The following is a 70,277-nucleotide window of genomic DNA, read 5'->3' as shown; positions in this document are numbered from 1 at the left end:
CACCATGCCTGGCTAGTTTTATTATTTTTAGTAGAGACTGGGTTTCACCATGTTGGCCAGGCTGGTCTCGAACTTCTGACCTCAGGTTCTCCGCCTGCCTTGGCCTCCCAAAGTGCTGGGATTACAGGCATGAGCCACCGCGCCTGGCCTATTTTAACCATATCTATAATAGCTCCTCCTGAAAATGGTCAATTCTTAAGTCACAGAAAACTGTTGTTGCATGTTTACTTCTCCCTGCCTTTGCACAAACTATTCTCTGTGCTGGACCTGCCTTCCTCCACCAACCAATCAAAATTCTACCTGTCCTTCCAGGGTCCAGATTAAATGTCACCTCTTCTGTGAAGCATTTTCAATCCCAGCCCCCAATATGCTGGCCACCCTCTCCCTGCAGTGCACACCACATTCCGCCCTGTGTCAGTTGACTGTGTATGAATTTGCCTTTGCCACTAACTGCTCCTCTAAAGTAAGAGAAGGCTGTGTCTTACAGTTCCAACACCCAGAACATTATGGTCATTGAAACACTATAGAATTCTATTTAATTCAATTTTGTTTGCTTCAAATCCAGCCTGGTCCGACTGTCTGCAGCTGGTTTTAATAACACTGGCTACCGTTTTCCCAGCACATGCAATGTGCCTGGCCTTAATGCTTTTCACGTGTAGTGGATTTGAATCTTGGTCCAAAAGATTAATAAGATAGTGCACAGAGTGCAAAAAATAGTAAATGTCTTTAAATAATCGAAAATCTGATTCAAAACCTGCTCTTTAAAAAATCTTGAATCTGATTCAAAACCCCTGCCACGAGGCTGGTTTTAAATTCAATCTGTCTTTATTGGGGCTTCTGGTCTCTTACAGTTGTTCCAAGGGGCTGTGCCCTGACACAGTGCTGAGGCCTTGGAGAAGCCCCTGTTGTCTTCCTCCATCTGTCCAGACTGTTTACTCCAAGCATGCCTAGGGCTTAACCTGTATGGTCTTTTCCAAGTGGCAGCTCTGCTGCTTCTGCACCAGGCTTGGGGCAGGGGAATCTTTAGTGAGGAGTGATCCCCAGTGTGTGGGAGCAGGACTGCAAAGATGCACCATACGGCCAACTTCCCTGTCCCTGGGAGGCCTCCCCACCTGCCTTGGCTGCTGCGAGGAAGCAGGGCTCTTTCAGACCCACAGGCCACTGTGTCTTCCTCAGTTTGGGAGAACCTTCCCGCTTTGCCTGTCAAAGGCATTCCCCTCTCTCTCTCTCTGGCACAATGTCTGGGACACCTGGCCTAATGTCAAGTGAGCTTCAGGTTTTGGGAAATCCAAAGCCAGAAGAGGAAAGGCCTTGGAGGTGACATGTGCTATTGTCTTGTGTGACAAACCTAAATACAAACAAAGAAAAAAGAAAAGCATCATTCTGCCGTACATCAATTATTTTATTTCTTCCTTATGACCAATCTGCAAGTTAAGTATAATGATTTCATTTTATAAAGAAGGAAGCTAGGATTCAAATTACTTAACTTGCCCAAGGTCAAACAGCTAGGAGGTGGCTGGAAGGTCTGTGTGATGCTAGAGCCCATGTTCTTTCCACTGCACTGTCCTACTCAGCAGCGAATGGAGACCAGCTTGTGAGACATGAGGCAGGATGAACAGGGTCAGACATCAGCATTACTAGGAAATGTGTAGGAGGAGGTATTCCCAACTTTGGGAACAAACTTCTTCTGAGGCTTCAGCAGCAACGGGCTACAGGGAATGAGGTGAGCTTGAAGAATGACTGGGGTTGGAATTACTGAACAGATTTTCTTCTCCCTCCTGGATCAGTCGAGGCACTCCACCAGTTCAGACTTTCTTTCTTGCTTAGTCTAAATTCCCTCCTGGCCAACAAGACTTTATATGATCTGGCACTACATGTGTCTTCATCTTTACTTCCTTCTACTCTTCCTTCTTTCAATAAGCAACAGCCACACTATCTTTCCCCAGAATCCTCCTGCCCAAGATCTTAACATTAATGCCTCCAATTCATCACCCATTCACAACTCATGTGGAACCAGTTCAGAGAAGCTTCATTGACCAGCTTTGCTAAATAAACCACCTATTTCCAGTCTCTCCCTATCATGTTACCCTATTTATCCCTACACACAGATGCCTTTCAATGAATGGTGTCCCACTTCTCAGGCTTTCCTTTCTTCTCTGACCTCAGAAAAGCTTCCAGACAAGTGATCGTGCACGCAGAGGAGCGGATTCACTTCCTCTCCTCTCCTCCTTATGGTTTAGGAGGTTGTTACCTATGACTTGTAATTTGGCTCCATCTTGTGGTTTGCATCCACCCCACATGCAGCCTCCAAATCTGAGTAAGCCTAAGGTCTCCCAAGGTGGAATCCCCGGCACTTCCGTCCACAGGAAACATTCTGCTGCCTCCTCCCTAGAGTCCCAACACCGCTCTTGAGACCTGGTTGGATTCCCAGTTGCCCTTTATTCCTTTCCTCGGGCCTTCAGTATATGGATCTGCTTCAGGTACAAGTTCTTACTGTAATGCCTGGAACATGGTGGTTACTCAATAAATGTTTAAAGCCCCAGCTGACTAAAACAAAATGTAGTCACCCTGCTCTCAAATTCCCTGATGACATGTCCACATAAAGAAAAATAAATTAAAATGTGTTCTTCTGATATTAACAAGTATTGTTTTGTTAATACTATTATCTTTCATTTATTGAGCACTTCCAATGTGCCAAACACTAGTCTAACCAACTGATATTTGTTAAATCCAGTATCTCCACGTTCACTAAGAAGCACACCTGATATTTCCTAAATTGTTGCATGAAACCCAAGCGTTTAGGAGAGTGTTAATAACCTAACCAAAAACAAACCACTAGAAGTAATATTTTTCTGTTAAAACATATTTTAATACATGTAAGGAAATGCCAAACTTAAATATGTATCTTTTTTTTTTTTCAGACAGAGTCTCGCTCTGTTGCCCAGGGTGATGTGCGGTGGTGCCATCTCAGCTCACTGCAACCTCCGCCTGCTGGGTTCAAGCGATTCTCCTGCCTCAGCCTACCGAGCAGCTGGGACTACAGGCATTCACCACCGCACCTAGCTAATTTTTGTATTTTTAGTAGAGATAGGGTTTCCCCATATTGGTCAGGCTTGTCTCGCACTCCTGATCTTGTGATCCCCGCCTTGGCCTCCCAAAGTGAAGTATGTATCTTTATTATATAGTAATCTGCCTTTTAAAAATGATATGTCATTATTTGTAACAATTGAAAATTATTGGAAACATGACTAGTAAGAGTACAGTAGTTGAAAAAATTATAGTACATCTGCACAATGGAGTAATGCAAAGCTGTTACAAAGAATGAGGAGATAGAAAAAATAAGTTCCAATGTTTGATAGCAGACTGGGGTGACTGTAGTCAGCAACAATATATATATATAGTATATTTCAAAGTAGCTAGAAGACAGGACTTGAGATGTTGCCAACACATAGAAATGATAAATACTCAAGGTGAAGGATACCCCAATGCCTGACTTGATCATTAGTCTCATTGTATGCATGTAACAGATACTCACATGTACCTCATAAATAAAATATGTAAAATGTCATGTATCAATTAAAGGAAAAAGTCTAATGAAAAGGAATGAGAAAGATTTCTTTGAACTAATATGGAGGAATCTCTAGTTTAGAGTGGAAAATTCACAGTGCAAGGGAATGATTAAACTATGTACTGCCTTTGGGGTAAGAAAGAGGAAAGATATGTATTTTTTCAAAAAGGTGGATTGGGTCAGATATGGTGGCTTGTGCCTATAATCCCCACACTTTGGGAGGATGAAGTGGGAGGAGCACTTGAGGTCAGGAATTTAACACCAGCCTGGCCAACATAGCAAGACTCTGTCTCTACATAAAAATAAAAAAATTAGCCAGGCATGGTGGTACACCCCTGTAGTCCTAACTACTCAGGACGCTGAAGCAAGAGGATCACTTGAGCCTAAGAGTTTGAGGCTGTAGTGAGTTATGATGGTGCCACTGCACTCTAGCTTGGGCAACAGAGTGAGACCGTGTCTCCAAAGAGGGGGAGAAAAGCTGCATTGGAAGGATAAACAAGAAATTAATAAAAATGGGTACTTTTAGGAAGGAAGGGAGAATAGAAGTGAGAAGTGAATATTGACCTTTGAAACGTATAAATACTTTACAATGTTAATAAGAAATTGACAAAAAACCTCTAAAATTTGAAACAAATAGAACTGAACCACACAGAAAAAATAAGTATTCCAAGTGATATTAAAAGATACTACTATATATTCTTGGTGGAATACATTTACTCTCTCTCTTCTCTCTCTCTCTCTCATTTTTTTTTTTTTTTTTTTAGACAGGGTCTTGCTCTGTTGTCAGCCAAGCCTGGAGTGCTGGAGTGCGCTGGTGTGATTATAGCTCAGTGCACCCTCAAACTCCTGGGCTCACGTGATCCTCCCACCTCGGTCTCCCAAGTAGAGTAGCTGGGACTGCAGGAACATGCCACCATACTCAGTTAATTAAAATACACGTTTTAAATAGAAATGGGGTCTCATTATGTTGCCCCAGCTGACTTAATAGAATATATTCTAAGGACAAAAAGAGCTATCAAAACTTTGAACATCATTCAGTTGTTTTATGGTTAAGTAATATTTGTATCCTTATTTGAAACTATATTATATATAAAATAAAGCAAATCAGTGATTATGTTAATATAATTAAGGACTAAGATTTTTAGGCTGGGGGCAGTGGCTCATGCCTGTAATGCCAGCACTTTGGGAGGCCGAGGCAGGTGGATCACAAGGTCAGGCGTTCAAGACCAGCCTGGCCAACACAGTGAAACCCCGTCTCTACTGAAAATATAAAAAAAATTAGCTGGGTGTGGTGGCGGGCGCCTGTTATCCCAGGTACTCGGGCGGCTGAGGCAGGAGAATTGTTTGAATCCGGGAGGCAAAGGTTGAGGTGAGCCGAGGTTGCACCATTGCACTCCAGCCTGGGCAACAGGGTGAGACTCCATCTCAAAAACAAACAAACAAACAAACAAAAAACAAAAAAAAACTAAGATTTTAATGTATAAAAAGCAAGTAAAAGTAGCTGAATTAAAATAATAATACTAGAAAAAATATTTGAACTAGAACTGTCAATTTTAACTAATGATTTACTAATATATATATCCCTGCTGTAGCAAACGAAAGAGCCTAATAATAGCCCTGTAGCAATGAGCATCCTCAATGCACAGATTGTAGTTTCTAAATATCATTTCCCACTCAAAAGAAATAGAGCTTCTTGGAGAAGTGACCAGTTCCAGGCCTGAGTTATGGAAAATACAAAGCAAGTGTGACTATCTCATTGTTTTCATAAAACAAGGCACTGTTCAAAGACTAATAGAGTCATGTCAAAAAAACAGGTCAGCCAGTTTGAAGGAGCTTCCATTGGCCAAAACTGGAACAACTCAGACATCAAAAAGATGACTATAATATAATTAAACACATTGAGTATATAAAAATCCATGGGTTCCTATTAATAGTCAAATATAGATTTTAAAAAGTAAGCAACAACAACCCATTAATATTACCACTGGATGTGATCTTCTAATTCCTAACACAGAAAATTGGTGCTAAAAGAAAACAAGTATATATCCTGACATTTCACAAGGAAATGTTCCATTGATGGAAAAAAGGTCTACCCTTCAGAGTACCAGTGAATAAATGTTAGGAAAAATAATAGAATTAGAAAACCAGCATTTTGTAAGCCTAATGTGATCATTGATTCAGGGAAGGCATCATATATGTTAAAATCATTAGGAGAATAGATAGTGGGGAACAGGAGAATCACATCATGGCAAAGTATCGTGGTCATAGATTATTTGCTATTGACAAATGGGAGAAATACCTTTACAGAGGAGAGACCTGGCTGTCATCACCTCGACTGAGTGATCAAGTTTAGCCTCACCAATAATAGGACAAGACATTAAGCATATGCTTCCTAATAAGATGAAATGCAAAGTGAACAGCAATACTATGAAGAATTATTGTCAAAAATCTTTCATCTGAATCTAGTCAAGCCTTTGTTTCAAAAGTTCTAGTCTATAAAAAAAATACATTGCTATGACAGAGGAATAAGTCAAATGAAACCACAAAGAAACAATCACACAAATTCAAAATGTGAGAGATTCTACTGGCCTGGTCTCTCCAAAAAAATGATGTTTAAAAAATAGGTGGGATAGTGGGAATTAAGAGACATTACAATCAAATTTAGTGAATGATTCTTGGCAATATCTTTGGGGAAAAACAGATAAAAAAAGCACTTTTCAGACAAATGGGGAAATTTGAATATGAACTGGTAATTGATGATATTAGAGAGCTGTTTTCAGTTTTGTTTAGTATGATTACAGTACCATGGTTATGTATCAAGGCATCTTTATGCTAAAGTATTTAGGGATGAAATGCTAGGAGATCTCTAATTTACTTTGGAATGAATTTAGAATACACACACAGTTCAAACAAATACAGCAAAATCTTAACAGTTGTTGAATCTCTATGATGGGTATTTGTCTTAGTCCATTTTGTGTTGCCATAACAGAATACCACAGACTAGGTAATTTACAAAAAAAAAAAAAAAAAAAAAAAAAGAAAAGAAAGAAATTTCTTTCTCACAGTTCTGGAGGCTGGGAAGCCCAATGTCAAGGTGCCAGCATCTGGCAAGGGCTTTCTTGCTGTGTCATACTATGGCAGAAGAAAAAAGGATGAGAGAAAGGATGAAGGAGAGGAAAGGAGTCAAACTCATCCTTTCATCAGGAATTCACTCCTGAGATGAGATAACTAATTCACTCTAGAGATGATGGCATTAATCCCTTTATGAGGGCTCTGCCCATCTCTTTAAGAGATGACCTAATCATATTTTAAAGGTCCCACTTCTCAACGCTGTTGCATTGGGAATTAAGTTCCCAATGTTTTATATATAACAACTTTATGTTATATATAAAATAAAGCAAATGAGTGATTATGTTCATGTAATTCCAAACTGAGATTTTTAATGTATAAAAAGCAAGTAAAAGTAGCTGAATTAAAACAATAATATTAAATTTGAACTAGAAAAATATTTTGAACTAGAAATGTCAGTTTTAACTAATGATTTACTAATATATATGTCCTAGCTCTAGCAAAAGGAAGAGCCTAGTAACTTTGGGAGACACATTCAAACCATAGTAGCTTTCAAGTATCATTTTACTTTTTCCAGGTTTTCTGTAGGTTTGGAAATTTTCACAATTAAAGAGGGTATGTGTGTGTGTGTGTGTGTAATGCTTTATTATACTTGAAAATAGCAGGAAATTAAAGGAGACAGCACTAGATTCCTGAACTCACAAGTTGATGTATGTCACCAATTGAATAATTTTTTTTTTTTTTTGAGACAGAGTCTCACTCTGTTGCCCAGGCTGGAGTGCAATGGTGTGATCTCAGCTCACTGCATCCTCTACCTCCTGGGTTCAGGTGATTCTCCTGTCTCAGTCTCCCAAGTAGCTGGGATTACAGGCGCCCACCACCACGCCCAGCTAATTTTTGTATTTTTAGTAGAGGCAGGGTTTCACCAGGTTGGCCAGGCTGGTCTCGATCTCCTGACCTCAGGTGATCCACCCACCTCAGCCTCCCAAAGTGCTGGGATTACAGGCATGAGCCACCGCTCCCAGCCTGTTCTGTAATATTTTATAATTTAAATAAATAATGTAAATGCATTGTTCTTTTGTTTTAATTTAAAAAAACAAACATGATATAATGCCTTTAAATTTTTGTTCCACTACATGGCTATTAAATACATACATAAAATTTGACCATTTCCCCAGGTGATTTCTCATCCATAGGCTCAAAACACAAACTCATTTTATTTTGGGAGCCCTACAATTACTTTATCAATATTATATCATTTGAAAAAAATGATCTGTAGTCAAAAGTTACTGTAACATTGTCTATAGACATCCCAGGAACACCAAGAATAAGTTCACCTGGAAAAATATTATATGATTTTGTTTTTATAAAACATTAAAATGTTATATAAAAAATTATAAAACATTAAGATGTTATATAAAAATTATAAAACATAAAAATGTTATGTAAAAAATTATTTTCCCCATATTTGAGATTTTATTGCCAATCCCAATCAGAAAACAGAAAAGAGGAATAAAAAATAGTAAAAATGGGCCAGGCGCGGTGGTTCACGCCTGTAATTCCAGCACTCTGGGAGGCTGAGGTGGGCGGATCACGAGGTCAGGAGATCGAGACCATCCTGGCTAACACGGTGAAACCCCGTCTCTACTAAAAATACAAAAAATTAGCTGGGCGTGGTGGCGGGCACCTGTAGTCTCAGCTACTCGGGAGGCTGAGGCAGGAGAATGGAGTGAACCCGAGAGGCGGAGCTTGCAGTGAGCCGAGATTGCACCACTGCACTCCAGCCTGGGCGACAAAGCGAGACTCCGTCTCAAAAAAATAAAAATAAAAATAAAAATAAAGTAAAAATGAAGAAGGTACTAAGTTTCCAAAATCTTAAAAAGTCTTTATAATTTTTTACTCTCCTTCTTATATAGTAAATGCAAGCCCAGACGCACGCCCACCCCCACCCCCAGCTTTCCTCTCACCATCTATCTCCTACAATCCAGTTCCCTCAGGCCTCTTCCTTCACAAAGGTCCCAGTGTCTAAGCCAAGCCTGAAGGTATGGTTAGGATGAATGGTAGGTATGAATAGTTACCATTTAGAAATTACGCAGTCTAAAGTGAATATTAATAGTTCAACTTAGCCTGGTTTCTCTTCATGCAGCAAAAGCCATCACTGGAATTTCCTTCACTTATATTTGTGGAATGAAGTCGTTCGTTTCTTATTTGTGTCTTCACACTTCTTAATAGTTCTCCAGCTAAGCTAAATTAATTGGGCTTGGTGAAAAAAATAAAATTTTCTACAGTATGTAGGAATCTTGTGCAGAAGCTGCATTTAAGAACATAGAAGAAATGAAAATGGAGACATTACAACTGACACTATAGAAATACAAAAGATCATCTAAGACTACTATAAACACCTCTATGCACACAAACTATAAAATCTAGAGGAAATGAATGAATTCCTGGAAGCATTCTTCTAAGCTTGAATCAGGAAGAAATAGAAATCCTGAACAAACCTAGAGGAAATGAATGAACTCCTGGAAGCATACAACCCTCTAAGCTTGAATCAGGAACAAATAGAAATCCTGAACAAACCAGTAACAAGTAGTGATATTGAATCAGCAATAAAAAATCTTAAAAAAAAAAAAAAGGCCCAGGACCAGATTCACAGCTGAATTCTACCAGATGTTCAAAGAAGAACTGGTACCAATCCTATTGAAACTATTCCAAAAGATTAAGAAAGAGAGAATCCTCTCCAACTCATTCTATGAAGCCAGTGTTACCTGATGCCAAAGCCAGAAAAGAACACAACAAAAAAGAAAACTACAGACCAATATTCCTGATGAACATAGATGCAAAAATCTTCAACAGAATATTAACAAACCAAATCCATCAGCACATCAAAACGATAAATCACCATGATCAAGTGGATTTCATCATAGGGATGCAAGGATGGTCCAACATATGCAAGTCAATAAATGTGATTCACCACATAAACAGAATTTAAAACGAAGTCATATGATCATTTCAATCAATGCAGAAAAAGCATTTGGTAAAATCCAGCATCCCTTTATAATAAAAAATCTCAACAAACTAGGCATAGAAGGAACAAACCTCAAAATTATAAAAGTCAGATATGATAAACACACAGCCAATATCATACTGAATGGATGAAAGTTGAAAGCCGGCTGGGCACAGTGGCTAACGCCTATAATCCCAGCAGTTTAGGAGGCCAAGGTGGGCAATTCACCTGAGGTCAGGAGTTCAACCCCAGTCTGGTCAACATAGTGAAACCTCATCTCTAGTAAAAAAAAAAAAAAAAAAAAAAATTAGCTAGGCATGGTGGTGCATGCCTGTAGTCCCAGCTACTTGGGAGGCTGAGGCAGGAGAATTGCTTGAACCTCAGAGGCAGGAGTTGCAGTGAGCCGAGATTGCGCCACTGCGCTCCAGCCTGGGTGACAGAGTGAAACTCCGTCTCACCAAAAAAAAAAAAAAAAAAAAAAACCAAGTTAAAAGCATTCTCCCTAAGAACTGGGCAAGACAAAGATGCCCACCTTCACCACTCCTATTCATCATAGTACTGGAAGTCCTAGCCAGAGCAAACAGACAAGGGAAAGCACACCCAAATTGGAAAAGAGGAAGTCAAATTTTCTCTGTTTGCCAATAATATAATCTTATACCTAGAAAACGCTAAAGACTCCTCCAAAAGACTCTTAGATTTGATAAATGAATTTAGTAAAGTCTCAGGTTACAAAATCAACATACACAAATCAATAGCACAGCTCTATACTAATAACGACCAACCTGACAATCAAATCAAGAACTCCATCTCACTTGCAATAGCTACAAAAAAAATTGTAAATGTCTAGGAATATACTTAACCAAGGAGGTGAAAGATCTCCCTAATGAGAACTACAAAACACTGGTGAAAGAAATCATAGATGACACAAACAAATGGAAAACCATGCCATGCTCATAGATTGGAAGAATCAATATGAAAAATGACCATACTGCCCAAAGCAATCTACAGGTTCAATGCAATTCCTATCAAAATATCAGCATCATTTTTCACAGAATTAGAAAAAGCAATCCTAAAATTTATATGGAACAACAACAACAACAAAAAAGCCTGGATAGATAAAGCAATCCTAACAAAAAGAATGAATCTGGAGGCATCACATTACCCAACTTCAAATTACACTACAAGGCCAGAGTAACCGAAACAGCATGGTACCAGTATAAAAGTACACAAGTAGACCAATGGAACAGAATAGAGAACCCAGAAATAAAGCCAAATACCTACAACCAACTAATCTTCAACGAAGCAGACAAAACAATACACTGAAGAAAGGACACCCTATTCAATAGATGGTGCTGGGAAAATTGGATTGACACAGGTAGAAGAACAAAACTAGGGCCGGGCACAGTGGCTCACGCCTGTAATCCCAGCACTTTGGGAGGCTGAGGTGGGTGGATCACGAGGTCAGGAGTTTGAGATCAGCCTGGACAATATAGTGAAACCCTGCCGCTACTTAAAAAATACAAGAATTTGCCGGGCATGGTGGTGTGTGCCTGTAGTCCCGGCTACTTGGGATGCTGAAGCAGAAGAATCACTTCAACCCGGGAGGTGGAGGTTGCAGTGAGCCGAGACCGCGCCATTACACTCCAACCTGGGTGACAAACAAGACTCCATCTCAAAAAATAATAAATAAATAAATAAAATAAAATGAAACTAGATCCGTGTCTCAACATATACGAAAATTAACTCAAGATAGATTAAGGACTTAAATCTAAGACCTGTGATCATAAAAATTCTGGAAGAAACCTTGGAAAAACTTTTATGAATATTGGCCTAGGCAAAGAATTTATGAATAGGACCTCAAAAACAAATCCAACAGAAACAAAAATAAATAAATAGGACCTACCCAATTAAACTAAAAAGCTTCTGCACAGCAGAGGAAATAATCAAGAGTTAAACAGACAACCACAGAATGGGAGAAAATATTTGCAAATATCTGACAAAGGACTAATCTCCAGAATCTAGAAAGAGCTCAAACAAATGAGCAAAAAAAAAAAAAAAAGAAAAAAAGAAAAACCAAATAAATAATCCCATTAAAAAGTGAGCAAACGACATTGACAGACATTTCTCAAAAGAAGATATACAAATGTCCAGAAACATATAAAAATGTTCAACATCACTATCATCAGGGAAATGCAATTTTTTTTTTTTTTTTGAGACAGAGTTTCGCTCTTGTTGCCCAGGCTGGAGTGCAATGGCATGATCCTGGCTCACTGCAACCTCCACCTCCTGGGTTCAAGTGGTTCTCCTGCCTCAGCCTCCCGAGTAGCTGGGATTATAGGCATGTGCCACCACACCCAGCTAATTTTGTATTTTTGGTAGAGAGGGGTTTCTCCATGTTGGTCAGCCTGGTCTCAAACTCCCACCTCAGCCTCCCAAAGTGCTGGGATTACAGGCGAGAGCCATCGTGCCCAGCCCGGAAATGCAAATTAAAACCACAATTAGATACTACCTTATCCCAGCCGGTATCATTGATATTAAAAAGTCAAAAAGCAATAGATGTTGGCAAGGATGCAGTGAAAAGGGGTAGCTTATACATTGCTGGTGGGAATGTAAATTAGTATAACCTCTGTGGAAAACACTATGGAGATTTCTCAAAGAACTAAAAGTAGATCTACCATTTGATCTAGCAATCCCACTCCTGGGTATCTACCCAAAAGAAAAGAAGTCATTATATCAAAAAGACACAGAATTCACAATCGCAGAGGTATGGAATCAACCTAAGTGCCCATAAACTGATGAGTGGATAAGAAAATGTGATGTGTATATACCATGAAATTGTACTCATCCATAAAAAAGAATGAAATAATATATTTTCCAGCAACTTGGATGGAACTGGACCATTTTCCTAAGTGAAGTAACTCAGGAACAGAAAACCAAGTACTACGTGTTCTCATTGTTAAAGAAAAAAAAACTTAGACGAATGAAATTCAACAGAGTTTAATTGAGCAAAGAACAATTTGTGAACTGGGGATCCTTCTGAGCCAGAGTAGGCTGAGGGACTCCAGAACAGCCAAGTGGTGGAATATTTATGAACAGAAAAAGTAAAGTGACGTACAGAAAACAGACGTGAGGTACAGAAACAGCCGGATTGGTTACAGCTTGGCAATTGCCTTATTTGAACACAGTTTGAACAGTTGATCACCTTTGATTGGCCAAAACTCAGTGATTGGCACTAGAGTAGGTTTCAGTCTGATTACACATCTAGTTAGGTTTCAGTTTACTATGTATGGAGAAACCTTTAGGCTGAACTTAAAACATGTAAGGAAGCAGCTTTAGGCTAAACCTAATTTAACACTCACTTGTAAGTAGGAGCTAAGCTATGGGCATGCAAAGCCATACAGAGTAGTATAAGGGACATTGGAGACTCAGAAGTGGGGAGTGGGGTGTGGGGTGAGGGATGAAAAATTATTTACTGAGTACAATATACACTATTGGGTAATGGGTACACTAAAAGCCCAGACTTCACCGCTATACAATTCATCCATGTAAATAAAAGCCACCTGTACTCCTAAAGCTATTGAAATAAAAATAATAAAAATAAAATTCTAGGCTGGGCCTGGTGGCTCGTGCCTGTAATCCCAGCACTTTGGGAGGCCGAGGCGGGTGGATCGCTTGAGGCCAGGAGTTTGAGACCAGCCTGGCCAACATGGCGAAAACCTGTCTCTGCTAAAAATACAAAAATTAGCCCAGCATGGTGGCAGGTGCCTGTAATCCCAGCTACTTGGGAGGCTGAGGCAGGAGAATTGCTTGAACCCAGGAGGTGGAGGTTGCAGTGAGCCGAGATCGTGCCACTGCACTCCAGCCTAGGTGACAGAGCGAGACTCTGTCTCAAAATAAATAAATAAATAAATAAATAAATAAATAAAATAAAGTTCTAAAAAGATTGAGGTGTGTGTGTGACTGTGTGTATGCGTGTGCGACTGTGTGTATGCGTGTGCATGCGTGTGTGTGTGTGTTCATCTCTAGCCTCATTCTTTAGCTCAGGTTGGTGGAGTTAACAATATCTGGAAGTTTTTGCCAAGTTTTACTTCTGAATTCCTTGTTTGCTTATATCTAGAATATAACTAGAAATGTTTGGTATGTAAAGATATAAACTTTGAAATTAGCCTTATCTTGTCTTACTAGGTCTGTGATCTTATGCATGTTAACTTAGAGTTTCCTCCTCTCTAAAATAAAAATAATAATATATATGTGGTAGGAATGTCATGTGGACCAAAAAAGATAACTATGAAAAGTGCCCATCAATATACACCTGGCAGATAGCAACGGCTCAGTAAGTGTCAGTTCCCTTTCCTTGGCTTTCTCCTTCTCTCTCAGTTTCCCCAGACTCAGAGGAAAAGAAGATTCTTTCTGTTTTGTTTTCTACCTGACTCTAAAGTTCAAGACAGATGCTTTTGATACCCCCTGCAGTAACATCAGCCACCTTCCCCCCAGTCACAGAACTGCTTTCTGAGGTAGCTTTTCAACCCCAAGCTGCTCCCTCAGTTGTTCATCATTCTCTCCTTCCCTCAATTTTTGTCTCTTGCATTACTCCCTGGCCAAATGATTGGTTAAATAGTTGTGGGGCTCTGTAGGGTCTATTTGCAAGACCAAAGGCAGTGATAGAAGGACATGAGATCACTGGGAATCAGCCTGAATAGCAGAGATGGATTTAAGAACAGTAAATCAGTGGGTTGTGTCATTGTGGTTGGAAACAGGTCCAGAACAGAATGCAGAATTTTAAGAGGAAGTCTAAGCACAGTGTCATAGCCAGTTTCAGCACCAGGTCACAGACCAGACACCAGGGAATTGGGGGCCAAGTAAGGAAAGTTCCTTACAGAGGGCAGGGTGTGCAACCTGAAGCTTGACACAGCAATCAAAGGGCACAGAGATTGGGCAGTGCTAGTGCTTTCTTAAATCAAGAATACAGAACAATATGTCACGGTAACCATGGATCTGGAAGAACAAGCACCATTTTATTTTGCATCAGAAAGAATGAAGTTTCACTCTGACAGGGATGCAGGACTGCTTGGCCCTTGTAATATCATTTTGTAACTTTTCAGCTTCCACTTACCCGGGGTTCCTTAAGAGTTAAAAGAATATAAGCAAACTTAGAAAACCTTGAGAACTGCTTTAAAACAATTATTTTTGGGTGGGGCATGGTGGCTCATGCCTGTAATCCCAGCATTTGGGGAGGCAGTGGCCGGTGGATCGGATCACTTGAGATCAGAAGTTCGAGACCAGACTGGCCAACATGGGGAAACCCCATCTCTACTAAACATACAAAAATTATCTGGGTGTGGTGGTGCACACCTGCAGTCCCCAGCTACTTGGGAGGCTGAGGCACGAGAACTGCTTGAACCTGGGAGGCAGAGGTTGCAGTGAGCCAAGATTGTGCCACTGTACTCAAGCCTGGGCTACAGAGAAAGACTCTGTCTTAAAAAAAAATTGTTTTTGAGAGAGAGGAGAAAATGGATAGATGAAACTGCAAAATGTCTCTCTCTTTTTTTTTTTGCAGGAACTCTGGGTGAGAAACAAAACCATGCAGGAGGACAAGGTAATAACTGTCTTTCTTGGAAGAACTGTCATTGTCTCTACAACCTGCCTTCATAGAGAAGCCAGTTCCAATACATCTCCTGCAGGGGCAGAAGAGGGGAAAGTATTCATCAATTAACCAGTATTAACTTCTCATAGTCTCAGCAATTAGAATACCAACTGACTCCATGAGGTCTGACAGTGGCAGCTAATAGAAGAACTTCTCTTTTTTTGTTTGTCAAACACCAGCAAAAATGCTTATCGCTGGAGAATAAATCCCTTTTCTCCTTCAACCTCAAATCAAACATTAGCTTGTCTGACAAAATGAGCAATGTCCTCATTTGGCAAAGAGATGTAAGAAATATTTTATTATGTAGAAATATTCACTTACTGTACAAGGACACAAAAATACTTGAAGTTTGGGGTTGGTTGGAAAGCTTGGCAAGGATGATGAGTTCCTCTTACTCACATGAGAGGCTATTCTTATTTTGACCTCCTTAGTTGAGGTGAGGCCTCACTGCAAGTGACAGGCCTGATAACCCAGGAATGGAGGTCTTCACTGGTGTGGTGGGGATAGGGCAGGGCATGAAGGGAGAGGTGAGTTATGGGCCCTGAAACAACACAGTATAGCTGAAAGACATGGACTAGCGACAGAGTTGTGTGAGAGTCCAGGCTGATGAGGGGCACTGAGAGAAGGGACAGAGGAAGGCTCAACAGACCTCAATGGCTGAACAGGGAGTTGGGGGAGAATAAGGGGAAGAAACTAGGCAGCTATGGAACTGTTACTAAATGTCTGTTTCCTCATGTATAAAATGGTGATGAGTACCTAGCTCTTGGGATTATTATGAAGACTAAATTGCACAAGTGCTCATAAGTGTCTGGTACATAGTAAGCTCTATATAAGTGCGTGTTCCTTATAGCAGGGGTCCCCCAACCTCTGGGCCACTGACCACTACCAGTCCATGGCCTGATAGGAACTGGGGTGCACAGCAGGAGGTGAGCAGCAAGCAAGCTCTGCCTCTTGTCAGATCAGCAGCGGCATTAGATTCTCACAGGACTACAAACCCTATTGTGAACTGAGCATGTGAGGGAAGGTTGCACACTCCTTTTGAGAATCTAATGCCTGGTGATCTGAAGTGGAACAGTTTGATCTGGAAACCATTCTCCCCGCCTCCGTCCATAGAAAAGTTGTCTTCCACAAAACCAGTCCTTGGTGCCAAAAAGGCTAGGGACTGCTGACTTAGAGAACTCACTGCGAGGGACATGTTTGGGGAGAAAGGTAGAATCTTTTCTAAAAATGTTGTGTGCATGAGCTTATGGGACCTTGCCATTAGACATTGCATTAGGCACTTGGAACTTTGACTCAAGGTTTGATATGGGGGCAGTTTCCCCCATGCTGTTCTCATGATAGTGAGTTCTCACGAGATCTGATGGTTTTATAAGGGGCTTCCCCACTTCACTTTGGCACTCATTCTCCTGCCACCCTGTGAAGAGATGTCTTCCGCCATGATTGTAAGTTTCCTGAGGCCTCCCCAGCCATGCAGAACTGTGAGTCAATTAAACCTCTTTCCTTTATAAATCACCTAGTCTCAGGTATTTCCTCATAGCAGTGTGAGAATGGACTAATATAAGGTCTAAACAGAGACACAGATTTTATGGGTGGGAGTTGCCTCCAGAGGAATGGGTAAACTTGCTTAAAAATACTGTGCAAATAAAAAGAGGACAAAGGAAGGTGTCATAAGGGACAATATATTATGGGAGGCGGAGGCAGAGACTTTAAAGAAGCAGACTAAGAAATGGCTGTCTGAAAAGTATGAGAGCTAGGAACAAGTGGTGTCAAGTCAAAGAAGCCAGGAAATGCAGGCTGCGGTGGCTCATGCCTGTAATCCCAGCTACTCAGGAGGCTGAGGCAAGAGCATTACTTGAGCCCGGAAGGTCGAAGCTACAGTGAGCTATGATCACACCACTGCACTCCAGCCTGGGTGACAGAAATCCTCTTTCTTAAAAATAAATAAATAAATAAATATAAAATAAAATGTTAGGGAAGCCCCATAGGATGCTTCAGAGGTAAAGGGAGATAAGGACTAAAAAGGCCTAATCTCCTTCTTTTGTGACCTTCTGGGTGATAAAAATGAAGCCTCACATTTTAAGAGTTGAAGTATAGGAAAGTAAGAAGGGAAGAACCACCTAACATGGGGGGCAGGACACAAAAATGACAATAGGTTCAGGAGGCAATCTTGGGTAACATGCCCAACAGGTGGCGCCAAATACCCTCAGTGGCAGTCTACAAGAGCCTCAGAACCCCTGCCCCTTCGGCAAGCCTCGCTAGAGGGAGCTCCATTCAAATCTGCCAGTCAGCCAGGTGGCACTCCTTTAGTCAACAAAATATCAAGCTTCCACTATTGGAAAGCTCTGTGCTAGGGACTCTGAGAGCTGTATGTCTGCAAGTGCACGTGTGCTCTGCTGTTCCTTTAATGTGTGGAGACAAGAACCTTTTGAGAATAATTCCCATCTATTTTATCTCCTACATAGCTCTCAAATCTATCTACATTTCTTCATCTACATTGCCGCCTCTCTCTTCTACACCACTATTCTCACTGGCTGGGATTAACTGCCGCAATTGCTTTCTAAACTATCTACTCTCAACACCTCACCAACCCTAACATGATTGTCCCTAGTGCAATTTCCTTAAAGCATGTCTATCTCCTAGCTCCCTACTGGCCCACAGCACTGGAAGTCTAGTGCAGTAGTTATAAATGTGGACCCTGAAGCCAGATCGCCTAGTTTCAAAACCCACCTCCAGTGCTCACTGACAATGTGGTGATGTTGGGCAAATTGACTAATCTCTCTGTGCCTCATTTCTTCATCTGTTAAATGCAGACAAGATGTACCTCACAGGATTATAGTGAGGACCAAATGAGTTTACAGGGTAAGTTTTTATTTAGCACAGTGCATAGGACACAGTAAGTGCTCAATAAATGTTAGCTATTAGTCTTTGATATGTAAATTCAAGTCCTTATCATAGGTGAAATGCTCTCCTTGATTTAGCTTCCCTACTTTCTGGCCTTATCTGGAAGCACTCACCTTCGTCCTTGCTGCTTCAGCATCACCTAGTTACCTTCTCAGTTGCTGTTTCTTCTGCTGGCAATGTTCACTACTCCCTGCTCCCACCCATCCACCCCTTACAAACAGGAAGGAACTCATCGTTTTGAGATATCTGAATAGCTCTCAGATTAGACCAGAGAACCCTCTTTTCTAAATTCTTGCTAGAACTCTGCACATTGTCCTGTTAGAATTACTTATTTTTGTTAAAAATCGTGTGACTAGTTGTCTAATGCTGTCCCTTTCCCCGATCCTAGAATATAAATTGAGAGCAAGAAGCTGTCGTCTCATTCAGTGCTGGAGACCAGCTAGTGGGATTTTGCGAGTATCTTTAGGGTGATGATCCAGGAAAAAATGCAATCATGGTGACAACACATTAGTTCCATGCTACCATTTCCACATCTCCTTCCCAGCTCTCCATTACAGCCACTCTCTAATTGCTCAGGAAAATCGTCCTCCAGTCTTGCACTAAGCCCCAGAGTTAACACCAGTCAGCTCTGGTCCTTGTCCTGGGAGTCCTTCATGCTGGTCACTCATGGAAGCAGGGCCTTCCAATTAAGGTAGTCCCGAGTGAACCTAAGAGCAGGACTTTGGGGAAGGTTCCAGGCAGGCTGGAACTGGGGTCCACATATGGGTGCACAATAAGGATAGTCTGTGAAGACCAAGTCATGCCTATATCTTGGATTCAATCAGTATAATCACCACACCACGATGGTTAATAATTGCACTCTATTTGTGCTAAGCAAACTCCATAAGACCTTGTCTTATCTTCACCTTATACCCTCTGGCTTGGCAATGTCCAGGTCTATGGGCCTAACAGTTTGCTGAAAAGGCAATCAAGGGAACTCAATAAATATGTGACTGAGTAAATAAGACCGACTCTTACCTTCCCCCACACCCCAACAAAAGGCTTCCTATGGATGCAATAAAAGGGAGTAAATGGCAGCATGAGGGGAGAGGGAAAAAACAGCAGCAATAGAACCTATGATTCCAAGAGCTGAGAGGAGCATAGGGGGAAATAATGCCCACAGGACTCCACTAGTCCCTTGAGTTGTGCTGGAGACTGCTCTTTTGGAATGAAGTCCTTTGGCAACCAAGATGGAACTCAACCAATCTCCTGAAACAATTACAATCCCTAAGTGAGACAGGCTTGAAATAAGTTCAAACTAAAGTCAATTAAGAGACTAGTCCAATTGGTTTAAGGCAGGTCTGAAGCCCCTGTGTCAGCCAGGCCTTCTCTCTCTTAAAGCACTTAGGGCGGTCTGGGTTCCATTGATAGGGAATTAAGTACTAAGGGGCCTCCAATGTCAGGTTGAAACTTTTATTTTTCTGAACTACAGAAAACAAACCTTAAAAGTACATGAGCAGAAGGGGCTGCAGTCGGACAAAATATTTTGTCCCAAAACTAATCCAACTCAGTCCTTAAATTCCCTCTGAAATGAGATGTAGTCCTTGACATAGACATGCACTTAGCTTAGATCTATTTACTCCAATTTTCAGAACTTTGTAATTTGTATCTCATCACCTATTGCCCAATGCATCTCTATTAACCTTACGAATCCTCAACATGTTATTCTCAAAAGGGGACCAGAGCTCAAAGGGAGCTCAAGAGCTTTCACTGGTGCACACAAGTTAGCAAGAAAGCCAAAACAAGGGTTTGTTTCCCTCTAAAACTAAGTGCTTGGCAAACAGTAGCAGGTGGCTCACAAACCTAATATTTTATTACCATATCCTGAGCTTTTGAAAATTGTTGCTCAAGCCCGTTTAGTCGGAATTCCTGAAGAGGGTTGAGCATCACTAGTAAAATTTATTGCTTCCAAAATCCACCCTACACTTGGTTTGTGGTGTCATTTATAGCAGAATAAACCATTTGCTTTACTACATTCCTGATTCTAATTTCCACGTCTCTATTCAGGTTTCCTACTATGGTACACTATACTAAGCAAATGTCTCAGTTTTCCAGTATTAGAGCCCCAAATTCCAGAATGCACACATCCCAACCCCCTAAACTTTTTATACAACCCTTCTCTCCCCTTAGCAAGACAAGGGGGTACGCAGAAAGTTTTGTGATTTAATCGTTGGAATACTCTTTAGTATTCTACCAATAAACTATCTGTAAATTTACGTATGTGTGACCATGGCAGCAAAATTTAACGTTTAACAATGAAGTAGGCCCAATTTTTTTTCTTTTTTTGAGACGGAGTCACTCTATCACCCAGGCTGGAGTGCAGTGGCGCGATCTCGGCTCACTGAACTCTGCCTCCCGGGTTCACGCCGTTCTCCTGCCTCAGCCTCCTGAGTAGCTGGGACTACATGTACCCGCCACCGCGCCCAGGTAATTTTTTGTATTTTTAGTAGAGACAGGGTTTCACTGTGGTCTCGATCTCCTGACCTCGTGATCCGCCCGCCTTGGCCTCCCAAAGTGCTGGGATTACAGGCCAATTGCCTTTTAAAAGGCAATAAACTCAATGCATAAAGTACTTACGTTTGGCTATCTCCCACCCCTTTCTCACATCTTAAGTCTGCTCAGGAGAATTTTCACACATCCAGTGCCACAAGGAAAAACCTAAAGCCTACCTCAAAATTGAGTTCTTGGTTAAAGCATGAATGAGCCGCAGAACTATTTTTCATTTAAACGAGCAAATTGTAGACCTAGATTACTTCTGAGGACTCAGTTTACAGAAGTCAAATAGATTTACTTTATTAAAAACACAGCAAAAGCCTACTGGTTTAAAAATTGACAATCTAATTATAGGGTAGCTATTGCCTTTTCTCACTGCAGTAATATTTTCCTCAAAATTATCAAGACAATTCTTACGATGTTCCTTTTGAAACACTACAAAAGCAAATATTAAGGTAACTCAAAACTTGAATAATATTTTCTTTATTTACAAGTTAGAATCAACAAAGACAGTCCAGGGGACCAAATGGGGAGATGACTGAAACCCCCAGGGCCCCAAATGGAGCGGAAGGAAAAAGGGAAAAGAGTAGAAAAAAAAAGTCAACGTAAAAAAAGAGCTCCCCCTTCTTCCCTCCCCATGGAGGCTGAGGGGACCACGGCCCCACCCTCCCCCCAGCCTTACCTAGCTTAAAATAAATTAGAACAAACAATCTCAAAACAGGGCCCTTAGAAGTGAATATGGCAGCTATGGCCTCAGGTAACTCCCGATCAGGGCTTTGCACACTCCCACCCTTGCCCTGCCCCATTTTGAATGGGGGCTCTGTGTCCAAGAGATCACTCCCCAATGGGGCTAGGAATTCAATGTCATTTTGTCCATGTCCCTCCTTCAGTAAATGTCCCTGCATCCCTCCCCCACTGTAGAGCCAGCTCTCCTAGAGGGGGGCAGGGGGGGTGAGATGAAGAAGTGTCACAGCAAAGGGGGAAGGGGCAGGTGGGGCAGGGTGGTCTAGGGGTCCGGTCCTGCGGAGCCTTCCTGCCCCATCTGGCCTGACCCCTTAGCCTGAGTCTGAATCACTGGTGTCTGAAGACGACGACGATGAAGAGGAGGAGCTGGAATCTGAGCTGGAGCTGGAAGCGCTAAGGCGTGACACTGCTACTTGCTGTGCAGAGGATGACTCTGTTTTCTCACTCGCTGCAGAACAAATTCGAAAATTAAAGACATTCAAGTCTGAATCTTCATTTGTCAATAAAAGACAGTCAAGAAAGCAGGATACAGTCAATCTGTAGTGGCCTTTAAGTATATACTCACCTTTCTTGGGGGGCTTTTTAGTAGAATTGAGCTGTCCGCTAACATCTTGTAACCGCTTTTCTAATTCCCGCTTTTTCTCCAAAGCCAGCTCCTCCTTTGTCTTTCCCACAGGCTTCTTAATGGCTAATGAAAGAAATTTACCAGGATACATTAAGATTGCCCGAAGCATCTTATTATGGGACCCTAAGTTCCCAAGTTCCTTTCTTGAACGTCAGGAGCCAACCAACACATCCCATTATCCTAGGAGCTGACAATCCTGAATGCGAACAGACCCCATCTTTCCTGAACTGTCCTCAGAACAATGAGATGAACCTCATTTCATACGTACTGTAGGGCTTCCGGGGTTTCTTACGTAGGCAGGAAAGGACATAGCGCTCAAGCTCTCTAAGTGTGGATGGCTTGAGTGTTTCAAAATCAATCTCAATCTCTTCTGGGTTTGAATCACGTAAAGAGGGCTCCCTGGCTTGGATTATATGCACAACTCGGCCCAGCTTCTCCCCAGGTAATTTGTTGATGTCCAGGCTCAGCTGCCGCTTCTCGTCGTAACTCATGGGCCTGCTCTCTTCCTCCTCCTCTGAATCATAACCTGTAGGCAGGGCAGGTGGGGCTGTCTTTGTGGCCTTTTTGGGGAGCCTATGGGCAAAAAGAGTTGTCAGCAAAAGAAGCTTCATTAACCTCTCCCAGTATGTTCCCACTGTTTTAATTCAGTGATCCTATTTCCTGCCCAGAGTGGAGCTTCTGTTTTTCCATTCAATGGCCAAGTCAGAGGTGGGCTACGGGGACACTGTATAGTGAAACAGAGCATTTTATTTGGTTGTTTGCACTATGCTCTTGACTGTAAGTGGGCAATAACATGTCTTTAAAAAGGCAATGTACGTACATACCTTAATGAAAAAATAGTACTAAAAATGTGACACAAAAACATGTTGGAAAAACAGTGTTGAAAGACTTGCTCCATACAGGGTTGTCACAAATCTTCAATTAAAAAAAAAGTAGTATCTAAAAAAACTCCATATGAAGTGAAGCACAATAAAACAAGGTATACCTGTTTAGGTATACTGGCATGGGTCTTTCTGCTCCCTAAAACACTACACCAAACTACACCATCAGCCGGGTGCAGTGGCTCACATTTGTAATCCCAGCACTTTGGGAGGCCAAGGCGGGCAGATCACTTGAGGTCAGGAGTTCAAGACCAGCCTGCCCAACATGACGAAACCCCGTCTCCATTAAAACTACAAAAATTACCTGCACACTAAAAATAAAAAATTAGCTGGGTGTGGTGGCGCATGCCTGTAATCCTGGCTACTTGGGAGGCTGAGGCAGGAGAATCACTTGAACCCGAGAAGTGGAGGTTGCAGTGGGCCGAGATCATGCCACCGCACTCCAGCCTGGAGTCTTTAAAAAAAAAAAAAAAACAAACCACAAACTACTACGCCATGAAAAACAAGTCTAGACTCATTGATTTACAGCAACAGGCAAACTATATGGCCCAAGGAACAAATCTGATCTGCCACTTGTCTTTGCAAATAAAGTCTTATTGGAATACAGCCATCTTCATGTTTCTAGTTTATGGCTACTTTGAGTTCACTGTCAGAGTAGCTGTGAAACACCCTGACTCCCAAAGCCAGCGGACCCAACCCCCAGACCAGTACCAGTCCGTGGCCTGTTACTGGACCACGCAGGAGGTGAACAGCCGGCATGTGGGCATCACTGCCTGTCAGATCAGCAGAAACATTAGATTCTCCTAAGAGCATGAACCCTACTGAAGTGCACGTGGTAGATATCCAGGCTGCATGCTCCTTATGGGAATCCAATGGCCCAATGATCTGAGGTGGAACAGTTTCATCCCAAAAACCATCCCCTCAAACCTGTCTGTGGTAGAATCTGTCTTCCACGAAACTGGTCCCTGGTACCAAAAAGGTTGGGGACCACTGCTCAAAGCCTATTGTATCTGTTAACTGGCCATTTAGAAATATCTTTGCAAAGAGAGATGGCATACCCCAGAGAGACAGAAATAGCCAAACTAGTCTCTGCTTCCTACTCTAACTCACTTGGTGCCACTTCCTCCAGAAGGTCCAAAGCCAGAAGGGCCTAAAGCAGCACTGCCACCCCCACTGCCACTTGCTTTCTTGGACTTCTTAGGTTGAGGTGGGCGGGGTGCCCGAGGACCCTTGTCATCTTCATTGGCCCCAGCTCGGCCTCGATGCTTCTCTGCCTTCCGTTTCTTCTTTTTCTCTTTTTTCTCTCTTTTCCTCTTGGGCTTGGATATTGGACCCTGGGACAGAGCAGCCAGTTGTTCATGTACTGCCCGAAGCTAAAGGAAAAAAAACATGAAGTGGAAAAAGTAAATAAAGATAAAATAACAAAAAGAAAAAATGAGGACAAAGGGCATGAACCTCTTACCCAGTAAAAACTTTAAAGAGTGACAAAATACCTGTTCCTGTAGTTCTGCTAAGCGATGAGCCCTTTCTTCCTCTGAGTCTGAGCTTTCACTCTCTTCTTCTTCCTCCTCGTCCTCCTCATCTTCCTCCTCTTCCTCAGAGGAGCTCTCACTGCTACTTTCCTCACTGGAGGACTCTGAAGACGATTTGGCCAAGCCAGGGGGCATGGCAGTAGAGACTGGTAAAGGCCCTGGTTCTAGTGGTTCATCTGGCATCTTGGCATAACGGAACTCAAATACATCCTAGAAAGAGACACAAACTCAAAACTATGCTGATAAACAGTGCCCTGCATACCCAGCCACCAAGTGATATAGCTCCAATTTATAACTGTACAGAACAGTGAGACCTGCATGTTGAGGCTATGCAGCACAGATGACAAAATAACTCCCCATACCATTTATTTTTCAAACTCCAACCTTTCCACTCACCTGTAGCTTTCGTGCCATTGCCACAACATCGTGATCTGGGGGATTGTACTTATAGCAGTTGGAGAACATAAGCCGTACATCAGCAGCAAACTCCTGTGCATCCCGGTAATCACGGTTCTCCATCTTCCGCTGCAGAAGGAGGCAGCATCAGAAGCTGCACAGGCAGGAAGACTCACCTTTCCCTGCCAACCCCAGACACCACAAGAAGAGCCCTCTCTTGAGAGCACAGTGGGGATGACCTTAAGGATCTGTGCCCTGGGGTTCAAGTTTGAAGTCAAAGGAATTTGGGTGGGTTGAAGAAATATTTATGTCTAGAAAAAGAAATCATTTCTAAGTGACAGAGAAGTGGCCTATGACTGTCTTTCCACCCCATAATTTCCTTAACCCAACACTGCCACAACGTTAGTACTTAATTAGAGACAGTCAGTATTGTTCTCAAGACAAAGAAACCCCACCCTACTGTTTCAAACTCCAGGAAATACAAATTCTCAAACACCAGACCTTCTGTTCCACTATTATTTTATAAAAGTAAAATGCCAAGAACCAAAGACTGCTGTGTGTCCACATAAGGAGACTTATTGTTTTGCACCTAGGCTCCCATCACTGCCTGAGCATCCCATCTGCCCCATGCAGTGGGTACCTTGACAGTGCTGAGGTCCATGGGGTGCTTAATGATATCATGGTAGTCATGCAGGCCAAGTGCAGAAGCATCCACTGGTTTATAGAAAGGCCAAGCATAGGCAGCATGCTTCTTAGAGAGTAACTCCTTCAAAATGCCATTGCAATGTTTTAACTGTTCTGAAAGCTTTCCTTTCTTAGAGCTCTGGTGTTGTTGCTGAGAGTCAGGCAAGTCTTTGCGTGGGGGCTTGATGGGGCGACCACTCTCTCTACGCATAGGGGGAAGCCGTGCTGCCTTAGGCTCAAGACTCCCAGGAGGGCTAGCTGGAGAACCAGGAGCCAGGATGGCTGTAGGTGTAGGGGTGGTAGTATCTGCTTTCCGCTTTACGCCTTTTTTCTGCAGAAAGAAACAAAATAGGGAACCTATCACTCCAAGCCCACCTTACTTAAGACCCTTGCCTCCCTGCTGCCCAGAGGAAATCCACAGATCATACCTTGGCAAGGGGCTGGGCTGGAGGAGCTGCAGTAACAGCAAGGAGCGGGGGTCCAGCAGAGTGCAGGGACTTGAGAAGTGGAGAGGAAATGACTGATGGGTGGGGAATGTTGAGGACAGTGGTAGGTATCTCAGGTGGAGGAGTATACAGGGCTGTGTGTGACACAGAAGAGACGGCAGGCACCTGATGGGCACTGGTAACACTGCCCTGGAGCGCTAGAAAAAAGGAAAAAAGTGTAGTTTGATTCTCTTTCCCATTTTTAGTTGTCCATTTGCAAAACTCCCACTCTTCCTACCTGCCAACTTGGCCCCCTTCTTGTGGCTGTTCTTAGGGATGGTCACCACCAGCTCTTGTTCTTCTTGTGGCATTGATGCAACCTTCTGTAGGAAGATCTTTTCCAGCGTTTGTGCCATTAGGACAATATCATCAGTGGGCTATAAGAACACACACAGCAATAAAGAAAGTTCAAAAATGCCAAAAGAAGATAGATACACACCATCTTTCTCAGAGGCATTCAGGCCCTAGGCCATTACCATACCCCCACAAGTCATCTTGTCATCCAATCTTAAATAAAATTTCCTACTCCAGGCCACTACTAATTTCCACTTCCTCCTAACCCTGTCTCCCAAAATCCGAAAGAAGAAAAAACTTGAGAGCTGACAAGAAAACAGATCCCTGGTCTACTCAGGTCTCTGGTGCTTTCTAAGAAACAGGACCACCACCACCCCCAAGTATGAAGTGTTCTAAATAACCTTGAACTGGAGCTCTGAAGTCACATCACTGTGTTCAATAGTACCATCTAGAGTCAGGTTTTTAAGACTCCGACTACCCTACCCGGATAACACCTTCAGTAGCAAAGGATTTAAACTTTATGTAGACAATATCCAGCAATAATAGAAGTTACTATTTCTCCCCACCTACTAAATGAACACACAGAAAAACTCACCTTGTTGTAAATGTAACAGTTGGTGAACATGGTATTAAAATCTTGCATACACTCTGAGGCAGCCCAATAATAATTGTTCTCAAGTCTCCTCTTAATAGTACCCATGTCCATAGGCTGTTTTATAATTTTGTGATAATCCTAAATAAAGAAATGTTAGGTCAGAACCACAGAAAAATAAATGCTTACAGGGAGACTACCGATCCCCAACTCACACACACACACATACACCCCCTATGCATCAAAGGAATAGTTACTTAAACTGCGGCCCCAGTTAAACTGTGGGACAAAATAAGTAAATAAATAAAAAAGATTCTTGACATCCACAGGGAGGCCCCCTGCTGCCTTTCTCTAACCACCCACCTCCCACCCACTCTGGAAACTTCCCATCCTGTGACATTACCTCCGGGGCTGGCTATCCATGGGCTGCATGAGGGAAAGGAAGAAGCTAAGAATTTTGGCCACCGTGGTCCTCTCCCAACCCGAGGTGGGAATCTGTAAAATGGAGCCAGGGCACAAAAGTTAAGGAAGGACACATGGAGGGCACAAGGAAAGATGCCAAGATAAGTTACAGCAAGCGGTCGGATCAATCACAAAGGACCAAGATATCCAGAAATCTGGTAGTTAACTGCCCTACAGGGGAGAAATGGGAACTCCCTAGGGGCCGCAGCATCTACACTAGGCAGACCACCCCCATTCACACGCATTCTTGCTCATCCCATACCTCCCGGGCTCCAATGTCTCTACTCACCGGTAGACCCAGTTTGACAGCATCCACAGGCTGCCGGAATGGCCATGCGAACTGATGTTTCCACAGAGCCTTCATCACTACCTTGTGTAGGTATTGCAGCTGGTTGGTAACTCGTCCTGGCTTTTTGGGATTGGACACCTCCGGGGGTGGTGGGTTGGCAGGGGTCAGTTGCAAAGCAGGCACCGAAGCCATTGTGGGGCTCTCAAATCCCTCATACAAGAGAGAGGGTTTTCGAATCCTTTTCCCTGGTGCTGCTGCTTCTGGGCCCAGCCCCAGCAACCCTGCATTCCCTTCCCCAGGGAGCCTGTAAAGATGAGAAACAAAATTAGGGCAATATCGTCCAAATCAGGAAAAAGTGCATCTGCACAATGGTCTGATGAATCCAGGTGCTGGCCCTAGTGAGGTGGTTAAGCTTATGCCAAGTGCTTCTTAAGCAGAAACAATATCCAAACAATCTGTGGAGCTTTTATTGCTGGCCCCGCCTTCCTTTTATTAATATTTTTAGTATACTATCTAGATCCCACCTTCTAAAGTCTGATGGGCTCTATCTGTTCTTTTTCATATTTTAAAAAACTCCAAAATTGTTTCTGACAAGGCACGACATTTCAGAACTACAGCCCTATGGGGATGGGGCTTAAGCAAAATGAGTGGAGTTAAAAAACTCAAACCCCAAGCTTCCTCCTCACTAGGGGTTTGGTGGTTGCCATGGTGGTTGAGCGCTGGTAAAGGGGAAGAGAACAAATTATGGATATAAAAAATTCCATAAAATGCTGATAAGACACAGAATAATCCACCTAGATAGAAGAGAGAGCACCATCTTCCACAAGGTCTGGGTAGTTCACACCACAACAGAACATAGACTAGAAACCCAGAGGCATAACCACACCAACTTAAAAACAAATTCAGACAAGAACTTGTCAGACTTCACAGCCCGAAACTACCAGGCCCCCAAAATTATTCGCACCAAATCAAAGTCTCCTCACTCCAAGGAAGTCAAAAAGCCGTACAAAATAGTCAAGGTCACCAAGTGATAGCCCTCTTCCACCCACCCACTACACAACACGATTCCACTACCAGTTCCCCCTGTAGCACCAACTCCGGACACCAAACGCTAACAGTGGTTCATTTACAGTCCCTCTGGTGCTCCTCCGATCAGTGTTTCCTACCACCTAAGAATTAAGACATCATATGGGAATCTCATTGTTTACATCGCAGACTAGGAACCTTAGCTCTACCCTCCTGCCCTGAATCAAACTCTTAATGTTAGGAAAAAAAATTCCTCCACCAACAAACAACACACACAACCAACCCACCCACCCAAAGAAAGCAAAAGATTTAATGACATGCCCTGGGCATTAGGAACCTGCAGACTTGGGAGAGTGATCGCTTTACCCTTCTCTGGGAATCCCCGTTGACAGTCCCTTAAGCACTCCGTCACCATGGCAACCCTACAGGGCGCTAGAGGTGGCCGTGAATCCCCCCTAAAAGGCTGACAAACCGCCGCTAGACACCAGACCCACCAAACGCCAGACCTACTGTCCACCCTCACTACACTCCACCGTCAAACTAGCTCTGCCTGACTCGGTTAAGACTGGGCCACGGCGGCATTAATAGTGCATAAACTGACAACCTGTATTCCCCTCCATGCGCAGTAGCCGGGCCGCCACCACCGTTCCAAAACCGTCGCTCAATCCCCTCCGCGCGGCCGAGTCAACAGCTGCGCCGCAAAACAGCAGCGCGCCGGGGCCGCTCCGTACTCCTAACACGGCGCCCCACACCCCTGCGCCGCCGCCCCGCAACATCCCCTTCCCACACGCGGCTCGCGGAAACGTACTTATTGTGCGGAGTGACGTTTTGCAGCATCTTGACCGCAGAGAACCGGCGCTGCCCTCAGCCGCGGAAAGTCCGGGTGGCCTCGGTTCCCCTCACCGCCCGGTCCAGCATAACCCGGTAAGTTGGGGGGAGGCCGTTCCTCTTGGGCCTCCAGGCGACAAACCCCCTGCCTGGCCGGCACAAAAGCAGTCTCTTTGGGGCCTCTCGGAGAGCTCCGGGCAGCTTGGCGCGCTCTGCAGACGGCGGACAGCAAGAAAATGGCGGCGGCCTCAGCTGAGGCGGGCGACTAAGGAGGGACTGACTCTTCAAAAGACGGTCCCCGATCTCAGACACCGTCGTCAATATAGCCCGCTGTTGGTCTGCAGGGATCCCCTCTTCTTGTCGGGACCCTACGGGGCCGACGAGGTCCCGTTTCGATCTCGGATGGAGGCGGATGAACACGAAAAGTGGTTTAGGGAGCCGCCGCCTCCATCTTTGAAATCCTCTTGAGGGCGGAGTAGAGGGGGTGGACAGACTCCGAGGACTGGGCGGGGCCCAAAAAAGGGGAGCTTCAGGGGCTTCTATGGGGTCTGTACTGTCCGCTGGGACCAGTCATAGGCCGGGACGAAGGCCATTTCCAAGCGGATGGAGGTGGATTGTAATGGCGGCCCCGGACGACTCGAAGGCTCTGTATCGGTAGGCAGAATCCTCCAGCTCGTTCTAGAGGCCGCTCCACTCCAGCGCGAAATGGCGCCGCCGAGCCCCGCGCCAGCCCTTTATATATAGGCGGGGAGGAGGAGCTTCGCCGCTCATGCGCGCCACCCTGCTTGAGATTTTCCCCACCCCCTCTGCGCTCGCGCGCTCGCTCACGCGGGCGAAGAAGCTGAGTCGAAGGGGAAGGAACACCTCTCCGCGGGAGCTTTTTCTATTGGCCAGCCGCAACGATGACGTCATAAACTTCATTTCCAAGGTGTCAGTCACCAGACAGAAGAGTGCCGCACAGACCCACAGGGAAGTGGCAACCCGCCACATCTCCAAGCCAATTGGCTGAGCTGTGGTCCGCCGACTCCAGGGAAAGAGGGTGGTTGGAAGGGGTGCGGAAGCCATCGCCCCAGAGCCTCCAGCACTCTCTCCCCGCCTCCCCTTCCAACAAAGTCTTCCCAGGCTTCCATGCACAGCGCAACTGGAGACTGCCAAGCTCGAGCAGGTCGTGCCATTCGTAGCTCCTCCATTGGCCAGAGCAGGGAAACGGGAGGGGTCGCGTGGGCGTAGCCTGTCTGAGCCCGCCAGGGGTGTGGCCGCAAGACGCCCGGCGGGTGGTGGTTCTCGGCGGTAAGGCAGCTGCAGCGAAGAATCTGAAACGAGGAAGAAGACGCCATCTTAGAAGCCGCGGCCTGCTCCTCTATGGCGAACAGCTACAGGCTTCAGAACGGCGATGACGGGATCTAACGTTCCCATGCCCCACAGTCTAAAACACAGTCTTGCCAGAGTCTTAAAATACTCCACTCCCTCCCTCAAGCCAAACGATGGAAAGACAAGAGCAAAACATTATTTACTACTGTTTAGTCCCAAAGACCACAAAAGCTAAAATACGTCTCCCAAATTTGCACGTCCAAGCACCTTTCTAATCCCTCCCCACTCACACCTACAGTTACCAGTACATTTCTGCTCGTTCGAAAAAACCTCGGCAACCCTAAAGTGGGATTAAAATCTCCAAACGCATCCATCTACCCTATACAATGCAACACACCTCACCTCTTCCTCAAACTCCATTCCGGCGTCCGGCTCAGAGCAGAAAAAACAAGTCCTGGGAGGGATGACTTAAGGGAAAAACCCTCCCCCTCCAGGCGAGCTCGGACCTTTCCCCCCACACGCCACATCACCCCCAAGGGCAGACCCCTATCCGCCTCTTAGGGGCCCTCCGCCACGGGGGCGAAAGAACCCCCCCGCCCCCCCACCAGGGTCCGGAGTCCTCCCCACGGAGCGGCTGGTCCATCGGTCAGCGCCAGGGAGGAGGGCGAGCGGAGGAGGCGGCGGCTGCGGCTCAGACTAGCCCTCCCCCTCCTCCCCTCCTCCCCTCCCCCCGGCCGTCCGCCTCCGAGGAGGGGCAGGAGCCATTTTGGGAGCTCAGTTTCGCCCCCTCCCCCCAACTTACTCTTAAGTCTTCCTCTTAACTTGGTTATCTAAATAAGGGTGCAGACTGTGAATCAACCAGAGCCCAGAGTCAGGATCTCCAGAGCATCTCTGGGGCCGCCCCCGCCCCCTTACAAGAGAGTGAAAGGATTTCCCCCACCCGAGAAAACCTTGGCTTTGGCGGGGCGTCCCCTCCCCCGTTTCCCCTTTCTTCGCTACCAGGAAGAAAACAAACGTGTACGTATCTGGGAAAAGTAATCAACGTAGGTGAACAAATACACGGTAAGATTCCCTCTCCCCCGGGAAGAGTTCGTAAGGGTCTAGGTCCTTGAGCTGCAACCACGCCACCCTCCCTCCTCTGCAGTAGCCCTTCAACTCCAACCTCGGTTACTGCGTCTAAAATGGCCGCCAATCTCCTGTCTTCTGACCCCCCGAGTAGGGCAAACCCCGGGAGGGCGGGGAGAAATGAGCATCGAGAGAGCAGAGTCCCCTTCCCCCAGCCAGGGATCAGGCCCTGGCCCCCAAGTACAAGCGGCCCCGTTTGGGTGGCTGCAGCAGGGAGGGCAATGACACAGCAACTTTGCAGAGGCCTTTTCCCCTCCCCCTAGTGGCCCAACCTCCCAAATCTGCTTTTCTCCACCGGGGCTCTGCAGGCCAGGACAGAGGCCCATCAGGGGGCCGGCCATGGAATAAAAACTTAGGAGGCTGAGAAAATACTAGGCCTTAGAAAAAGGGCAGCCAGACGTTGCTCTCGTTTATTCCCTGCATTCCGGAAAATCACTGCCTCCCGATCCTCTATTCTCCCTTCCCCCACATGAGTCACCAGGGAGGCTACTGCTACTCAGTAATTTGGGAAAGTAACTCTTTCCTCCTTTCCGTTCCCTCCCCCGCAGTACACAAGGAGAGAACTGTTCAGGACTGGGGGAGGGGACGAGGGAGGCGATGGAAGAGGCCACCCTGGAGAAACCCGAAACCTTGGGAGTCGTGAAATCATTCCAGGTCCCGAGCCTCCCTCGCATCTCAGACCATGCTGTCTAGACCCCCTACTGCCAGCACCCACCTTGGGCGTGGTTTCTGTTCCTAAGCAGACCTCAAGCTTTCAGCTTGTAAGCCCCCCAGCCTGAAGTAGACACGTGCTCAGTAAAGACCCTACGGGGGCAAAAGGCCCCACAGGCCATGTCCACGTGAATGCACACAAATTCAGTAAGCGACTCGAAGCGTAACCTCCAGCCTGCGGTGTGACGACTGGAGCTCCCCTACCGCGGACACAAAGGGCGCACAGCAATGCTCCCTCCAGAGGCTCTGGGGAGAAAGGAAGTTGGCGCCTGGGAACAACCTCAGTTCACAACATGGGTGGCCAACTCCTAAAGCATTCATGTCCACGGGTAGGGGCCACAGCCACCACTCCTCAGCCCACCGCCAGGTCACCCCTCCCTCGGCCGCCGATAGATCCCTCCTCACCTGGCTCCCGGCTGCTGTACCCCCAGGGGACGAATGGAATGGGGGGGCCACACCGCCCCCTAACCCCTTTGCCCTCCAATTGGTATGGAGGCATGAGGCTGGCCATTCCCCTCCCCCCGCCGTGGCCCTCTCCCGCTCGCCCCCCCTCCACGCTCCCATTGGCTGTAAAAGGTTTGAAGGACAAATCTTCCCACTCTCAGTATTCTTTTCTGAACCCCAAAAATCCCCCTCCCGGACTCCCCACCATTGGTTAAGCACTTGACTGACATCTCCGCCCCACAAGGGCCCCTTCTCACCTGGATCCTAAAGCCTTCCAGGGGGCCTCCAAAGTTGCCCTCGGCTTGGTACGGGGTATGTAATCCGGGGTGTCAACCCCCCCGGAAAACGAAGCAGTGTTGGGGGAGGGGGCGTAGCCCCCAGCCCCTCCCTTCCCGAACGGGCTGGGGGGTGGGGAGACCATCGAGGCCGCGCGGCCACGTCAGCAGCACCCAGATTGGCTGACCGGGGTCACGTGCCCGCTTCCCCCCCCTTCCCCCACCCACGAGGACCAGCTTTCCGAACGTTCCTGGGGGTTGCACAAGGGGCCAAGGGGGCCGCATGGCCCAGGCCTATGTCCCGAAACCCAGAGCGCTATAATGCTGCTGTTTATCCATATCCCCAGCTTCTTATCCCGCAGTCCTCGACTCTGTCCCCCCCACTCGCCTCTCCATACGGGTTCAGCATGGCTGCCGCAGACCAGGAATACGCACAGCGCAGGCGCAAGGGTGCGCCCTGACTCGGGGAGGGGGAAGGGGGGGGCCAGAGGCTGCGGGGAGAGCCGTAGTGCGCAGGCGTCCGGGCCGGAACCGCACCTCCGGCGGCTGGGCTTGGAGGGCGCGCATTTCGTGGGGCGGTAGCCCGCGCCCGGGTGCTGACCTCCTGCCTCAGCGCCCTCTCCCCCACTACCCGCGGCCTAGCGGGGTAGCCTCGGGCGGCCAGGCTTGTTTCCTCCTCGGTGGGTGTAAGGTGCGGCTTGGCTGGTCCTGGCCTGAATCCAGGGGAAGCGCGCGCTGCTGAGCTGTCAGCGGAGGAAAATGGGGCCTGGACCTGGAGATATGAGGGTCTGGAGAGGGGCCCCTTCCTTGGTGTCGTGTGGTGCGACCACTGGAGAGGCAGTTTCTCGCCCTCGTCGCGCCTGCTGCGCGGAGAGATAAGGTGCGGACCGCAGATGTGGGCTTCGTATTCGACTTTAGTCTTAGGCAGCCTTAAAATCTTTCCGTGCCGTGAACCTACGCTAGACTTTTCTTTAGTGAGACCTGTGAGTCCCTGGACCGCTCTACCTTATACGATATTTACCAGCTGATCACTTTTCCTTCTCTATTTATCTCGTAGTCGACCGTTTAAACCTCTTATACTGTTAAAGTTATGATCTCTACTCTCCCAATCTTGAGTGAATTCCCCCCAAAATTTTGGAATTGGTAACATAAAATGTTATGGTGATTCAGTTGCCAGCTAAAAAGTAAGCCTTTAATTTGTCATTAGCCGATAACCTCTCCCTTGATTACCCAGAGTACGGTCCAGATTTTCATGCTGCAGACCCTAATTTGTCCTCACCGACAGATGGCACCTCACAGAACAGAAAGGCCAATTTGCAGAACTCGTGGCTTCCCATTTCCCACCTGCAAACTGGGTCAAGTGTGTATTGCTTTCCCATTTCACTAGAGGTCCTCCGTTCGGTTTGAGGAAATCCTTTACTATTGACCTGGTCAACCTTCTCTATTACCCGGAAGCTGTCTTCCCTTCTCCCCCCCTTTGACCTTTTAAACTTTTCTCTTGGTTTCCCCGCTGACAGAAAGAGAACAGCCCTCTCAATGTCATGCCCTCTTAGAGACTCATGTCGCTCAGCTTCCTTGCACAGCCAAGACCTGAAATTGAAATTATCCTTACTATCTCAATTCTTTGTCACCTTCTCTTTCCCCATCCCCACTCTTCAAGCCACCTCTGTCAGGCTGCTACCACCAAAACTTTTCTGGCAAATGTCACCAAGAACCTCCTAACTGGGAAAGTCAGGAAGCACTTTACAGTTCTCACTTTATTTGACCTCTGAGGTATTTGACATTTGATCATGTTTCCTTCCTGACATTCTCTCTACCCTTGACTTCTATACCACTCTCACTTGTTTCTTTTCCTATTTGTGTAACTGTTCCTCTCCAGTCTCAGTGGATTTTTCTTCCTTAGCCCCTTTTTATGTGTTGATGTTTGCTGTGATTCTTGTTTGCTTCTAATTCTGTTCAACTTCTCTAGGTAATCTGACTCCATGGCTCAAAGCCTCTCAAGTCTGAATCTTTAGTTCAGACAGCTTTCTAAGCTAAACTTTCTACTAAATATTCCCACTTGGATAACTCTTAGACACCAATATGTTCAAAATTGATGAAATCACTATACACTCTAGACCTGCTCTTTCTCTTCTGTTGTCCTGAGCAATGGCGGCTATTTAACCACAAAGTCTGTAATCTGGGAGCCTGTTCTTGATTTCCTTTTCTCACACCCTTACAGACTCATAATTTTGCCTCTTAACTATCCATCAACTCACCCTTCTGTCCTAATTCTATCACCTGACCTATACCAACAGTCTCCTAAATTATTTGCTAGACACATGGCTATTTGGATTTAAATTAATACAATTTTAAATTTAGTGCCTCAATACACTAGCCACATTTTAAGTTCTCAATAGCCACATGTGACTAGTGGCTGTCATATGGGAAAGCACAGATTATTGAACATTTGTGTCATTGCAAGAAGTTCTTTTTTTCTTTCCCTGATACGGAGTCTTGCTCTGTGGCCCAGGATGGAGTGCAGTGGCGTGATCTTGGCTTTCTGCAACCTCTGCCTCCCGGGTTCAAGCAATTCTGCCTCAGCCTCCCGAGTAGCTGGGATTACAGGCGCCTGCCACCACACCCGGCTAATGTCTGTATTTTTAGTAGACACGGGGTTTCACCATGTTGGCCAGGCTAGTCTCGAATTCCTGACCTAGTAATCCTCCCGCCTCAGCCTCCCAAAGTGCTGAGATTACAGGTGTGAGCCACTGCGCCCGGCCTCATTGCAAGAAGTTCTGTTGGACAGTGCTGCTTTAGACTTTCCTCTCTGCCTCTGCCACAATACTGCCAGGAGAGAGCTTTCCAAAATATAGCCCTGGCCATAGCTGTTTTTTAAACTCTATGTTATTTCTTATTGGCTATGTGATAAAGTCCAAATTCCTATGTTTGCCAAAACAGTCTGCCTAGCTTTCCAGCCTCATGTCTAACCACTTCCTCTTGGGCCCTGTATTCCAGCTGTATTGAACTGTTTCCCAGACACATCATTTTGTTTCATGCCTCTGTGTTTTACACATGTGCACTTTCTATATGGAGTAGGCTTTTCCCCAATCTATGTACGCCCAAATAACATCTCTGAAAAGCTTAATGTTACCGTTCAAGTTGAGCTAACTGCTCATTCTTTGGTGTCCCTTCCCCTTATGATTTTACTTTCCACAGTGAATGGCATTTATGTGATTACATGTTTCTCCCTAGTACTAGACCTTGATTTTGAGAGCAGGGCCATGATGCATTCTTTTTCTTGCTTTGCTTTTTTTTTTTTTTTTTTTTTTAAATATCCGTAGGTCCTAGCACAGTATCTGGCCAATATTAGGTTCTCACAAATTGAGCAAATATTGAGGTGAGTTGATGTGTAAGTAAGTATGTGACTTAGGTAAGATTGAAACATGTATGTTTTATGGGGTGCCATGTATAGGGGAATAATCATAGACAAAATTATTGCCTTCAAACCTGAGACATTAGAATTATGTGAGGAAAGACAGACATAGAACAGCACAGGTTATTGTCACAGAGAGTAGTCTAGTCCAATCTGGCCAGAACATAAGCTACAAGAAGTAGAGCAGGAGAAGAGAAAATGGGAGGTAAATTTATATTAGAGAACACATTATGGAAGGTTTCCAGTGCTGTTAAGTTTGGAATCAGTGGGGGACCACTGAAATTTTTTGACTAATGACTTGATCAGAATTATGTTGTTAGATAGAAACTCTGTCTTCCAGTGGCTGGCACTGTCCATGTTAATAAACATCAAATTAAAATGTCAGGGGGTTGGAAGGAGATGTGATTGGTGATACAAAACATTTATTGAGTAGTTAAAATGTGTCAGGTACTGCGATGAGTACATGTATTAACTCTTTTAATCCTTATAACCCTATAAAGTCAATACTAATATTATCACCCTCAGTTTTCAAATGAAACAACAGAAGCAAAGCACATCTTAGTCTGTTTTCTGATGCTATCACAGAATACCACAGACTGGGTAATTTATAAACAGTAGTTTATTTGGCTCAGTTCCAGATGCTTGGAAGTCCAAGAGCATGGCATTGGCATCTGGTGAGAGCTTTGTGCTGCATCATCCCATGGCAGAAGGGCAAACAAGCACATGAGATGGAGAGAGAATAGAGGCCAGAACGTACCCTTTGTTTGTTTGTTTGTTTTGAGGCGGAGTCTCACTTTGTCGCCCAGACTGGAGTGCAGTAGTGCAATCCTGGCTCACTGCAAGCTCCGCCTCCCGGGTTCACACCATTCTCCTGCCTCAGCCTCCCAAGTAGCTAGGACTACAGGTGCTTGCCACCAAGCCTGGCTAATTTTTTGTATTTTTAGTAGGGACGGGGTTTCACCGTGTTAGCCAGGATGATCTCGATCTCCTGACCTCGTGATCTGCCTGCCTCGGCCTCCCAAACTGCTGGGGTTACAGGTGTGAGCCACCGCGCCCGGCCTCAGAATGTCCCCTTTTAAATAGGAACCCATACTTACATTAGTAGCATTAATCCATTCATGAGAGCAGATCCCTCATGACCTAATTAACTCTTAAAGGTCCCACTTCTTAAAACTGTCAGAATGGCAATTATTTTCAACAAGAGTTTTGGAGGGGAGATTTAAACCATAGCAGGTAATATTTACCTTAGGTCACACCTTTAGTAAGTAGCAGAACTGGGATTTGAACGCAGCTGACTCTGGGTGGTATATTATTCTGTTTACTAGGCACAGCAGGGAGTTTAAGATCCAAGATTGAAGTTCGAGAAAAAAGATTAGGAAAAGTAGATTTGAGAGTCACCTTTGAGGTGATGTTTGAATCAGCCACAAAGGTAGCTGAGGTTTGTAAAAGGGGGTATAAAAACAATTTAGGGTGAAGGATTGAGCTTTGGGTTACATCTTCATACAGGGAGCAAGAATAGGAAGTGGAACCAATGGAAGATCTCAAGGAGAAGCAGAGCAACATAATGTGAGGAAGCTAGAACAGGAGATGGTTCCAGGAAGGATTTCATGTTTATTGAATGACTGATTAAATCAGGACTCCTTAAGCTTTTTGTGTGCCATTAGCTTTTTTGGCAGTTTGGTGAAGCCTTTGGATCTTGTCTGATGATATTGGTAAATGCATAAAATAAAATATAAACTGTAGTTATCAAAATACAGTGGTCCCCCCTTAACTGCAGTTTCACTTTCTGTGATTTCAGTTACCCAAGGTCAACCTGGTCTGAAAATAAGTACAATAAGATACTTTGTGTATGAGACAGAAAGACCATATTCACATAACTTTTATTACAATGTAATTGTCCTATTGTTGTTGTTAATCTCTTCCTGTGCCAATTTATAAATTAAACTTTATCATAGGTATATCTATGGATAGGAAGAAACTGTATAATCACATTTGGTGCTATGTGGGGGGCACTACTATATTTAAAGAAATGTGTGATGATCTAGTAGTATGTGTTTCTGTGTTAATACAATACAGTGTTTCTTTACTAATACATTAAAAAGCATGATTTATTGGCAAGTTTAACAGCTCCCATAATTGTAAGTGATATTTTAAGATGTCTGTAACAACTATAATGTGATATGAAAATATTAATTGATGGTGTTTTCTATTGATGACAGTGTAACAGCTGCTGGCTGGTACTACTAAGATTTATTTTCTACATTCATAAAATTAGATTTCAGAATTTTTTGAAAATAAAGTTGACTTTTTTTTATTCCATCCAAGTTTATGGACCTCTGAATTCTTTTGTTTTTTTTAAATTTTTTATTGATACATAATAATTGTACATATTTATGGGGTACATGTGATATTTTGATACATGCATACGATGTGTAATGATCAAATCAGGATAATTAGGATATCCATCACCTCAAACATTTATTATTTCCTTCTGTTGGGAGCATTTCAAATCTACTCTTCTAGCTATTTTGAAATATACAGTAAATGTTAACTGTAGTCACCCAGCTGTGCCATCAAACATTATAGAATTTATTCCTTCAATTTAACTATATTTTTGTAACCATTAATCAATCTCTCTTCATCCCCCCTCCACCCTCTCCCTTTCCCAGCCTCTGGTAACCATCATTCTACCCTCTACCTCCGTAAGATCAACTTTTTTAGCTCCCACTTATGAGAACGTGATATTTTTCTTTCTGTGCCTGACTTATTTCATTAACATAATGACTTCCAGTTCCATCCATGTTGCTGGAAATGACAGGATTTCATTCTTTTTTATGGCTGAGTAGTATCCATTGTATATATATACACCACATTTTCTTTATCCAGTCATTTGATAGACACTTAGATTGATTCCATGTCTTGGCTACTGTGAGTAGTGCTGAAATAAACATGGGCATGTACACATCTCTTTGATACACTGATTTCCTTTCTTTTGGATATATACCCAGCAGTGGGATTGCTGAATCATATAGTAGATCTATTTTTAGTTGTTTGAGGAACCTTTATGCTGTTTTCCATAGTGGCTATGTTAATTTACATTTCTACCATCAGTATATGAGCATTCCCCTTTCTCTGCATCCTCACCAGTATCTCTTATCTGCGTCTTTTTGATAATAGCCATTTTAAGTAGATTCAGATGATATCTCATTGTGGTTTTGATTTGCATGTCCCTGATGATTAGTAATGTTGAGAATATTTTCTTATGCCTGTTGGCCATTTGTATGTCTTTTGAGAAATGTCTATTCAGATCGTTTGCCCATTTTCAAATGGGATTATTTGGAGGATTTTTGCTGTTGAGTTTGAGTTCCTTACATATTCTCGTTATTAATCCCTTATCAGATGGATAGTTTGCACATATTTTTTCCCATTCTGAAGGTTGTCTCTTCACTCTGTTGATTATTTCCTTTGCTGTGGCAGAAGCCTTTTAGCTTGATGTAATCCCATTTGTGTATTTTTGCTTTCATTGCCTGTCCTTTTGAAGTCTTAAACCAAAAAATGTTTGCTCAAAGTCTTGAGCATTTCTCCAGTATTTTCTTACAGTAACTTTTATAGTTTCAGGTCTTATGTTTAAGTTTCAATCCATTTTGATTTAATTTTTGTATTTGATGAGAGATGGGGGTCTAGTTGTATTTTTCTGCATATTGTTATTCAGTGTTCCCAGCACCATTTAATGAAGAGTGTGTCCTTTTCCCATTGAATATCTTGGTACCTTTGTTGAAAATCAGTTGGCTGTTAAGATGTGGATCTATTATTTCTGGGTCCTTTATTCGGTTCTATTGGTCTGTGTATCTGTTTTTATGCCAGTACCATGCTCTTTTAGTTACTGTAGCTTTGTAGTATATTTTGAAGTTGGGTGGTGTAATGTCTACAGCTTTGTTCTTTTTGTTCAGAATTACCTTGACTATTTGTGTTTTCTGTGGTTCCATATTAATTTTGCTTGTTTTTTCTATTTTTGCAAAGAATATCTTTGTATTTTGATAGGACTTGCAACAAATCTGTAGATTGCTTTTGGTAGTACAGTCATTTTCACGATACAAATTCTTCCAAAGACATAGGATGTCTTTCTATTTTTTTGTGACCTCCTCAGTTTTTTTCCTCAGTGTCTCATAGTTTTCCTTGTAGAGATCTTTCACCTCCTTGGTTTATTCTAGGTATTCTATTTTGTTTTTTTGGTGGGGGGAGGGGTTGTAGCTATTGTAAATGGGATTACTTTCTTTGATTTCTTTTTCCACTAGTTTACTGTTTGTATCCAGAAGCACCATTAATTTTTATATGATAATTTTGTATCCTGCAACTTTACTGAATTTATCAATTCTAAGAGATTTTGTGTGTGTATATGTGTGGACCTTTTAGTTTATAAATTTGTATGTTTGCTTGTTTAATGTCTCTTTATTTTCATTAGACTTTAAGTGTGATGATGGCAGTTATCTGATATAGAGCATACTGCTAGACACATATGGCCAATAAATATTTTTTAAATAAATGAACCTTTCTGAGTCCCAGTTTTCTTGTTTATATAATGGGGATAATAAATTATAACCTTGTAGAGTAGTTGTAAGGATTGCTGCATCATAGTAATGTCACTAAAAGGGAGGATGAATATGGGTATGGAGAAATATACTGAGGTAGAAATAAGAATAAATGTGGGAGCTGGATGGCTAGGTTTGCTCTCTGAAACAGGAGGTGGCAGGGAGTAGGAAGAAAACGGTAGTTGGCAAGGAGCTTGGGAAGGGCCTAGAATGGAATTGGAAGGGTAGTAGAGTACATAGGGAAGGCTGTGGAGGCGTAAAATGGCTCATAGAGATTGGGTGCGGTTGCTCATGCCTATAATCAAAGCACTTAGGGAGGCCGAGCCAGGTGGATCACGAGGTCAGGAGATCAAGATTATCCTGGCTAATATGGTGAAACCCCATCTCTACTAAAAATACAAAAAAAAAAAAAAAAAAAAAATCAGCCGGGCATGGTGGCACGTGCCCAGATACTCCAGAGGCTGAGGCAGGAGAATCACTTGAACCTGGGAGGCAGAGATTGCAGTGAGCGGACACCACACCACTGCACTCCCGCCTTGGCAACAGAGCGAGACTCCATCTCAAAAAAAAAAAAAAAAAAGAATGGCTTATAGATAAGCCTGATAAGATTTACCTTTGAAACATCTGTTAGAAGGGACAATCCATCATCATCTAATATGTGAAGGCTCTTCCATTCTCAGTTCAGCACCTTCAGAGACTGGTAGCCCATTTGTTCATCAAGTGAAAGGTCACTTAGTGGGCTTCTTGGTGGAGATATATATATATAGTACACCCTCCCCTAAGGACCTTGCAATAGAGATGAGGTGACTATGAAACAGACATATTAATGGAAGAGAATAATAAAATTAAAACATTGATAATGGCCAACACAGGGTGCTTTGGAAACGTACTGAAGTGGCCATTAATCTCAACTCTGGGTTCAAGGAAGGCTTCCTGAGAGGAGTGAGATTTCACCTGAAAGGACATACAGAAGTAGGTAAGTAGACTTCAGGTCATTAAGGGTCATGACAAGGAAAGTAGATCATTAACAGTCATGGAAGGTTTTCATGCAGAAGTATAATATGATCAACTAAGCATAATAAAAATATCCTTCTGGCAGCACTGTGGAAAATAATAAGATTGGAGAGAGAGAGACCAATTATAAGAAAGTTGCAATAATCCAGTGAAAACCAACCATTGAAGGCCTGGACCAGTAGGAATGGAAGGAAAAGAAAGGAAGATTCAAGAGCTATTAGAAAGGTAGAATTGTTAGGACAATTGAATGGGAAGGTTTGAGGAAGATGGGGTCATCAAGGATGACCCACATTTGTAGCTCGGGTGGACATCTTGTTAGTCACTGAAGTCTTAAATATAGGAGAGGAGTTGGAATATATTGGGAAGCGAAAGTGATGAGTGTAATCTTGAGATGGAGATACATTCAGAGTAACAATTCCTAACTTTATTTGCCTATGGAATACCTAATTAGAATTCATTATTGAACCATCAATAGCTTATGAAACATAATATAGAAAACTCACCAACTTTTTTAAACTAATGGCACAGTTTGAAAATTATAAGACACTGCTTTTCATTTAAAACTTCATTCTCTTAGACATTTTTGAGATAACTAGGAGAAATGAACAGATTGGGTCAAATGAAGTTAAGTAATTTTTAATTTTGTTGGTTGTGGTGATGGCATTATAGTTATGTTAAGGGAAAGGTTATCATCTATTATAGATATGCCTAAAAGTATTTACTGGTGAAATGTAATGACAGAATTTGTTTAAAATACTCCAAAAAATGCAGAACTATAGATGAAACAAGAATGGAAGAATGTTAAATGTTGAAAAGTGTTGACATTCATTAGAGTACATTGGAGTTTATTAGATTCTTCTGTGTGTGCTTGGAGCTTTTCAAAGTAAAATTTAAAAAACCTTTTTAGTCAGAGATTCAAAGGAAATTAGTGGAATATATAATTTTAAATTAATCAATATTGAATCATATGATAAATGTAATTTGAATATGTGATAAGACAAGTGACAGACCAGAGATCATCAAGCAGATGACATATGTCACCTGAGTAGTTAGGAAATGCTGTCTGAGCATTAATACACAGATTTAACCTTATGTTTATGCCTCAGATGATCTCATACAATTGTCTGAGATGCCATATGTTGAAAATAGCTGTACTGAGGTGGTTACTTTTCATATGATTCTCCCTTCTCTAGGAATAGTTCTAATCCATAGAGGTAATACTGTACCTGGCCACAACCAATGAATCCAGTGGTACACACCTAATACAAGCTAAGCCAGTGAGAGAGGCTCTCCCAGCAAAGCAAAACTTGTAAGATAAAGAGGCAGGTGGCCTTTGCAGGTGAGCATATTAATGGCAACTCAACCCCTGCTTCTAAGGTCCCTGTGGCTATTCTACCTGAGGCTAGCTTATTCAACTATTACTTTCATGAGTTAGATCAGTATCTTTCTAATAAATCCTCATTTTTAAAATTTAAGTTAGCCAGAATTGGTTTCTATTGCTTGCAATAAATAGACTTATTAAATATAATAAATTGTTATGTAATAAAAAATATTATAAATGTGTTTGATGTTGCATTATGTCTGTGGAAATAAATTCAAAAATAAATGATTGCTATCATCAAACTTACTTTTCTTATTTCTCGAGGAACGCTATTTTGTGAAGAATACAGTTTAAGAACATGCAAATTCGTGAAGCATTCCATATTAAAAAAAAAAAAAAAAAAAAAAAAAACTGCTGTTACATAGCATCCAAGAGGATTTGACCAGAAGCAGTTCAGATATGGGTAGTGTGGAACTCAGAGCAAGATCTGAGCTGAAGAGGTAAGCTTGGAAGACATTAGCAAGTGGGTGGTAACTGAAGGCATGTGGGAGTAAATGAGACCGTCCAGGGCAAGTGTATAGTCTAAGAAGAGTAAAGGTTGAGGACAAAACTCCAGGGAACACCAATACTTAAAGGGTTGCTGAAAGAAAGTCCCAAAGGGACTGAAAAGGGGACGCCAGAAAAGTAGGAGGAAAAACTAGGAGAGAGTGCCATCAGGTATGCCAAACATTTGACCAATTTAGGAGATAGAGTATGGCCAACAGTGTCAGATGTTGCAGAGACTAGTTCATTTGATATGGCAACACAAAAGTATTGGTGAACAATTGCATTGTTGAGAGTGAAAAGATTAAATGGCAAGTATGAGAGCGGGGCCACAGTTGCCCATGACTTTTCCAAGAAATTTGACTCTGCTAGGGGAAAAATAAAATAGAGAGTCCTTTTTATATATTTATTTATTTATTTTTTGAGACGGAGTCTCGCTCTGTCACCCAGGCTGGAGTGCAATGGCACGATCTCGGCTCACTGCAACCTCCGCCTCCCGAGTTCAAGTGATTCTCCTGCCTCAGCCTCCCGAGTAGCTGGGATTACAGGCCCCCGCCACCACGCCTGGCTAATTTTTTTTTTTTTTTGTATTTTTAGTAGAGATGGGGTTTCACCATTAACCAGGATGGCCTTGATCTCCTGACCTCGTGATCCACCCGCCTCGGCCTCCCAAAGTGCTGGGATTACAGGCGTGAGTCACTGTGCCCGGCCAAATAGAGTCCATTTTTAAATGCTAGAAAGGGATGGCAGAGCTGAGTGTTAGAAAGCCAGAGCCTCCTGGATTTACCGGTGCTCTGCCATTATTTTCAGAGGCATTCACAGCTAATGACAAACTAGACAGTGAACTACTGCAAAGCAGAACTGGCTGCCTTGCTCATCTCTTGCCCACAATTATCACTTTCCAAACTGATGAGAGACTATTCCTGAGATACTTATGATGGAGGTAGTTGGGAGGTCCTGGTGGGGAAGGATTACATGGAGGGAAGAGTAGTTATAAATGTTTGAACTTGTTACCATTTAAACTGAGATTATAGAAGGGGAGAATGGAGTTAACCACCCATCACCACAGTCTTGGTGAGGGATGGTTATGTTTGTCGTCACCTTGGTCTTGTCTACACTGTGCTCCCTATGGAGAACTTGGACCCCTCTGCCTTGTTCCTCTCACCCAGAGAAATTGCAGTGTCTGCTGTACCTATTCCTGTGCCCTTCTACCCAGTCTACTTTCTCCTGTTCTTCCCCAGATCTCCTTCCAAATAGACTGGTGTAACTGGCACAAAGTGTTTGTTAACTGATTGCCAATCCAATAATAAGGGGACTGAGGTTCTTCTTTGAAGGGTGGGTTTATTTGGGGTTTTCATACCAATTCTGACCACGTGTAGAGCATCATTCAGCACACTATGGGCTGTGAGCACAATCTTGCCTACCACCTGTTTTTAAATGGCCTAAAAGCTAAGAATGGTCTTCACATTTTTAAATGGTTAGGGAAAAAAAAGCAAATGAAGAATATTTCGTGACACATGAAAATTACATGAAATTTGAATTTTAGCGTCCATAAATAAAAAGAGGGTTGAGGACAAAACTCCAGGGAACACCAGTATTTAAAGAGTAGCTGAAAGGAAGGAGTCTATGAAGGAGACTGAGAAGGAGATATTCAAGAAGTGGGAGGAAAAGCTAGGAGGAAACTAGGAACACAGCCATGCTCCTTCATTTACATATTGTGCATGGAGGCTTTCGTGCCACAGTTGAGTACTCATGACAGAGATCGGATAGCCCACAATGTCTAAAATATTTGCCATCTGGCCCTTTACAGAAAAAGTTTGCTAACCCCTGGTTTAGGACTCTAGGTGGCTGTGTTCCATATGTCTCCCCACTGGTAGTCTCATAAACTTCTTTTCTACTCTCCAGGGGCCTGATCTCCCCACTGCCAGAACCGCTGATGGGTTAGTCCATAAATGTTGGGATACTGGGAAATGTTCTTTTGTTTTTTGGAGGGTTACAATGATTTCCAAATCCTAGTCCTTCCCTGGCACCCTGCCTCCACCACACAGACACACACACATATATACACATTGCTGTTCCAGAATATCTAGGAGGTCATAGAGTTGTTTTTGTTTTTAGCTATTACTGCTGCTATTACTTGTTTATCAAAAGATGATATGAAGCCAGGCACAGTGGCATGTGCCTATAGTCCCCACCTACTTGGGAAGCTGAGGCGGGAGGATCGCTTGAACTCAGGGGTTCAAGACTGGAGTGAGTTATGATTGCACCTGTAAGTAGCCACTGCACTCCAGCCTGGGCAACAGGGGAAACTTTGTCTTAAAAAAAAAAAAAAAAAAAAAAAGATGGAACGTACGAATTTTGAAAGCCTCAGAAACACTGATGGACAATATTCACATATATTAATTTCTCAGATTACTTGATTGCCACATTAGAGCTTTCTCACTGCCTCTTCCCCCACCCCTTCTGTCTTTCTCTTTTGTCTAACAAACTTGAAGCATATACACTGACAGTTTCTTCCTCACCTCCCACTTACTTCTCAGCCCACCACAATCTGGAGTTGACTCCCACTACAACACTGAAACTGCTTTCAATAAATTTGTCAGCCATCTCATAATCACCAAATCTAAGGACACTTTTCAATCCTTTCTTGACTTTTCAGTAGCATTTAAAAATGCTGACCTTGCCCTCCTTCATGGCACACCACTTATTTCTCTGATCTGCTTCTACCTTGTTCTTTTCTTAGTGCTCTGGATGGTCCTCATGCCACCAGATTCTTACAAACCAGGGTACTTCAGTGTACTCGTTATTATCTTTTGTCTCAGTGACACACACACCCTCCTCTACTGTGTTTTGAACTGCTTAGCTTAGGAGTCAGCCAGGTGTGTATTTCCCAGCCTTCCTGGATATCTGGCTTCCTTTTCGATTCTGCCAGTAGGAGGCACTGATGGGAGATCAGAAGGCAAGAGAAACTGAGAAGCATCCTGCTTCAGCCTCTAAACAGTGACGGTGGCTGGCAATAGCTGGTAGATGTAGCAGCAGGAAGAATGGGAGACTCAGGACTCCAGCCTCCTGAGCAGAAGTACCTTCTCAAGGATTCTAGCCTTGAAGGAGGTGGCACCTTTTTAGTAGATTGGAACTGACTATGACAGTGTCTCTCACAAGGCAATAAATAGATTTACAGATTCCAGCTCAGGGATGATGGCAGCTTCTGATTTCCAGATAGCAATCTTTTTTTTTAAATTTACATTTCTAGGACCCTCCTTTTTTTTTTTTTTTTTTGTACTTCTTGCCCTTTTAACACCTTTGTAACCAATTCTCTATATTAAATTCTTTCAGTCTGAAGCACATAAAGTAGTTAAATGCTCCTGACTGGATCCTGGATAACTGGTATAAGGTTTGGGGTTTGAGCCCATGCATGCTTTTGTCCTTGTTTCACTTCCCACTCCTTCTGCACAGTTTACTTGGGTGGTCTTATTCATGGCCTCTGCTCCGACATTTGTGCTGATGACTCTCAAATCAGGCTCTTCAGACCATACCTGGGGTCCATACCCACACGCCTCACTGCGCTCCCGTGCAGTTTCAGCTGGCTGTTCCACTGGCATTTCAAATTCAATATGTACAAAATCAAGCCCTTTCTCTCCTCTGTTTCAGCTTGCTGTTCCACTGGCATTTCAAATTCAACATGTACAAAATCAAGCTCTTTCTCTTTGTAAACCTGCTCCCATGGCATTCTTTTCTGCTTCAATTCAGTCCATCCCTGACCACCCACCCAGCCACCCACGCTGGAAATCTGAGATATCCTTGACTCCTCCACCTTCTCACTCCCACAGCTAATCAGTAGCCAAACCCTTTAGATTCTACTTCCTAATTATCTCGATATTCTATCTCCTCCGCCTCCTCTAATTATGACTTAATTCAGGCTCTTATTATTTGTCATTTAAATTATTGCTGTATTGCTATAGGAGTGGTGTGTGTATGTGCAACTGTTCATCTTGGTATGCTATAGACTCTTGCCCAGCAGTTTTGCCTCAATTCTTTAAAAGCTCCAGTTCATTGAAATATCCATCAGAACATTTTTTCCAAAATGCTAAAATGATTGTGTCATTCCCCAGTTTTAATATCTCTATCATCTGCTAAGTAAAAGCAAGCTCCTCCTTGTGGCGTAGCAGGGCCCATATGATCTGGCCCTTGCCCGAATTTGTAGCTCATCACAACATCCTTCTACCCCCCATTACCTCCTATTATCATACACGAACACACAAGCGACCTTCACAACATTCATATCAACTAGTACACAGGGTCTCCAAAGAGGACCTCTGGATGCCTGTGATCTTTGTACTTCTGCCTACCCTTTGCCCTGGCGTGTTTTTCTCTTCCTTCATGTTCTGCTGGCCAAATTGTTTTTCCTTCAAGACTTAGGAGCCTGCCTGATTATGTTCCTCCTATTCTGCATCCTCATAAAATTACTGCGACTTCCAAAACACTTGGCACATTCTTATTTGAATACATTACACTGTTGTGTAATTATCCCTTGGCCCCCTCCCCCAGCACTAAACTCTAAGCTCTTTGAAGGCAGACTATGCCTATTCATCTTTGTATTTCTAGCCGTGGGCCCAACACCCAGAATTTCTTATATTTTCAATATATGTCTGCCAAATGAATTAGAGCTAATGCCTGAAGGAGAATGAGTTTTTTTGAGAAAGAGGAAGAGCTAGGAGGGAGGAGAAGGCAGGGTCCGAAGAGCCCTGGGGGTTTACTTGGGGAAGATGCGGTTCCCCACTGCAGCATTCTGCCAGGAGGTGGCACTGCTCTGAAGAGCCAGCTGGTCGCTTACGGACTGAGGCTGACAGCTTGAAACCAAAGAGGGAACTCCACCAGGAAGCAACATTCCTCCACTGGGCTTCCCAGCTCAGTTACATGCATACTGTGCCCTGGTCAAACAGCCAAGTCTTCAGGAGGTTGCTAGCCCCAGGCATCTCCCCAGTGACTGATGATGTTAAACCCTACGCTTCTCTGATTGGTTTAGACAAAATGACAAGGGCACCTATTGGAAATGATCTGGCAAAACATGATCTAAGGCCGCCCTCTGGGGGAGGGAGTTGGGGAAGCTGGGTTGGCTGGGTTGGTAGCTCCTACCTCCTGTGTGGTGAGAAGGTATGGGTCATGAACAGAACCGAGGAGCTGCACTGCTACAGATGCTACCACTTCTGTGGCTGCTGCCCCACTCCTGGGCCGTCCCTGAAGGTAAGATGGTACTCCCATTTACTTCCATCCTGAATCTAGGGAGCCCACTCAGCTTTGTGAGGAAAAGCGCTGTGCTTTGTGAGTGGTGGGAAGTCTTATGAGGCAGTGGAAACAACAGGGGAGTGGAGAAAGACAGCTACTATGTGTGGTTGGTAAACAATATCAGAGATGCTTTACATGTTCCATTTAAGACAATCTCTTGAAGTGGAGATTGTTCTCTCCATTTTACAAATGCAGAAAATGAGACTTAGAGTTATTTGTGCAAGTTCACACTATTGGAAAGTGGTAGAGCTGAGATTTGAACAAAGTGAATGTTATTTTCACTCCTCCACTCAAGATTCTACTCTGCTTTCTATCATTAACTTGTCTTGTGATTCTTGAAAAGTGTCTTAGTTTTCTTCTCTGTAGAGGATGGGGCAGAATGGAAGAATAATCTGGAAGATCCCTCTTCCTCCAAATGTCTGTTTTTCTGGGTATTGGGTTAAAGGTTTCCTGCTGGCTGAGCGATTCCTGCCAAGAGCTTCAAAGAAGAGGGATTATTTTATGCAGTTATGGGGTCACTTCTCCCAGTGCTGTCTTTGAGAGGCCTGGTAGGTTAAGGAACAGAAGACATTTTGAGAGAGGCTTGGTGCCAATGAAGTGGCTGAAGAGATGTCTGGATACTGGTTTTCCAATTTACCATTTGTGTCTGGGGGTAGTGGGAGGCAGTCCCATCTATGGCTTGGGAAGGCTGTAGCCATTCCTCTTTCCCTTCTAAGAGTGAGAAACCCGTCCATGGCCTTTTCTAGTCAATACAGTGACCTGGTGTGAATTAGGCAAAGGAATCCCCTTTGGGAGGATACAGCCCTATGCCAGGATGTATGGCATGGTGAGCGGAATGCAGGCTTTCACTTGCTTCTTTGCCTAGGTGTCTTTGTGCAGCCCCCAAACACACAACGAACAGTGACTCTGAATCTGTCACTTTATTTTATATATATACATTTTTTAAATTTTTATTTGATTTATTTAATTTATTTTTTTTGACACGGCGTCTCGCTCTGTCACCCAGGCTAGAGTGCAGTGATGCGATCTCGGTCACTGCAACCCCTGCCTCTGGGGTTCAAGAGACTCTCCTGCCTCAGCCTCCCGAGTAGCTGGGATTACAGGCGCATGCCACCACACCTGGCTGATTTTTGAATTTTTAGTAGAGATGAGGTTTCATCATGTTTGCCAGGCTGGTCTCAAACTCCTAACCTCAGGTGATCCACCCGCCTCGGCCTCCCAAAGTGCTGGGATTACAAGCTTGAGCCACCGCGCCTGGCGTTTATATATATATTTTTTGAGATGGGCTCATTCTGTCACCTGGGCTGGAGTCCAGTGGCACAATCATGGCTCACTGCAGCCCCAACCTCCTAGGCACAAGCAATCCTCCTGCCTCAGCCTCCAGAGTAGCTGAGACCACAGGTGTTTGCCACCACACCTGGCTAAGTTTTTGTGTTTTTTGTAGAGACAGGGTCTCGCTGTGTTGCCCAGGTTGGTCTTGAACTCCTGGGCTCAAGCAATCCGCCTGCCTCAGCCTCCCAAAGTGCTGGGATTACAGGCGTGAGCCACCATGCCTGGCCTGAATCTGTCACTTTAGAAAGTAGAACCCTTTTTACTTTTGCCAGCTGGCCTTTTTATAGGCAGGGGAAGCTTGGAGAGATGCCATAATTTGTTCTTCACCCCCTTTGGGAAGGGGAGTCTAAATAACAGACACAGGAAAGGGTCTCGCCTCAGCCCACGCTCCTTGAAGCAGGCCTTGCTTGTTTTTGTTGTTGTTGTTTTGTTTTGTTTTTAGACAGAGTCTCACTCTGTCACCCAGGCTGGGGTGCAGTGGCTTAATCTTAGCTCCCTGCAACCTCTGCCTCCCTGGTTCAAGCAATTCTCCTCCCTCAGCCTCCCGAGTAGCTGGGACTACAGGCGCATGCCAACATGCCCAGCTACTTTTTTGTATTTTTAGTAGAGATGAAGTTTCACCATGCTGGCCAGGCTGGTCTCAAACTCCTGACCTCGTGATCCGCCCACCTTGGCCTCCCAAAGTGCCGGGATTACAGGCATGAGCCACTGTGCCTAGCCCCACCTTGCTGTTTTTTAAGTTGGAGGAGAAGGCTCCCACCTCCCTGAACCTCACCCTGTGTCCTTTGCAGCTCCTACTCCAGTGTGGCGAGATGACCTGCAAAACCACACATTCCTGCACACAGTGTACTGCCAGGATGGGAGTCCCAGTGTGGGACTCTCTGAGGCCTACGACGAGGACCAGCTTTTCTTCTTCGACTTTTCCCAGAACACTCGGGTGCCTCGCCTGCCCGAATTTGCTGACTGGGCTCAGGAACAGGGAGATGCTCCTGCCATTTTATTTGACAAAGAGTTCTGCGAGTCGATGATCCAGCAAATAGGGCCACAACTTGATGGGAAAATCCCGGTGTCCAGAGGTCAGGAGTTTTCTGGGGAGTGAAGGGAGGAGGGCTGCATTCTTAACCTCATTGATCTGTACACTGAATAATTCCCCTTGATACCAGCTCCCCATCTCAAATACCTTCTGGTTCTCTTCATCACCTTAATTTTTCCACCAGCCTTGGTCTGCACCCTGTGTTTTTTTTGGTGGGCAGAAGTACCTAGCATGTAGTAGGCATTCAGAACTATGTATTGAATGTGATGAATTCAACAGGTACCAACTGATACCTACTGAATATTAACACTTGTGCTACTATGCCCAGAAGATGGATAGGAAGAGTGGAAATATCTGATGACGTGACTATGTCTTAGTGAGAAGACAGTGCATGGTTAGACATCAATGTGAGCTCTAGACAGGAAGTGCTGAAGGAAGTCATAGTGGAGGGGTCCAGAGTAGCCTGGATCTGGCTCTGCTCCTAGGTCTAGCTGCAGTCCTTGCCTGGAAGAAGACCTCCCTTCAGAGCCCAGCTCCTCCCTCATCTCTGTCTCCCAAAGCCTGACCCACTGTGTTCTTCTCTGCCCTCCCCTCCATATGCCATGGCCCCTCCAAACACAGAGATACCATCTAAACTAGTCTCTTTTTCCCCCCACACCTCAATCCCCGCACCAGGGTTTCCTATCGCTGAAGTGTTCACGCTGAAGCCCCTGGAGTTTGGCAAGCCCAACACTTTGGTCTGTTTTGTCAGTAATCTCTTCCCACCCATGCTGACAGTGAACTGGCAGCATCATTCCATCCCTGTCGAAGGATTTGGGCCTACTTTTGTCTCAGCTGTTGATGGACTCAGCTTCCAGGCCTTTTCTTACTTAAACTTCACACCAGAATCTTCTGACATTTTCTCCTGCATTGTGACTCACGAAATTGACCGCTACACAGCAATTGCATATTGGGGTGAGGCTTTCTCCCTGGAATTCTGGTCCTTTTGGGGGCAAAAAGGGATAGATCCATGGGAAGAGCCTTCTTTCTCCACTGGTACCTTGTTTAGTCCATTCCTACCCTAAGCCCATCCCAGTCTCCCATGCCTCAGTTTCTCCCATGTCATCCCAGATTCCTATGTCATTCCCCTGGGTGGGAGGCTCCCTAACTAGGTCCCCAGGCTGAGCCACTCCTTATTTCCTCCAGTGCCCCGGAATGCACTGCCCTCAGATCTGCTGGAGAATGTGCTGTGTGGCGTGGCCTTTGGCCTGGGTGTGCTGGGTATCATCGTGGGCATTGTTCTCATCATCTACTTCCGGAAGCCTTGCTCAGGTGGTATGTCATCTGAAGGGGGCGGGTGAGCCCGTGGGAGCCAGATACAGTGGTGCATGTGTGCCTGTGTCAGGATTATTTTGTGGCATGGGGGGACATATAGCGATCCTCAGGCCCTTGGGTGTGGGGGCCTGTATCCAGCACCATGGGGGCACATCTTCCCAGTTGGGGACCCAGTTACACACACACAGTTATGGGTCACAAGAATTGATTTGAGTGAAAAAAGGAATCATGGGGTGCTGTAGGAAGGGTGCTTGGAGATGATTTGGGAACAAGGAGAGATCAACTTCTGCAGGGTGTGGTGCAGGCAGGGCGAGCAAGGCCTTTGAGGAGCAGGAGGAGGAGGAGGAGGAGGAGGATGGATCCCCTGATGCCTTTCCTCCATCCCTGTCTCTCCCCAGACTGATTCTTCCAGACCAGAGTTTGATGCCAACAGCTTCGGCCATCCAAACAGAGGATGCTCAGATTTCTCACATCCTGCCCAGGATCTCTTCTTAGGGTAGAAGAAGTCTCTGGGACATCCCTGGGGTGTGTGTGTAGATTTCCCACCTGGGGACTCTGCTCTCCCTGGGCTTGCATCCCAGGGATCCCGGAGTGGCATGCCTATCACAACCACATTCCTTCCCCCCACGAGGCAATAAATCTCATTTCTTTATATCAGTGTGGCTTCTTTCTTAACTCACGGTATTTGTTTCTGGATATCTCAACTTGAGTGGGTTGTCGTTTCAAATTCAGCATGCCTTAACCTGAACACAGCTTGACCTCATTAGGGAGGGAAATAGGGAAAACCCCTAATTTGCCAGCTGAGCTCTTATTCCCTGGTCTCGGCGGTACATGATGTTTTTCCTTCTATTGGTTTGCGCAAAATATGTGAGAAACGAAGGCAGAGTTATTTTCTAATAATCTGCTTACAAAATGATTAAGGAAGCTGCTTGTGTGTGTGTGTGTGTGTGTGTGTATTTTACTGTTTGTGAAAATGTTTATGTTTCATATAGGCTGCCCTGAGAAACATATAACTCCCTTCAACCCTCACCGTAACTGGGAAACAGAAGCTTAGGGATGGGAAGAATAAGCCCCCAGGTGCTATTCCAATCAGTCATGTCAGTTCTGGGAAAACAGTATCATGAAGCCCCTAACATGAAGTGAAAACAGCCTGGAAGGGCAAAGAATTCACATGTCTTTCCTGACAATCTGTTTCTTGGCCTGAGTGAACTGTCCAAGGAGAACTGCACAGGTGCTGTTCTGGGAAGATAATGAAAGGTGGCAGCACATGACCACTGGTGGTAAATTGCTTTGCATATGCTTTCTTTCTTGCATTCCTTAGGGTCTGGGAGTTGCTTTGGATGATAGGGTGGCAATAAAGTTGAGAGGGCAATTATTGGGTGAGGGAGTTTCTGTTCTTGACATTGTACTAGAGTCTAATCTAAAAGAAAATATTAAATTCTCCCTAAGAGAAGTTGGCACTGTCTCTGAACCATCTCATTTCTAACAGCATCATGTGTACTGGTTAAGAAGCATGGGCTCTGGAACCTGACTGCTAGGGATTCAATCGTAACTGTCAGCGTTTAGCTGTGAGCCCTTAGGCAAGTTACTTAACTTATGCTTTGGTATCATTTTCTGTAAAAGGATGATGATAACAATGGTGTCCACCTTACCACTCTACACCCACCATGTTGCCAACATTTGAAAGTCAAATAAGTATTAGCGAGGATAAAGGGAAATGTGAACTATAATATCTTGGTCTGTTGGTGGGAATGTAAACTGTTTATGATCCCCGAATTACAGAAATTATGAACTAGTTGAGTGAAAAATTAATATAGGAAATAAGGCAGCATATCCTCATGCTGTGAAGCTTAAATAAGTTAATATCTATAGAATGCTTAAAATAGTGTTTGGCACATAGAAAATGTGCTGAATAACCTAACCTTATCATTATTGGTCTTGATCTTCAGAGGAGAACTTAGTTGCCTCGTAGACTTCTTTCTCTTTTCTGAAATATACCTTAATACTAGCTTCGAGTATTGTATTTTCTCCATTTTAGATGTTTTTCTTTTTATTCTCACGTTGCTAATTCTAGATGTGGTGCTTTCTAGTTCTTCCTAATTTCTCTGTCTCTCTGTTTTCCAACTTATCTAGATATTTTCTGTCAGGCAAGCCTTAAAAGTGCTTTATTATGCTGTGTGACTTTAGACAAGTCACTTCCCCTCTCTGGGCCTCAAAGTCCTCATCTGTAAAATGATGGGCTTAGATTAGATGCTCTCTGATCAAACCTTCTATGATACTGTTACTTAAGTACTCTAGAAGCACTCAGTATCCTCTCTAGTCTGGTGCCCCTTTTCTAATAAAAAATATTACTCACTATTCCCAGCAGGAATGCTATTCTTGAATAAATCTTTTTTCCTCACTCCTCCTTTAGGTATTATATCTGTTTTTGGTTTAGGGCATTTGCCCAGGCTCTTTCCTCTCACAGGAATGCCTTCTTTATTCTGCTCATCTTGTTCCTGTCTTAACTCACTCCATAGGTCCAACTCCAGTTCAACTTATTCCATGAACCTGCCCCTAATTTCTCTTTATTGAAATCTTCCAAGACTTAAAGCACTCAACCTAAGGATTGGGATACGCCGCTTTATTTCCTATGTTAATTTTTTCACCCAACTAGTTTATAATTTCTATAATTCAGGGATCATAAACAGTTTACACTCCCACCAACAGAGCAAGATCGTTCACATTTCCCTTTATGCTCACTAATACTTGTAATTATTTGACTTTCAAATGTTGGCAACATGGTGAGTATAGAGTGGTATTTTGTTGTTTTAATTTGCTTTTCTCTCATTACTAATCAGTATCATATTGTTTGATTATTTTGTTTTTTTAATATGTGTTACTATTTAGTAGAACTAGTCTCCATTCCTTCACCACCTTCCCCAAAAATTTATTTTCCTTTTCTTTATCAAAATATTCTAATATACTCTTGGACTTTATTTCCATGTACATTCTATAATCAGTTTGTTAAATTCTCCTGAAATCCTCCTGTTACTTTAACTGGGGTAGCATTTAGGTTAGAGATGTGGGGAGAGGTTGTCATTATGTTAGCATGGCCTATCCATGAATATGGTATATCTCTACACCTCTCAGGTCTTTGTGCAGTTCAATAAAGTTTTCTTTTTTCTTAAAATTCTTATATTTGATATGTTAATTCATAAATATGCTATGGTTTTTATTGTTATTATAAATAGTAGGCAATTTTCAGTTATCTTCCAATTGATTATTGGCAATACAGGATTTAAAGTAATAAATCCTGAGTTCAAGTAATGGTTCTATTACTTAGTATCTGGGTAAATCTAGGCACCACTTAACCTCCCTCTGCCTCCATTTTCTCATGGGTAAGATGAAGATAGCATTCTTCAATTGTTGTGGTGGCAAAAAATAAAATTAAAAAAGGAAAAATAGTTGTGGCAAATCAGATAGACTATCCCTAGTAGTTCAAGTAATTTGGCTGTAGGATGGAAGAATGGTGAACTGACTACAGAAACTATAATCCAAAGGTCAGAGTCTAGAGCAGTGAATCCTGACAGGGTGGGAGGGTGTGTGTGTGGGCGGAGGTGAGGTAAGGGGTAGATGGCAGGGGTGGGGTGGGGATTGGACAGATTGGGCAAGTAATATAATCTTGGCAGGATGTAGGTGTGTGTAGTTTTGAAAAGACACTGAAGTCACCAATGTGGTCTTATGAGGCATGATGAACTGGTTGAGCAATTTTGTGTTTATAAAATGGAGACTTCAGTTAAAACCATCTGCCCCAAGAACCTGAGAAATGACACGGAGCAACTTTAGGAAGTGCCTAGAAGAGATCTATTATTATGGCCATACTCTCAGAAAAAAACAAGAGATCACGTTTGTGACTTCCTCCAATGTGCAGTGCCAGTGATGTTATTGTAGCTTGTCTTTGTTTTAGCTAACCCAGGCTCCTCGTAGGACACCTCCTCCCTGATGGCACCTCACAGCATTGTCAAGCTTGTGGAGCTATACACCAGACCTACAATGCCAACTGCCTTCCTCCTCTCCAGCACAAATCCAGCCCAGTATTCAAGGCTCATTCCAGGCCCTCTCGACTGAGAGTACTCCCTGTCTACCATGCCTATGGTGATTTCTCTCTACTCTTTTAAGACCACTGGCCTTATTGCTCTCTTATTGCTTACTTGCTTTAATATAAACTATTTAAAGTGTTTGTTCTCACTCTCCAATTGACCTACAAGCAAAGCGATATGGGGGCAGAATCCATGTCTTCTCACTCTGAATGTTCCTGGTAATGCTTTGCACACAAACCCTGGGACTAGTTTACTGCAGGCATGTGGTGGCCAGGCTAAGGGCAGAGGCGGTGGGAAAGGAGAAGACTCATTCTTTGGGTGGTTGTGTAGAGGCAGTAAAAGAAAGGCAACATGTGGGAACCTGGTTGGGGCTCCATACCTCTTCAGTCCCAGTGCTATATCAATAATTAACAAATAAGCAACAATGGACAGAGCAATTGAAATGTTATTTTGAATTGGCTGGAGGTGGGAAGACAGAGCTATATCTGTAAAAATGGAAGAGTTGGGAGGAGGAGAGGAAGGAAAACACTGCTGAGCACAGGTGTCTGGGTTTTCTGTCCTTCTTTATCCAAAAAAGCTCCCTCAGTGTTCAAATGAATAGAGAAGTGAAATCTCCTACCATTTCCTGTTGTGGCCTCACAGGTTTCACATCTCCTTTGACTGCCGGAGCAGAGATCTAGACGTAAGAGGGAACTACATTCAGCCTCACTGTTACTGGCTAGGGCCATGTTCAGTGCTGGCACAGGACCACACAGCCGGTGCTCCCTTGCCAGGGCTAGGCTTTGTAGACATTGAAAAGGATCCCAGGACTTGGTTCCTGTAAGGTTAGGCTAACAGCTTACCTGGGCAGGATGGGGAGGAATGTGAGGGGGAAATGTATGGGGTGGGGGCGGGGGGCGCGGGGGAAAATTCAGTTTTGAAACTTATCAAAAGAGAAAGTGGAAGGGACGGTGGTTATCAGAGCAGAAGGAACTCTGAGGACAGGAAAGATAAGACTTGGGTGAATTGGGTTATGGATTGTGACTCTTCTCTTTCTCCCTTTCTCAGCAGAGGCCTCACTAACTCCCTTTATCTGAGCCATTCCAGTTGCAGGATATAGTGAGTGTGTGGGCATGCTCAAGAGAGTGTGTGTGTGTACACACATGCATGTGTAACAGCTGTATAAGAAGAGGAGTTACAGCCTTTAGACCTTGGGTGTGAATCTTTGGACCTGTTTTCCAACCTGGGAAATGAGGACGATTAACAAGTTTTGGTTTTTTTTTTTTGAGACAGTCTCATTCTGTCACCCAGGCTGGAGTGCAGTGGCACGATCTCGGCTCACTGCAACCTCCACCTCCCAGGTTCAAGCGATTCTCCTGCCTCAGCCTCCAGAGTAGCTGGGATTACAGGCATGCGCCACCACGCCCAGCTAATTTTTGTATTTTTTGTAGAGACGGGGTTTCACCATGTTGGCCAGGCTGGTCTCAAACTCCTGACCTCAGGTGATATGCCTGCCTCAGCCTCCCAAATTGCTGGGATTACAAGCGTGAGCCACCACGCCCGGCCAACAAGTCTTTTAAGATGAGATGAGATATTATAGAAAGGACCTACCTAGCATTGTATCTGTAGAAGCTCTACAGATTATGCACTCCCCACCCAATATTCTGCCCATTCCAACACACTTGACAGTTCATTAGCAGAGTTAGAGTATATAAGCAAGTGAGTGGGGGCAGTGGCTGGGAGCTATGGCAGAGCTTCAGTTAATCTCAATTAGTTACACAACGAATCTTTCGTTTTTGATAATAATCTTTGTATGCATTTTTTTCTCCCCATTTTCTTCATAGGTATTAGATTTTCCTGAGATCAGGGACTTTGAGGGAGGGCAGGTAAGTGTGGTGTCAAGGGGCCCCTTCCACATCCTCTTTTGTTTAGCTCACTATTTAATAAAATCCAAGAGTTCTCAGAAACTAAGATGTGAAGAGGCAGCCCTGAAACCTACTGGGGAACAGAAGGAAGCCAATTTAGAATTTCAAGTTAGTGATGGAAAATCCATCAACTGTATAGTTCACAATGGGATAGAAGAATGAATTGCCGTTTAAAATCTGCTTTTTCAGGCCAGGCACGATGACTCATGCCTGTAATCCTAGCACTTTAGGAGGCTGAGGTGGGTGGATCACTTGAGGTCAGGAGTTCAAGAACAGCCTGGCCAACATGATGAAACCCCGTCTGTACCAAAAAAAAAAAAAAAAAAAAATTACAAAAATTAACCAGGAGTGGTAGCGCATGCCTGTAACCCCAGCTACTCAGGTGGTTGAGGCATGAGAATCAATTGAACCCAGGAGGCGGAGATTGCAGTGAGCCGAGATTATTCCACTGTACTCCAGCCTAGGCGACAGAGTGAGACTCTTTCAAAAAAAAAAGCTGTGAAAAAAATAAATATGCAAATACATAAAATCTGCCTTTTCAAGACACACACGTGACCAATAAGCATATGAAAAAATGTTCAACATTACTAATGATTAGGAAAATGCAAATCAAAATCATAATGAGATACCATCTCACACCAGTCAGAATGGCTATTATTAAAAAGTCAAAAAATAACAAATGTTGGAGAGGTTGCAGAGAAAACGGAAGGCGCATACACTGCTGGTGGGAACATAAATTAGTTCAGCCATTAAGGAAAGCAGTTTGGCAATTTCTCAAGAAACTTAAAACAGAGCTACCATTCGTCCCAGCAACCCCATTATTAGGCATATACCCAAAGGAGTATAAATTGTTCTACCATAAAGACACATGCACATAAATGTTCATTGCAGCAGTATTCATAATAGCAAGGCATGGAATCAGCCTAAATGCCCACCAACAGTAGACTGTATAAAGAAAATGTGGTACATATACACCATGGAATACTACACAGACGAAAAAGGACGAGATCATGTCTTTTGCAGCATCATGGATGGAGCTGGGGGCTGTTATCCTAGGCAAACTAACAGAGCAGCAGAAAATGAAATACTGCATGTTCTCACTTTCATAAGGAGAAGCTAAACATTGAGTACACATGGACACAAAAAAGGGAATAATGGACACTGGGCCCTACTTGAGGGTGGAGGATGGGAGGAGGGAGAGGATCAAAACACTACCTATCAGATACCATACTTATTACCTGGGTGATGAAATAAATTTGTACACCAAATCCCCATGACACACAATTTACCTATATAACAAACCTGCACGTGTACTCTTGAACCTAAAACAAGGGTTAAAATAATTAAAAATAAATAAAAAATAAAATCTTACTTGGTATTCTCAAAAAATAAAAAACAAAATCTGTCTTTTCAGGGGAAGAAAAGTAGGAAAGCTTTATCTCATTTTCCTAGTGGCTTCATAATGCAGGGACCTGCCCCCAGGGTACAGGGTATAGTAGGGGAAACACACACAGGTGTTTAGAGTTTGGCGGAAGCCAGGTGAGCTCTGGGCACTGACCCGTCACCAGCTATTTTTCAAGGAGTCTGAGGGGTGTTAACCTGCGGTCTACCCCGTGAGATTGCTCAGAGTGTAGGAGGATATGGTTTACTGGCTCCGGAAAGCAGCTATTGTAACTGAGGAGGAAATGAAGCTTGACTGGCTAGAACAGAAGCAACAATGGAGGCCCATGGAGGGATTTTCCAGGCCCCTATTCCTGATCTCTATGATCAGGAATAGATCAAGCAGTGATCTCTATGATCACTGCTTCCCTTATTCTGCAGTCTTGCTTTGAGACCAGACAATTCTGTACTCTGTCTGTGCCTCCTTCCTTCTCAGCAGCCCTGCTTCTGCCACCTACCCCAGAAGGACTCTGGGTCCTCTCATCTCAGGACAGACAGGGGTTTTTGTAATTATCTTCTTGGGTAACCTCCCTGTAAGGAATAGGAGAGGTTGTCTGGTCCTGGTCTTTTGGGAGAGCATTGAGAAGAAAAAGTTAAACCAGTGGGCAGCCCAGGCTGCATACATCCTGGGAATATTGCGATTATTCTCTCCAGTAATCTAGGAAAATCTACTGGTTGTTCTGCAGAAAAAGAATTAAGAGCGATGAGGAGACCTGTTGTCTAAGCCTAAGGCAGGATGAGGTTTACCTAGTAACTGATGATGCTAGGCTGAGCACTCAGCGATTTGTCTCTACATCTGTCCCCGCCTACCTAGCCAATCTGTCCCTGTTTGGGACACTGGACTCCCGTGAGCTGGAAGGAACAGTTTTAATATCTAGGGGCTGGGTATCCCCAAATCACTCATTTTGGGGGTCAAGGGACCCAGGCAATATAGTATTCTGCTCAGTGTCTGGAGATCATTTACCCAGGCTGGGGCTTCTGGGACAGGCGAGGACCCACGGACCCTGGAAGAGCTGGTCCAGGAGACTGAACTCCCGGCATCTTTACAGAGCGGAGCATGATCACATTCCTGCCGCTGCTGCTGGGGCTCAGCCTGGGCTGCACAGGAGCAGGTAAGGACACTTCTTCGGGGGACTCTCGCTTCCCCTGCTCCTGTTTCAGGGTAAGGGTGTTCCGTTTTTTAATTGCATTTGACACCCCAGATAGTTTGTCTCCCTGGTATACATTCCTATAGCACTTTGTACTTTACCTTTGCAGCAATTTTAATGTAATTAATCTGTATAATTATCTGTGCAGTGTATATTCCCTGCTGGAATGTAGGCAAGGACAATGTTCATCTTATTTATTGCTGCCTCCTCAGCTCCTAGCACAGTGCCTGCATGCAGCAAGTGCTTCATAAATATGTGCGAAGTGAATATTTAATATATCCAGCACAGTACAAGGCTGACTCTTTCTCTTGACCCTTTTTCTCTCTCAATAATTTGCCTTACTGAAGGTCTGTGTTCTGGGCAAATTGTCGTGTTTAAACATGCAAATAATCTCGGGGGGCTACTCCTATCCCTGTGCTTAGTCTTGCATAAAGAGGAGACTGGATCTAAAAACTTACCTACTACTTCTACTGACTCCCTCAAATCAGGCTTTCAGAAACTTCAGTGTATGAGCTTGGTCAGTAGATGTTCCCTGAGCAGGAAATCTGTGCCAGACTAGCTGGATGTCACCAAGGCTTAGGTTCTCAGCTGAATACAGGAAAAATCAACTTTTTTTCTTCTATATGCTCACACTCAACACTTCTTTGACCAACTGTGTGGGTTTTTTTTTTAATTTTTTTACTAATACCAACCAATTCTCCTATATTAGCTGGATATCCTATAATTCAATTCCATTGTGACATTAACTGGAGTTAACATAGACACCAAAGGTTAAAGACTCAGTCGCATAAGACCGCCTCTATTTCAGACACCAATCACAAGTAGTAGGTTCCCGAATTACCCACATCCTCTGTCCAACTTGCCTACAAATCAGAGGTTCCCATGACCCTCTCCTTGGGGTTGATAATTTGCTAAAGTGGCTTATGGAACTCAGGAAAAGTTTACTTATTATTGTAGATTTTTTACAAAGGATATTTTATTTTAATTGATAATAATAATTATACATATTCATGGGGTGGATAATGATGTTTTAGTACATGTAATGTACAGTGATCAGATCAGATCATCATCTCATTTATCATTTCTTTGTGTTGGAAACATTCCATGTCCTTCTTCTAGCGATTTGAAATGATATAATGTATTATTGTTAATGATAGTCATCCCACAGTGGTATAGAACACTAGATCGTAATTTTGCATCCTTTAAGAAAGGATATTTTAAAGGATACAAATGAACATACAGATGAAGACATATCAGGTCTGGAAGGGTCCCAATCACAGGAGCTCTGTCCCCACAGAATTGGGGTACTACACCTCCTGGCATGTGGATGTGTTTACCAACTGGGAAGGTCTCTGAACTCCATAGTTCCAGGATTTTTATGGAGGCTTCATCACATAGGCATGACTGATTATTAATTAACTCAGTCTCCAGCCCCTTCCCCTTCAGGGAGTATGGGGGATGGGACCAAAAGTTCCAGGCTTCTAATCATGACTTGGTCTTTCTGGTGACCAGCCCCTCCTCCAGGAGCCCACCAAGAGTACCTCATTAGAACAAAAGACACTCCTGTTATCTAGGAAATTCTAAGCGATTAGGCACTCTATGTCAGGAACCAGGGTCAAAGACAAAGCTCTATGCAGAGCTCCTAAATATATGTCTGTATGTTTTATATATTTATTATTTGTGTATATTTATTATTTATTTATTTATTTATTGCCAGGCCAGTAGAAGACATTGACCTGTTCTCCCTTCCCTGGCTCCTCTAGGTGGCTTCGTGGCCCACGTGGAAAGCACCTGTCTGTTGGATGATGCTGGGACTCCAAAGGATTTCACATACTGCATCTCCTTCAACAAGGATCTGCTGACCTGCTGGGATCCAGAGGAGAATGAGATGGCCCCTTGCGAATTTGGGGTGCTGAATGGCGTGGCAAATGTCCTCTCACATTACCTCAACCAACAAGACACCCTGATGCAGCGCTTGCGCAATGGGCTTCAGAATTGTGCCACACACACCCAGCCCTTTTGGGGATCACTGACCAACAGGACACGTGAGGAGAGAGGGGTGCAGAGGGGCTACCAGGAAGTGCAGTTAGGAGGGCAGGCCAGGGAGGATCACACAGTGGCCCAGGGGTTTGAGATTTGAGCAGCAAATAAGAGAAAATGTATGGATCTGAAATGTAGAAAGACGGAGGATTGAACCTCAAGGGGAACAAGGTGGCTGACGTGAGTGGAACAGGAGTAAAGAAGGGGAGGTGAAGCTTGAACCGTGAGGAGCCATGCAGGGAGCTTATGCAGAGGCTGGGGCATCTCAGGATGCATACCCAAGATGTTCTTGCCTTCTTATCCCAGATTTTGATGTTCTAGATCTGATGTGGGCCCAGGCATGGGAATATTTGGAATCCTAGGGGATTCTGACACATGCTTTTTCTCACCCTTAAACTCTTGCATTGACAATGGCTTGAAGTTTGTGAAAGTAAACTTGAAGATCTCCACAGTACAGAACAGTGTGTCTCAAGGGTGGTTTCTGAACCACCTTTCTCAGAATTGCCTGGAGGAGGTGCTTGTTAAAGATGCAAGCCCTTTAGTACCACTCCAGATCTGTTGAAAGAAAGTATCTGGGGATACAGGCTAGGAAATCTGCATTTTAACATAATTTCTTGGATTTTTATTTAAGATTGTGTTTGAAAAATGTCAAGATAGAGGCAAGCAAGAGGATCACCTAGGAGAGTAAATTAGTAAAAGATGGCAGTATTAGCAATCTCATTAGTTTGACTACGTTCATTCCAAATTTAAGAGTGAGTCCTAAGTTAGGCTTGTTTCCTTAAACTATGTGAGGAGAAAAGGCTTTAACTAGCAAATTAACGTATTAAACAAGATTTGGAGAAAAATTCCTTTTCCACCTTAAAAAAACCCAATGTACAACTCTGGATTACTCTTAGCTTCCTTATTTCAAATACTTTCCAGTTTATGTACTTGAAATAAATACAACGACTTCTAGAACAGCTTGCAGTTCAGATCTGGCTTTTACTAATTGTAATCAAACATAATTCTGGAGGAGGAAAGAAAGAAAGGGGCAACGAAGGAATGGGAGAGAAGAAAGAGTAACGCAGGAATACATTCTAACGGTTCCCTTTCAAGGGGCAGCATGGCAGGGGGGCTGGGGTGGAAAGTGGGTTGCAAAATCTATGAAGAGTTGCGATAGGAAAGAAACCAGGTTGAGGAAGAAGCCAGAATGTCACCCTCCTCCCTAAACATGTTTGTTTCTCCTATGCAGGGCCACCATCTGTGCAAGTAGCCAAAACCACTCCTTTTAACACGAGGGAGCCTGTGATGCTGGCCTGCTATGTGTGGGGCTTTTATCCAGCAGATGTGACCATCACGTGGAGGAAGAATGGGAAGCTTGTCATCCCTCACAGCAGTGCCCAGAAGACTGCCCAGCCCAATGGAGACTGGACATACCAGACCCTCTCCCATTTAGCCTTAACCCCCTCTTACGGGGACACTTACACCTGTGTGGTAGAGCACATTGGGGCTCCTGAGCCCATCCTTCGGGACTGGAGTAAGTGTATGGCAGATGGATGGAATTAGGGTCAAAGCAGAGAAAATGAGATGTGGATTGATACATGGTACATGGTAGACAGCGAGGTGCTGAAAATGGGGACTGAGTCTGGAGGAACTTATGGGGGGCTTAGGACCAGAATGGGGAAATGGGATAAAGAAATGGAAATATTTAGGTTGGTGCAAAAGTAGTTGCGGTTTTTGCCATTACTTTCAGTGGCAAAAACCACAATTACTTTTGCACCAATTTAATATTTAGTCTGTGCTATTGTTGCTCTGGTGGTGTGGTTGATGTTGCTGCGTCTATGTTTGAGGGTGGGAGGGGAGCGTGCTTGCTTTGAAATGAGGATGTAAATTTGGCAATCATATTTTCAGAACCCCAAATTACAATACACTTTTCTAGCCTCCTTAGATTTCAACTATTCTGGTGCCAGAAGCAGATGGGAGCTGAAGGAATGATGAAGGTTGAAGAAGGGGGACTTTTCTTGGTGTGGGGCAGTATTGCATTTGGCCTGCTCTACCAAGCGTACGGGAGTAGTAAAGCCATGGCTGGCAGACCATTTAGCATGCATGCTCAGGGGCTAGTGGATAAAGAATTAATTACAGTTCAAACACTGTTTGAACTCAGTGTTGGGAGTAGTTAAAGGTATCGTAAGAAGTTGCACACAGCTTTGGGGATTCTTGGAAAAGAAAGAGGAAGAAATGAGGAAGAGGAAGGGTGTCTACAAAGGGCCAGAGAACAGGATCTCAGATCAGCTGCTGTAACCCTGTTTCCCCTTGTGGGAAGTGTTGTTTCTTGCTGGGCAGTTGGGAAGGGAATGGAGAACAGAGAAGAGAGTGGAAATCACATGCTCACTTCAACTTTCCTTGGGAACGTCTCCTCACAGCATGCACAACCTCCCTTTGGTAATGGAGTGTTCATTTTATCATGGGAAAAGAATCTGAGTGGGACATGATTCAGAACAGGACCAGCCCAATGAAGTGCAGGGGCTGTGGAGTGGGATGGAGACAAACTCTGAAAGGACACACGGGAAATCTAGATGTAGAAGGTACACAAGTAGTAGGATAACTCACAGGATGGATCCACTGGAGGTTAAGACATGTGGTAAGACAGTGTAATAGGAAGCTGCTCAGTTGGAGAAAGTAAGGAAGCAAACATTGTCACCGTGGGGGCAATGGAGAGGACAGTGAGGAGCCCTTTATCCTGATAAGGGTGCCTTTGGGGTAAAGGAAGGAAAGAGGATGCCTTGAGAGGCCCCACTGTATTAGAGAGGACCTGGAAGCCAGGATGCTAATTCTGGGGAGATGGGTTCCCCAGGCTTACTCTAGGAGTAGAGGTCCATGGGACAAGGGTTTGATTTGAGAAAGATCATTTCCTTGGGAGTGGGTGGTGTGAGCTAGACCCTTGGAGCTGGGATAAAGGACCTTTTAACCCACTGAGAGGTGGCTGCAATAAATGGAATTGCCCTGGGGGTGAGCAACAGAAATTGGGTCAAGTAAGTTTCTATTTTTTGCAGCACCTGGGCTGTCCCCCATGCAGACCCTGAAGGTTTCTGTGTCTGCAGTGACTCTGGGCCTGGGCCTCATCATCTTCTCTCTTGGTTTGATCAGCTGGCGGAGAGCTGGCCACTCTAGTGAGTGACACCCTGAACTCCCATCCCCACTCTTGGTCCCACTCTCTGCTTACTTTCTGTTTGTGATTGACTCTTTCCTTCCTACCGCATTTGCTATGAATACTGCTAGATACTTTCATCCACAAAGACTGGTATAATCAAGTATCTTCCTCTCTTAGGTTACTCTCCTCTTCCTGGGTCCAATTATCCAGAAGGTAACATCTCTGTTGGTCTATTTCCCTACTTGTCCTTTGGTAGGGGTGCGGGTTAGAGGGGTCAGTGTTGGGTTCAACTAATTTTGATTATTATATGGGTGAGTGTCCATGAGGATCTAGCCAAGGGCATGATTTAAGCTGCCATTACTAGGATTAAGAGCAGGAGGGAGCATCCTCCTCTTCTACCAAGTGGGATGTCTGTGGAGAGGAGGCTGAAGGTGTTTCCTTTGTATTAGTTGTTGGTGCCCTGGAGTTTTCAATATCACTGTATTAAGGCATGGATGGTTACAGTGACAAACGATGAGGGCAAGTTGGGTTGAAGCCTCATTATCTCCCTTTTATTTATTCTGTAGGACGGCACATTTCCTAGAGGCAGAATCCTACAACTTCCACTCCAAGTGAGAAGGAGATTCAAATTCAGTGATGCTACCATGCCTCTCCAACATCTTCAACCCCCTGACATTATCTTGGATCCTATGGTTTCTCCATCCAATTCTTTGAATTTCCCAGTCTCCCCTATGTAAAACTTAGCAACTTGGGGGACCTCATTCCTGGGACTATGCTGTAACCAAATTATTGTCCAAGGCTATATTTCTGGGATGAATATAATCTGAGGAAGGGAGTTAAAGACCCTCCTGGGGCCCTCAGTGTGCCATAGAGGACAGCAACTGGTGATTGTTTCAGAGAAATAAACTTTTGTGGAAATATTGTTTTTCCATGTCTTCTTCCTGGGGCCCTGGGGAAGGAATATGGGCAAAGCAGGGACTGAGGTTAATTCTCTACTTCTTGAGTCGGGGAGAAATCAATGCCTTCTTCCATTTTCCCACTTAGACATGACAGAATTTGGGGCCGTTTTCTGATTTATAATTCATAAGGAGAAATTCAACTGTGGTGGGTTGGAGTCACAGAGTATGGGCAAGGAAGGGAATTAACAGCTTACTCACCTCATACAGGATCTTATGAGGATTAAATGAGTTCATACTTGTAAATGGCTAAGAACACTGCCAAGCACATAGCCAGCCTGCAATAGTGACATTAGCTATTTTCGATTATTCAACTTTCTGGCCAGGCATTGTACCAGGTGCTTTGATCCTCATCAGAACCGTAAGGCAGACCCCTCATACCCCTCAGGATTCAGGGGACAGAGCTTAACTCCAGATTGAGTTCTAGACAGTTATTTCATCCATACCCTGAATGCAGAAGGGAACATAGCTTGAGTGATGATTATGTCTTAGGCACTGGTCTCAGACCTTTATATTTTTAGCTCATTCTCTTCTCACAATAACCCCACAAGGGACAGATTGTTTCCCTCTATGTTACAGACAAAGGATGTGAGGCTTAGAGACATTTAAGTGACTTGTCCAAGGACAAAGAACAGATTTCTGTAGGATGTTTGTCTACCTGAGCTGGAAGTAGCAGATTACTTTATTCTGAAGACCCTCATGTCGGTGAGCACACATCTCTTCAGAGCCACCGTTCCATTCCCTTCTACCCCAAGACCAAGGAGAGCCCTTTGGGGGAATGGACTCCACCCTAAGGAAGAGAGGACGCTGGCTGGTGGTTTGTTGTCCCATGAAGGGCGACACCTGCTGGACACAGAAAGCTAGGGTGTGGAATTGTTTTTGGAATTAGAGCTAGATACTAGAATGTGGGTAAGAAAAAGAAACCAAGAAATGAGTTGATTTGGAACACCTCCATGGTTTCTTCAGAAGGATCTTTGGAATTAGAGCATCTCTTCTGGAAGGTGTTAACAGAAGAAGTCAGTGGAAGGAAGTTAATCTCTATATTTTACCATTTTTATGTTTCATTTTCATTTTTTTCTATTCACTGTTTTTGTTTTTATTTTTGTTTGTTTGACAAAGCAAATTCCTTTTGAAATTCTAGTTTAGTCTAGGAATGGGGGGCTTTGGGCCTTGTCTATATCTTGGCAGTTTTATTTATTATTTTTATTTTATTTATTAATTTTTTTTCAAGACAGAGTTTTGCTCTTGTTGCCCAGGCTGGAGTGCAATGGCGTGATCTTGGCTTATTGCAACTTCTGCCTCCCGTGTTCAAGTGATTCTCCTGCCTCAGCCTCCCAAGTAGCTGAGATTACAGGCGTGCACCACCATGCCTGGCTAATTTTGTATTTTCTTAGTAGGGATGGGGTTTCACCATGTTGGTCAGGCTGGTCTCGATCTCCTGACCTCAAGTGATCCACCTGCCTCACACTCCCAAAGTGCTGGGATTACAGGCGTGAGCCACTGCACTAGGCCTATCTGGACAGTTTTAAAGGAGAAGCTGCAGATCTGAAGGGTCTAGTTCTAGTCACAGCTGTGGGAATCAAAATGACAGGATCCCAGAGAAAGGAAGTAGAGAGTTAGCTAACGGGACGGCTTCTAGTTTCTTTTCTAGGACAGGCTTTTCTCTGCCCTAACTTTGTAGGTTTTTTGTTTTATAGGAAAGGCTGTCCCCTTCCAGGTAAGGAATAGGGAAAAGTATATGTAGGTCTCCTAGGATCCAGAAAGTCAGAATACTATAGGTAGAAAGGGGAGTTCTTACACAGGGGAATGAGTGGTACTTGAAAGCAAGGTGGAAGAAGGGTAATGGTGGACCAATTGTAGGAGGATGAGGAGAAGAGAATGGATGCTGCATGAGGAGAATGGAATGTCAAACATAATGGATTGCCAAAAAAGGAGTGCGTGTGTGTGTGTGTGTGCACTTGAGCACATGTGAGAGAAAGAGAGGAAAAAAAGAGAAGGAGTGGAAGAGAGTAAGAGAGAGGGAGAAAAAGGGTGAGAGGAGAGAAGTGGAGTGGGAGAAAGAAGGAGAGAGATGTAGAGAGAGGAAGGGAGGGGACGGAGGGGACGGAGGGAAGAGAGAGATAGCTGGACTTTCGGGTTATACATAATCCAAGCTGCACAAAGAATTGTTTTCTCCCTTCAATGTCTTGTTGTTTTAAAAGCTGAACTTGGAGCTAGAATTGGTTTTAAAGGTCATCTAGTCCAACTCCCCTCCCATGAAAGAACTGGGCCTGTGTTAACAAGGGCACACACAGTGCAGGGAGTT

At 44.0% G+C, this 70,277-nt stretch overlaps 3 protein-coding genes across 17 annotated transcripts; 2 read left to right on the top strand and 1 right to left on the bottom strand.

Annotated features, from left to right (window-relative positions):
- Window positions 1-21,188: 21,188 nt before the first annotated feature.
- BRD2 (bromodomain containing 2) lies at window positions 21,189-33,863 on the bottom strand. 7 transcript variants are annotated; one of them, XM_054493573.2, is made up of 13 exons: window positions 33,408-33,863; window positions 29,540-30,872; window positions 27,706-28,009; window positions 26,958-27,095; window positions 26,307-26,445; window positions 26,012-26,226; window positions 25,540-25,914; window positions 24,900-25,028; window positions 24,465-24,713; window positions 24,082-24,344; window positions 22,359-22,663; window positions 22,031-22,153; window positions 21,189-21,913 (listed from the first exon to the last, which is right to left on the bottom strand). In XM_054493573.2, exons 2-13 carry the CDS (start codon window positions 29,566-29,568, stop codon window positions 21,777-21,779), a joined length of 2,406 nt encoding a protein of 801 aa, XP_054349548.1. In that variant the 5' UTR covers window positions 29,569-30,872; window positions 33,408-33,863; the 3' UTR covers window positions 21,189-21,776. The 7 variants fall into 7 exon arrangements, with proteins under 7 accessions (XP_054349548.1, XP_054349545.1, XP_054349547.1 ...); XM_054493570.2 differs by lacking the exon at window positions 33,408-33,863 and adding an exon at window positions 33,112-33,293; XM_054493572.2 differs by lacking the exon at window positions 33,408-33,863 and adding an exon at window positions 32,711-32,949.
- Window positions 33,864-33,930: 67 nt separating this feature from the next.
- On the top strand, window positions 33,931-53,924 carry LOC129039611 (HLA class II histocompatibility antigen, DM alpha chain). Of its 8 annotated transcripts, XM_054493576.2 has the most exons (9): window positions 33,967-34,305; window positions 42,302-42,405; window positions 43,637-43,782; window positions 44,089-44,264; window positions 47,644-49,551; window positions 51,854-52,001; window positions 52,634-52,912; window positions 53,144-53,272; window positions 53,671-53,924. In XM_054493576.2, the coding sequence occupies exons 5-9, from the start codon at window positions 49,225-49,227 to the stop codon at window positions 53,673-53,675; spliced, it is 888 nt and encodes a 295-aa protein (XP_054349551.1). In that variant the 5' UTR covers window positions 33,967-34,305; window positions 42,302-42,405; window positions 43,637-43,782; window positions 44,089-44,264; window positions 47,644-49,224; the 3' UTR covers window positions 53,676-53,924. The 8 variants fall into 8 exon arrangements, with proteins under 8 accessions (XP_054349554.1, XP_054349551.1, XP_054349552.1 ...); XM_054493579.2 differs by lacking the exon at window positions 43,637-43,782 and having other exon boundaries at window positions 33,931-34,305; XM_054493577.2 differs by lacking the exon at window positions 42,302-42,405.
- A 7,559-nt stretch (window positions 53,925-61,483) lies between these two features.
- On the top strand, window positions 61,484-67,934 carry LOC129039609 (HLA class II histocompatibility antigen, DM beta chain). 2 transcript variants are annotated; one of them, XM_054493568.2, is made up of 6 exons: window positions 61,488-61,810; window positions 63,610-63,891; window positions 65,118-65,402; window positions 66,919-67,035; window positions 67,194-67,229; window positions 67,583-67,934. In XM_054493568.2, the coding sequence occupies exons 1-6, from the start codon at window positions 61,756-61,758 to the stop codon at window positions 67,597-67,599; spliced, it is 792 nt and encodes a 263-aa protein (XP_054349543.2). In that variant the 5' UTR covers window positions 61,488-61,755; the 3' UTR covers window positions 67,600-67,934. The 2 variants fall into 2 exon arrangements, with proteins under 2 accessions (XP_063522157.1, XP_054349543.2); XM_063666087.1 differs by lacking the exon at window positions 67,194-67,229 and having other exon boundaries at window positions 61,484-61,810.
- Window positions 67,935-70,277: the final 2,343 nt, after the last annotated feature.

This window comes from Pongo pygmaeus, chromosome 5, assembly GCF_028885625.2.
Source record: "Pongo pygmaeus isolate AG05252 chromosome 5, NHGRI_mPonPyg2-v2.0_pri, whole genome shotgun sequence".
In the NCBI taxonomy this organism is placed as follows: Eukaryota; Metazoa; Chordata; class Mammalia; order Primates; family Hominidae; genus Pongo; species Pongo pygmaeus.
This window is presented reverse-complemented; position numbering and strand designations above follow the sequence as displayed.

Bases quoted from the DNA above. Each gene is read 5' to 3' on its own strand.
- LOC129039611 (XM_054493579.2), top strand. From the start codon at position 49,225: ATGCATACTGTGCCCTGGTCAAACAGCCAAGTCTTCAGGAGGTTGCTA. The intron at 49,552-51,853 runs GTAAGATGGTAC...GACTTTTCCCAG, and splicing joins CTCCTGGGCCGTCCCTGAAG to AACACTCGGGTGCCTCGCCT. The intron at 52,002-52,633 runs GTCAGGAGTTTT...TCCCCGCACCAG, and splicing joins GAAAATCCCGGTGTCCAGAG to GGTTTCCTATCGCTGAAGTG.
- LOC129039609 (XM_054493568.2), top strand. From the start codon at position 61,756: ATGATCACATTCCTGCCGCTGCTGCTGGGGCTCAGCCTGGGCTGCACA. The intron at 61,811-63,609 runs GTAAGGACACTT...TGGCTCCTCTAG, and splicing joins CCTGGGCTGCACAGGAGCAG to GTGGCTTCGTGGCCCACGTG. The intron at 65,403-66,918 runs GTAAGTGTATGG...TATTTTTTGCAG, and splicing joins GCCCATCCTTCGGGACTGGA to CACCTGGGCTGTCCCCCATG.
- BRD2 (XM_054493573.2), bottom strand. From the start codon at position 29,568: ATGCTGCAAAACGTCACTCCGCACAATAA. The intron at 25,915-26,011 runs GTATGATCTGTG...TTCTTTCTGCAG, and splicing joins CAGCCCAGCCCCTTGCCAAG to AAAAAAGGCGTAAAGCGGAA. The intron at 25,029-25,539 runs GTACCCACTGCA...CTCCTTCTGCAG, and splicing joins TGGACCTCAGCACTGTCAAG to CGGAAGATGGAGAACCGTGA.